General features: G+C 54.1%; 3 protein-coding genes across 4 annotated transcripts in view; 1 reads left to right on the forward strand and 2 right to left on the reverse strand.

Annotated features, from left to right (window-relative positions):
* Window positions 1–14,002: 14,002 nt before the first annotated feature.
* On the reverse strand, window positions 14,003–28,647 carry RNF217 (ring finger protein 217). Of its 2 annotated transcripts, XM_078593826.1 has the most exons (6): window positions 27,373–28,645; window positions 22,300–22,632; window positions 21,562–21,729; window positions 20,720–20,921; window positions 20,126–20,197; window positions 14,003–19,311 (listed from the first exon to the last, which is right to left on the reverse strand). In XM_078593826.1, the coding sequence occupies exons 1-6, from the start codon at window positions 28,213–28,215 to the stop codon at window positions 19,241–19,243; spliced, it is 1,689 nt and encodes a 562-aa protein (XP_078449952.1). In that variant the 5' UTR covers window positions 28,216–28,645; the 3' UTR covers window positions 14,003–19,240. The 2 variants fall into 2 exon arrangements, with proteins under 2 accessions (XP_078449952.1, XP_078449953.1); XM_078593827.1 differs by lacking the exon at window positions 20,126–20,197 and having other exon boundaries at window positions 27,373–28,647.
* A 5,539-nt stretch (window positions 28,648–34,186) lies between these two features.
* On the forward strand, window positions 34,187–41,728 carry LOC144717974 (uncharacterized). The gene is made up of 4 exons (XM_078593828.1): window positions 34,187–34,476; window positions 35,956–36,123; window positions 39,322–39,426; window positions 40,886–41,728. The coding sequence occupies exons 1-4, from the start codon at window positions 34,446–34,448 to the stop codon at window positions 41,479–41,481; spliced, it is 900 nt and encodes a 299-aa protein (XP_078449954.1). The 5' UTR covers window positions 34,187–34,445; the 3' UTR covers window positions 41,482–41,728.
* Window positions 41,729–65,380: 23,652 nt separating this feature from the next.
* Window positions 65,381–70,792, reverse strand: part of LOC144717988 (uncharacterized) — a 7,483-nt gene continuing 2,071 nt past the window's right edge. The window contains exons 3-5 of the mRNA XM_078593848.1: window positions 69,497–69,631; window positions 68,994–69,096; window positions 65,381–67,637 (exon numbers count right to left, since the gene is read on the reverse strand). Of these exons, the coding sequence (XP_078449974.1) occupies window positions 67,623–67,637; window positions 68,994–69,096; window positions 69,497–69,631 (253 nt within the window). The 3' untranslated portion in view covers window positions 65,381–67,622. The remainder of the gene's footprint in view (window positions 67,638–68,993; window positions 69,097–69,496; window positions 69,632–70,792) is intronic.

Raw genomic sequence — 70,792 nt, forward strand, 5'->3', positions numbered from 1 at the left:
GGTGTTCCGCCAGGGACACGTGCCACAGGTCGGGTGGTTCGGGCTGGTGGGCAGTGGGAGGGAGAGTGTGCGTGCCTACGTGGCTAGTTGGCTCCAGCGAGTATTAGAACCCATATCTCCGCAGCGACGCGAATGATTATTATTTAGAGGTGTGGGCTGTGTAGTTTGCATAGAACTCGGGACTGAATGTTGTCAAGAGAAAGGGGGCCATTGCCTGTAAACATCTGGCAATTAACCTGCGTTGGTTCAAGCTAGCCTGGCCCTGTTCATGAGACAATGAATGTCGAAACTGGTTAAGACTTTTGCTCGTATGAAACCCAAACTGTTCAACATAAATAACTTGCAATAGACCGTTAACCTGATGGGGTGTGTTAATGTGGAGGGACAGACATGCATTGGCCTAGATTCCAGCACTGTGGAGGCAGTGGGGGTTGGTGGATCACGCAAACGTTGCGTGGACGTGGAGGAGCTGTACTCTGCCTGTCCCTACGGCATGGGATCGAGTGTCACCCCTCGCATGCGCGGGGTTTCTCCCACATGTGTGATACGAATTAAATGGCCGACAACACCTTAACACAGAGCTTGGGGGGCAATGGTGGGTGTCGCCGGCTGCTCGCCACCGCGTGGCCGCTGCTGCTGCTGCTGCCCCCCTCCCGCTCCCCGTCCGTGCTTCCTGCTCCTGGCGACTCTGAGTCGCCTCCCCCCCCCCCCCAAGGTGCTGTTCGCTCGTGCCGGTACGTTGCATGAGAGGGTAGATGTGGTCGATGCCACGCACGGCCGCATTTGTCTCCCCAGTGCTGATGTTGGATTGTTTGGGTTCGCGTGAGGGTCAACGTCAGAGGTGGGTCTGGAATCTTCTCATTGGCGGTGAAGTATGGTGGGCTGGCAGGGTGGTGGCGCAGTGGTTCACAGCAACAACCAGCACCTGGGTTCGATTCCCGACTCGGGAATCGAACCCAGGTGCTGGTTGTTGCTGGAGTTTGTATTCCCCCGCCCCCCCCCCGTTCTTCATTGATCTTCAGCGGTGCTCACGGTCCACGACTGTGGTCATCCAGGAGAGACCGTGACAACACGTAACGACGCAATGCCCCAATCCACAGCTACGAAGGAGACATCACAGCGATGACACACGAACTCGGCTGCTCCTGACGCGGTTATCTGGCTTCACCACCATCGACATCATCAGCCAGACGATACAAAACGAAGGGTTCATCCGTGTCCCGCCTTCGTCCCGTAGCGAACACTAAAAACATGCACAATACCACTGGTGTTGGCTAAGCAGACGTCCGAATGCTGAAAAATAACTTGCAAATGACTCCATTGGGATCACACAGTAGCAGCAGCAACATCGCACCCCCACTGCGAACACTTGGCAGGACCCTCCTGAACAAGAGCGGAATGGGCATGACAACTCGGCTCCGCTTCGCTGCTGTTACCACGAGGAGTCACGTGGTGGGGGAGTCACGTGGTGTAGGAGTCACGTTGAGTCACGGGGAGGGGGAGTCACGTGGTGGGGGAGTCACGGGGAGGGGGAGTCACGTGGTGGGGGAGTCACGGGGAGTCACGTGGTGGGGGAGTCAGACACAGGGCGAGGGTCTCCGAGCGTGAGAGGGGTCGAGGGGTTCACGCTACCGCCAGCGGGGAGGCCCCAAGGGCACAGAGGCCGTCCCGCGTCATCAATCGACGCGCAGCTCCGCACCCACGTGGAGGACTGCACCTGCCAGACACGGATTGTGTCGTCTCAACCACCACCATCACCACCACACTGTGTTCCACCACCACACAGTGTTCACCCACCACCACCACCACACTGTGTTCAACCACCACACAGTGTTCAACCAACACCACACTGAATTCCACCACCACCACCACACTGTGTTCCACCACCACACTGTGTTCAACCACCACCACACTGTGTTCAACCACCACACAGTGTTCAACCACCACCACCACCACACTGTGTTCCACCACCACACTATGTTCAACCACCACCACACTGTGTTCAACCACCACACAGTGTTCAACCACCACCACCACACTGTGTTCCACCACCACCACACTGTGTTCCACCACCACCACCACACTGCAGGTCGCAACAACACATTCACCCACTCACTCACTCACCCACTCTACTTACACATCCTACTCACCCACTGACACACTCACCCACTCACTCCTTGATAGCCAGACACTGTGTCGTCTTACTCCACACGCGGTGTTCGTGGTGATCCAAGAAGCTATCCGGAATTGAGCCTGGGTAGCAGAGCGAGAGAGAGAGATCAGTGCAGCAACATCAACGGTTGTACTGCACTTCCGTGCTCCCGCGTCTGTGCTACCCGCGTTCACCAACATGCACTGTGACCATCGTGGTGAAGTATGGTCAAATAACCCACACGATCCGCACCACGTGGCGAGGTTTTCATCCAGAAGTGGATTGACAATGGGCCATGATAAAACTATTAATACAAATAACGACTAGCAACGCGCACGTCCTTTGGACGTGACCGTCCTTCCCTCCAGCCAGCCAAACTTTTTTTTAAATAGACAAATAATGGGAGTATGATTCGGCGACTATTGTGAATCTGTGACACAGCCGAACTATCGCAGCGAGCGCAATTCGCTTCTCATGCTCAACATCGACACCATCATCAGCATAATCTCCATCATCATCACCATGATCATCACCATCATCATCTCCATCATCACCATCATCTTCACCACCATCCCATCATCACTACCCATCCCATCATGATCACCACCATCACCTCCATTATCACGCGTAAGCGTCGTGTAAGCCAACACCCAGCAGCACACACGGCGCATTGTGTGCGCTTGCCTTGCGCGCGCGGCACGCACGGGCAGGCTGGGGTCCCCCCCCTCCTCCTCCACACCCCCCCCCCCCCCGTGCTAACGGGGGGGGGGGGGGTGTTTTTTCCCATAACCCTCACCCTGCCCTAATCTCCGTGTAACGCGATCGGCGTGTGAGCGGCGCGCTCAGAGCGCGGCTCTTGAGACGCGGGGGCAGCTGACGGCAGGAGTTCCCCGCCCTCTCTCCATCTCTCTCCCTCTCCCCTCGCTCTCTCTCCCTCTCTCTCCCTCTCCCCTCGCTCTCTCTCAAACGCTTCATCTCTCTCCCTGCGCTCTCTCAATCGCACTCTCTACGTTCTCTCCATCTCTCTCGACGCTCCATCTCTCACTCTCGGATTGCTCTCTTCCATGCCTCTTCCCACGCTCTCCCTCTCCACGCCCTCACCCTCTGCACGCACTTCCCACCTCTCCGCGCTCTCTATCTCTCTATGCCTATCTCCCCCGCACCCCCTCCTGCCCTCTAACGTCTTCCCCATAGTTTTCATTCTCACGCACGCGCGCCTGTGCAATGCGCGCGGTCTGCAACAGATGGACGTAGGACTCATCCATTCGCTCGGACTAAATCGGGCCAGAGGGATGTCCTGCTGCTGCTGCTCACAGCTCTGTGGAGCCAGTGGTTGAAATTCCACATTCCAACCGCTTTTGATCTTGCCCACAAGGTTGTAATTATTTTATCGACCCCGAAGAGATGATGGGTCAAGTAACCCCACATCCAGGATATTGGTAGATGCCAAGGCGCACAATGCACACATACATACCTCGGGCTTCATTTCCCACTGAATCTTTTCCGGGTCGCTAGCGAGAGGCATAGGGGCAGCAGCTACGTTGGATGTGGCGTGCCGTGTGTGGGAATGTGTTTTGTGCTAGATACCCGAACCCTTTGTCTCCCCAGTACTCTTGATGTTTACACACTTAGGTAGTCATTTACAGCTGAGTCAATCTAGGGGAGGCCCGTGATCAGTTCATATATCCGCCACTGCTATTGGTCGTGAGCGAGAATCGAAATCTGGGCGTCGGGTTCACAGTGCGTTAACCACTGCGCCACCGCTCCCCACACCGATACGCAATGACACGCTTGTCGCATAGCTATGCAGTGGAGACTGTGACCGCAGCAATGATACCTTGGGGAGGCGAGGGAAGAGGGATTACCCCCCGCCCCGCCCTTACCCCCTCGCCCCCCACACCCCAAGAGCGAAGGAACATCCCGATATGCACATGCACTGCGAACACGCGCGCTCATGTACATTGTCGGGCAAGGTGCTGTGAGCGAGCACAACTTGGGGAGGGGAGAGGCGCACGAGGGTGCCCGATACCACGCTCAGTCGCCACTCAGTGGCGGCGACGTTACCACGGCGCTTGTGCCATACGAGGTGCACCTTGAGACCATGTGAAGTGTCCAAGTCTCGCTGGCAGGAAGTCCGGGGCAGACCCAAGTGCCATGGGTTGACTGACTGAGATGACTGGCAAATGCACAAACTGTGCTCCCTAATATGCGACATTGCTGTATTTTATCCGCTCGGCGCTCTGCGCATTGTTGTGAGCGTTGCTCATCTGCTCTCCGCTGTTGTTGGAGGGCAACTGCTTCCAACTGACGAGTAGCAGCGTCCTTCACGAGCATCCTCCACAAAGGTCATTGGCAAGTACACTCAGCTGCACATCATCCTGTACCGCATCACTCCATCTCTTCTCTCGGCCATGTCGTGCCCGTTTAGCCCCCTTTACACAGCAAAACAGAGCTGCTTGGACAACGCTTCAGGTTCCGTAGTAGCGTCTCCAAATCTGTCTTTGAGTGAGCAGCAATTACCAAATGATTAGCATAGGTAACATGGTTTGACCATTAGGGAGCCATCCCTTGACAGCACCCGGCCATCGATCAGCCTCCTGTTGTATCTGTACCAGATGGAAATTCCTCTGGTACAGCCGTGAAAATATTTTGGAACCTGGTAAAATTATGTTTTACTAATGTAGGAGCCGGAGCACATTCATGTCGCACCCCAAGGTGAACAGGAAATGGCTCCAACTCCTGGCCACGCAGCTTTATCTGGGCCTGCCCATCATCATTAAGGTCCTGAATGATTCTGAGCAGAGGGTCAGGGACCCCGAAAGTACGAAGAATAACCCAGAGCCCTGGCCTATTGATGGTATTATAGGCCTTGGCCAGGTTAATAAAGCAAAGACGTAGGTCCTGTTGACATTCCCTACACCTCTGCTGTAGTAAACGGACAGAGAATATGGCGTATTTGAAGTACCGCCCAGGCCTGAAACCACATTGGGGCTCGACATGGCTCTCTTAGTGCGCAAGGTGATGTTGAATACTCCTTGCCAGGACCTTTCCCGACACAAAAGACGGACAACGATCCTCCGTATAGCCTTTAATAGCCTGTAGGGGCAAATGCTGTTCTTGGGTATCTATAAAGACCGGAATGGTACACGAGGGGGTGAGTGGCCATCACCATGCTTAACCGCCTTTGTCTCTTCTGTAGCGATGCTTACATAACGCACCGAGTATTCATATGAGGCTGAGTCTACCTAGGGGAGGCCCAAGACAGGTTCAGATAATTGTCACTCGTGTTGGCTGTGAGCGGGAATCGAACTCAGGTCGCCGTGTTCACAGCGCAGCGCGCTAACCATTACATTGCCGCTCCCCACAGCACACACACACAGACTCAGACACACAGACACACAGACTCAGACACACAGACCCACAGACACACAGACTCAGACACACAGACACACAGACTCAGACACACAGACACACAGACCCACAGACACACAGACTCAGACACACAGACACACTCGCACTCGCACACACGCGCACGAGAGAAGCCGTCTGCCCCCACTCCACTCGCGCCGCACTCCCGCGCGTCCGAGCGACGCGTCAGCGACTCACAGAGGCAGCGTTCCCACGCCTCGAGGGGGAGGGGGGCTCTCTGGGAGGGGGGGTGAGAAGAGGGTGGTTGTCCGAGTGGCTGAGTGACTGACTGAGAGGGAGTCTGGTTGAGAGGGAGGCTGAGAGGGAGGATGGCTGGGAGGGGAGGGGGACTGGCAGGGAAGATGGCTGGGAGGGAGACGGTGATGGAGGCTGACTCTGAGTGAGGCTGGCAGGGAGGCTGGCTGTCTGGCTGGCTGACCGAGTGGCTGAGTGACTGAGAGGGATGTTGTTGCCTGGCTGAGATGCTGGAAGGCTGGATGGGTGGGAAGCTGGGAAGAAGGGGCTGGACGGCTTATGCGGCCCGTGATGTATTAATAACGGGAGCGGCCTGCAAAGCGCCATCGAATTCTTCGCATGCCCGTGCCATAGCACTCATTAGAGCGCCAAACGTGCGTGGAGTCGCGGGTTCGACTCAGAGTCTGGGTCTGCATTGCATAAAACTCTTTCCAGCTCTCAACTGCAAAACCAAAATAGACGGATGAGAAGAGAATCAGCGAGTTTCTGAAAGACGTCGTTTAATGATAACGATACTCATGGCGACGTTTATCCAGGAGAACCTCACTGAGTCTGAAGACTCTTTTTCAGTTGCATCCTGGCGCTACGTTGAGGTGTTTATTTGTAAGATGTTTTCAGCCCAATTACTGACGAGGCGTGTTTATTATTCACGTGGGAGGAGGAAACCGGAGCACTCAGAGACAACCCACGCCTTGTGTGGCGGGGCAACACTCTATCCCCCCCGCACGGGTGGAACAGATGGAGATTAGTCCACTTGCTATGCCGCCTGGCAAGCCAGCTCCTGCCTCGACGCCCATCCCCGGTTCGGAAGGGAGTCCCACGACATTGGTGTGCTGATCCACCAACCCTCCCTGCTGCCTCGACAGGACTTGAGTTGGTTGTGACGGCCAGGGGCACTGTTGGGTCGTGGTGGATGATGGGAAGTCGTTGTCGCTGGCAGGACACCACGCGCGTCAACTTTGCGTGCGTAATCGGTGACACGGACACAATGTGGGCAATTAACCTTGATGATCAAGCAAGCGTCTGTCATTTGTAGGGACCGGTAATTGGCTCGCAATTAACGTGCCCGGACACCCAATTAGGCGCCATCGCCTGACGACGAAGACTTAAGTAGGCGAAGGCTCAGCTCCTATTCCATCTCTCGTACCCCGTGACTTCTGAACTCGTGTCAATCATCAAGCCATCATCATCATCACTTAATCATTACATCATCACTTAATAATATCATCATCACTTCATCATCGCTTCATCAATTTGACGTCCTGGTTTAGGATTGACTCAGCCCATCATCTTTCCTGCGAAACACGTTCAGCGCGCATGCGTACAGACGGGCGTCGACGCCTCAATGCTCGTTTGAGCAGGAAATTGCGTTTTGAAGATAATATCCACTCTACCTCTGTGGCCTCTCCATGTGCTATGAAGAAGGAACGTCACTAATTATATGTTTTCCTTTTAAGGCCACACAAAGTGCAATTATTGTCGAACATGTTGCGTTTATTTTGTTATTTGTGCGTGTACACCATTGCTAGCGCAGCAGCAGCACTGTCACCAAATAATCTGGTTAATCTTAAACGTAAAATTGTTATGGATAAGGCGTGGCTTGTACTCTAGTAGTAGTGCCTTACGCCGATAATCCCTACTCCAGGCCAACCAAGGCAGCGTTCCGCAAGGCATCTCGTGAGACGCGAAACCATTGCTGGCGGCTGTGATTATTTATAAATGTGCTAGGTGGTGGTGATGGCTATGCACGTGGCCTGTACTCCCGCACTGTGGATGCGAGGATTTATGGATCACCACACAGATGGCTGTGAAACTCGTGAATAGCCGTTCCATGGCTCGCCAGGAGAAGGCGGTGCAGCAAAGTGTGGACTCATCTCCATCTGTTTCCATCTGTACGGGAAGGGATAGAGCGTTGCCCCCTCTCGCAAGGCGTCGGGCTTCTTCGGGTGCTCCGTTTTCCTCCCCAGGTGAATGATAAACACAACGTTCAGCATCAAATGGGCTGAAAACATCTTAAGATACAAATCCAATGAAAAGAGTCATACGACTCGGCGTGGCTGGGTAAATAACAGTCATTGTTATCCATTGTACAGCCGCTAACTTCGGAAATTGGAGGGAAATATGTTTGTGAACAAAATAAATAACATCGCGTGAGCGTGAGGAGCTCCTCCCGGGGAAATCGATTTCCACGGCGTCGATGGAACTCTCGGCCGCCGAGTTCCGCGTGGGCCGGGAGCCGTGGCCGGGCCTCGCCGAGGCGGCTCAGCGCCTAGCGTGGGAACCGGGTGAGTCACGCGGTGGAGGAGAGAGAGAGGCACGTGAACAGCCGGGCTGCCTAACCCCCCCCATCCTTCCCACTCTCCCCACCCCGTGTAGTTTAGCGGTTAGCGCGCTGCGCTACGAACGCCGTGACCCGATTTCGATTCTCGCTCACGGCCAACACCAGTGATGACGATGATTTGAACCGGTCCTGGGCCTCCCCTAGGTCGACTCAGCCTTGAATGAGTACCATGGTGCTGTGTGTAAACATCGTCACTGGGGAGACAAAGGCGGCTACCTACCCCCTCGTGTGCCCTGCCGGCTGTCATAGCTTCTCCCTAATAGCACTTGCCCGAGCAGTCTGTTAAAGGGTACACTAGGGGTCTTTGTGTGACCGTGAGAAGAGATGTGGCACATAAGGATGTGGAGCTGATTGGACTTACCGATGACTGGTACCATTAGTATAAAGATTGGCCTCTGTGGAGGAGGTTCGTGAAGGGCGCTGCTGGGAAGTTGGAGCCAGTCGCCCTCTAGCAACAACGGAGACAGAGGAGAGACGCTCACAACAACGAGCGGAGCACCGTGCAGATAAAACTCATAAAGTTGTCACAGTGGGGAGCACAGATGGGGCATCTGCCAGTCAGTCATCTCAGTCAGTCAACCCATGGCGCCTGGGTTGTTCCGTGACGCGCTGTCAACGGTCCTGCGACACTTCACTTGGCCACAGCCACTGAGTGGTGAACGGCGGTGGTTGTTGTGGCCAGGCCCTATCTCTAACACAGGCGTCCTTGCCTATCACATCCGGCACATGATGTGGCGATGCTCCTGCTGCGTTGGCAGCAGTGGTGCACAATCACAACCGTAATTCGTCAATGGCACTGCACATATTTCCTATGACGAAGGATCACTGGCCGAAACGTCGCCTATTATATAAACCGACTCTGCTGAACAAAATACCTCCCAGAATGAAGAGTGATGTGGCTGATGGGATGTCTAAAAAACAAAGCTGAGATGTCGCCATGCGGAGAGCACGATATGGGAAGTCGGCTCGTGCGCTCTGCCGCGTGCCTTGGGATTGGTGGGACGCGGAGGCGGCCTCCTCACACAGAAGCAGTCTCCGCCATGGCTCCGTGCTCATTTATCGGAGCGGTGGCGCAGTGATCAGCGCTGAAAACCGGGCAACCCGAGTGGCGGGTGATTTGTAAACCAATGTTGCCCACCCCCCCCCCCACAGCGTCACAAACCCGTGACCAGCGTGGTGAAGTATGGTTATGAAACCTCCACAACGGACGTGGCACGCATATGGAGGCGATTACGGAAGGGTTATTATTGTTAGACAGAAAATAAACAACACGAGCGGCAGAGGAAGGCGCCGGGCGCCGTCCTCGCGGCGGTGCCAACAATGCCCCCTGCTCCTCCACTTGCTCCCCCTCCTCCCCCTGCTCCTCCACTTGCTCCCCCTCCTCCCCCTCTTGCTCCCCCTCCTCCCCCTGCTCCTCCACTTGCTCCCCCTCCTCCCCCTGCTCCTCCACTTGCTCCCCCTCTTGCTCCCCCTCCTCCCCCTGCTCCTCCACTTGCTCCCCCTCCTCCCCCTGCTCCTCCACTTGCTCCCCCTCTTGCTCCCCCTCCTCCCCCTGCTCCTCCACTTGCTCCCCCTCCTCCCCCTGCTCCTCCACTTGCTCCCCCTCTTGCTCCCCCTCCTCCCCCTGCTCCTCCACTTGCTCCCCCTCCTCCCCCTGCTCCTCCACTTGCTCCCCCTCCTCCCCCTCTTGCTCCCCCTCTTGCTCCCCCTGCTCCTCCACTTGCTCCCCCTCCTCCCCCTCTTGCTCCCCTTCTTGCTCCCCCTGCTCCTCCACTTGCTCCCCCTCCTCCCCCTCTTGCTCCCCCTCTTGCTCCCCCTGCTCCTCCACTTGCTCCCCCTCCTCCCCCTCTTGCTCCCCCTCTTGCTCCCCCTCCTCCCCGTCCCCTGCTCCACTTGCTCCTGCTCCTCCCCCTGCTCCTCCTCCTGGTCGTCCTCCTCCTCCAGCTCCTCCTCCTGCTCGGTGGGGGATGGCTCCGATAGTCGCGGTGGGGGATGGCTCCGATAGTCGTGTTTGTCAAACAGCCCCCCCCCACTCATTCACGTCAATACCACCGCCTATTGTCTCTGCTAGATATTGTTGTTGTTGTTGTTATTGATGTTATTGCTGTTGCTATGGTTACCCTTCTTAGGAGGGTTTTTACCCCTCCTGTGCCGTGCCGGCCTTCATACGCGTTACTCGCTCACACCACTTGCTCCAAGAGTCTGTTGGAGGCTACACGGGGGACCTTTGTCTTTTGTGTGTGTTGTGTTTAGACGTGTGTATGTGTTGTGTTTAGACGTGTGTGTGTGTTGTGTTTAGATGTGTGTTGTGTTTAGACGTGTGTATGTGTTGTGTTTAGACGTGTGTGTGTGTTGTGTTTAGATGTGTGTTGTGTTTAGACGTGTGTGTGTTGTGTTTAGATGTGTGTGCCGTACCGCTCGCAATCACAAGGTTCACGAGTTCAAGCCCTGTTTGGGTACGGGACGGGTTAACTCAGACCTCTCCCCGTGGTCGATAAAATAGGTACCACTCTGTGGGGATGTCACTGTTGGTTATCTTATGGGTAGAATCTGCCCATCCATGGGAATGTGGAATGGTCACCACTCTGGCTCTGCAGGGGATGTAAGCAGCAGATGCGCACCAATGGCTCAGTGCCCGTGAGGCACGCTCTGTGGGATTGACGGAGGGGAGGGGGGGGCAACGATGTGATGGTCACGTGGTAACACTGACCCCCCCCCCCTGCCCAAACAGCCCCTAGCGTGGGTCAGAGTTCACGCATCCCACAGGGAGCGAGCGTCGGGGGTCGTTCGCTCACGCGCGTGAGCCGAGGGGAGGGGTGATGGGGGGGGGCTGCGGGGTGGGGGCCGGGAGATGTGTGGGAGTGGCCGGACACGAGGACATTATAATAGGTGCTCGCTAACAGCGATTCTTCAACAGACGACCTCAACTCGACTCAGGAATGTGTTTCGTGCCTCCCTCCCATATCCCTCTCTGCACAATTATGAGCGCAGTGTGTTTTGTCCACATCCCATCAGCCACGCGGCCTCCTCCTGGGAGGGCATATTTGCAGCAGCATTGGTTCCAACACAAGCAAAACAACTCTGGACCGGTGTCGACATCCAGTGACTCATCAGCAGAGTCGGGCTCGCTTCAACTAACGCCGTTGAAGTGCCAGATCTTTGTCGAGAAGGGCCCTGTCGCCGGGCCAACCTGCCCCAGGGCAACACCTTGGGGCCGATGGTTGACACGTGGCGTGGTGAAGTATGGCAAGCAGCAGAGACAAGGTAAACTCTGCCGGCGATGACGGCCGGGAGGGCGGCAGGACGCACGCGGCGGGTCTCGTGCGCAATGCCGCACCGCCACCTGGCGGCGAGCTGCCGCAAACACAGCCAAAGGCGCGACAGCCTTCACAGACTTGGGGCAAGTGCTGTTAGCGAGCAGCACCTATGACGGGGCTCGTCTGTCAGCAATGCGGCTAAGATGAGGCACTCCCTGCAGGCTGCTGCTCGTGGGTTGTGCAAGACATCGTTTGCATAGAAGAGCTCACGGTGCATTGCGCTAACCACTGCGCCACCGCTCCCCAAATACAGACCCACGCACACCGAGATAGGGAAAAACCACGTAATATTGACATCCTCACAAAACACACACACACGCACACACACACACACGTGTGTGTGTGTGCGTGTGTGGAGTGTATGGGTTAGCGCGCTACTCAACGAACCCGGCGACACCAATTATGATTATCTGAATCGGTTTTGTGGCTCTCCGAGGTCGACTCAGCCTTAAATGTGTATCTAGAGCGATGTGTGAACATCGCCACTGGGGAGACAAAGGCGGCCTGGGTGGTGTTGGTCACCCACCCCCTCGTGTGCCAAGGCGGCCTGAATAGGTGCCCGCTAACATCCCCTGCCCCAACAGCCCGTGTCGGCTACACGGGGCACCTTTGTCTTTGTTGTGTTTGTGCGAGTGGAGCGCCCGAGGGGCTGACGTCAGCTGCCCAGACGAGGTGTGGCCTCCCCTCTTCCCTTCACGCAGTGGGTCGCAGGCTGCGGCACGGATACAGTGCAGGAGGCATTTACAAAAATGCGCTCGGGGCGACGGAAGGGGTTACCGTTACACCCCGGGGCTCTTTTCGGGATTATAAGACGCTGCGGAAAGTAAGACGCAGGCAAAACACACCTGTGCCAGGTGTCAACACACCGGATTATAAGCACCCCCGAACTTAGTTTTATAACGGGGGAAAGAGTCGGAGAGTGGCAGGGGAAGTGCGTCTCGTTTTGCGTGTGGGCCGTGGGGGGCGGGTGATTGGGGATGCAGCTTTGGTCGCGTGGTGGCACGAGACCATGTGACCGTCTGCACACAAGCGGCCTGCAGCCACGTGGACGCGCAATGCATCAGGCGCACGAAGAGAACAGCAGATTGTTATTGTAAGACGTCATCAGCCAATGTAATTATGAGGGTGTGTCGTACAATGTGGAGGATACCGGAGCACGCGGAGAAAACTCACGCGTGCGAGGGCGCAACACTCTGACCCATGCAAGAGGGTCACGTGGAGATTAGTCCACACTTGCCGCTTCGCCTTCTCTTGGGGAGTTTCACAACATCTGTCGGTGTGATCCACCAACCCTCGCTGCTGCCTTGAGTGCTGGATCACATGCAGCCACGTGCAGTGCAACCACCACCACCCGACACAACCGACACCGCAAAAAAATCACGAGAACGGACACCAGATCGGGGGTCAGGGCCGCATATTTTTGCCGGTTTATTTATTTAAATATTTCACCTTCACGACGCAACCGTGGCGACACTTTCCTCCACTGGGGCGCACCACGGACAGCTGCTTCGTGGCACGGAGTCCCCGCGCGACGACTTAAGGTCATTCCGCATTCGACGCCATCTCGGCTCGATTGACCCTCGCTCGTCACACGCATCCTCGCTATTCCGGCCCGACGGCAGAACGAGACGACGGTGTGAATAATCGCGGTTGCACGAGCGTCCGGACCTTGCTGGCCAGAGGGTGGAGTTGATTTGTGCTCTGCAGGTATCCTGGGAGCAGAGGTTTCAATCTGACCCTGCGCGTATGGCCAGGGATGCCCTTACTTAGCATCGTAGACTTGGTTACGGCTCGTATCAAGACCGGCTCTGGCTCAAATGAGCCATGCGCTTAACTTGAACTGGCTCTGAGCAACGGCCCCAGCCGCGCTGAGGATGTCCGTGAGCCTGGGACCAGCCACGGCTGAGCCGCTCGCTCAAGCGATCTTTGGAAGCAGTTGAGCGTCTCGAGTCTGAGCCGAGCCGTGACTATGAGCACGGCTCTTTAGTGTTTCAAGTTAGCCTCGGCATCCAGTGTTAATCATTGTCTTGCATTGAAGTTTGTACCCTGAGGCTGAGAGGGTCACTCAGTCCGCGCCGTGACTGTTACCGACAGCAAAACAAAAGATTGAATCACCCACAACCTCGAGCTCACGGATTCAATCGATGGCCAAGATGCGTTACGTTCGTGTACATAGACAGACATACGCACATACACGTACACGCATGCCGTATATACAGCGACAGAGATGCCCCGTGCAGCCTCCCACAGACTGCAGGGGCAGGTATGGTTAGCGAGCACACATTATTTAGGCTTGCACGAGCCGGTGGAATGTCCATCACCACGCCCGGCCACCCTTGTCTTCCCAATACCGATGTTTACACAGGCAACCAGCTACTCATTTGAGACTGAGTTGACCTAGGGGAGGCCCAGGACCGGTTCAAATAATCGTCACTGGTGTTGGCCGTGAGTGGGAATGGAACTCAGGTGATCAGGTTCGTAGCGTAGCGCTAACTTCCACAAATAATCACACACAGACACAGACACACGTACTATACACCCCAGTCCGATCTTTAATTCAGTGCAAAAAATGCTTGGCGGTGCTTATTAATATACACATACAGCCCTTGCGATTTCTAGTGCAAAACTTAGTCTAAAAAACAAGACAGATACGAATAATAACATAGCAGGCAACCCGCATACAGACACCGAAGAATGGCAGCAGAGGCAGCCAGTGTCCCCTCGCCCGGCTCTGGCATCGACCCCAGGCGGCTCCACGCGTCGGGGCTCTCGGCTCACGCCCCCCCCCCCTCCCGCGTGGCTCGCTTCGTGTTCCACGACGGAGACGCCCACACGGGAGGGAAGCGGCGGCGGCGCTGTGCGCACAACGCGTGAGCCTCACGACAAGAAGCCCCTGGGTTCGACTCTCGACTCGGGCGCCGAGCTGTACGGAGTTTGCATGTTCTCCCCCCCTGTTACGCATCGGTTTCCTCCGTGTTATTCTGCTTCCGCGAATCGCTAAAATGGCAAAGTAACCGGTATTGGCCAAACCTGTCCAATGTAGGATTCTCCTGAAAAAAGTAGTCCAGATTCAGCGTGGCTTTCTTGGTTAAATAAATAATTACTTGGAACATTGCAGAACGGTCCGGCCAGTGTCTGCAGTTCCAAAGACGCGGCAGTGACGCGTGGTCTTTGTGGGGGGCTAACATCAATCATTTAGAGGCTGGATCACTTCATAAGAAAAGAAAATGCAGAAAACGAATGTGAGAAAACGACAGGGCAATGCTGCTATGAGGTGCAGGGCACCTCAGAAACCCAGGCGGCCAAGAGCGCGGGATCACCCGTTCGGCTTTTAAGACATTGTCCCAGCCCTAGTAGGGACACAGACCTGGACAGCAGGGTTACGATGAGAGCCACAGTGAGATGCAGGGCTATGGGTAGGACTATGGCTATATGGTCAGGGATAGAGATTTTGGGTGAGCGTTAATTTTAAGACTGGTTACAGCTATGGTTACGGATAGGGCGAGTTCAGGTGCGGGGGCTGGGCTCGAGCCGGGTGTGAGAGGTCAGGTTCGGCGTAGAGCTTTGGGCAAGTCTCCAGCCAGGGCGAGAGGCGGGTGTTAGAGCTGAGATGAGACCTTGCCACAGCGTAGAACCGCGAGTCCGGATATAACGTTTTGGAAAGAAAGCGCCGTATCCCTACGCGGCCTCCTCAAGCCTTGCCTACTAAAGCTAGCCAGGTGTGCGTGTGTGAGCGCGCATTATAATAAGTGTCAATTATTTATACAGGAAAACCTCAGACTCGCTTTCAAGAGGGTGCTGCTAAAATTGGGATGCTTGGCCACGAATTCCATTGGTGAGAGTTTGGCCTCCCGCGTGCGGCAACCGCAGAAGCCGGAGACAACCCACGCTGCTTGTACGAGGGGGTACCACTCATCAGCTCCGCGTCTACAACACCTGGCAAGCCCTGCTTGGCTTTCCAGACGGGGTAAGCTGCGCGGCACGAGGGGAGATTTGCCCAGCCACGAGGGCAGTGCTGCCCACTGCCCACTGCGCCTTGACGCACGTGCTATTAGCTGGATGACAAAGGCACAGATCGGTGCTATTCACACATCTCAAATAATTATAATCATCAATAATAATAATGCACTTATTACCAACGCGATATAAAACCGAGCCCCTGAGGTTTGCTTGCTTAAGCTGTCTCTTAAACGTCAGCCCTCCCCACCACTCTCACAACCCCCTTCCCATCCCCCCAATGTTTACGAACTTCTTGTCCAGTTACATATTCTACGAGGTCGTTACACGCTGCCCACACCAGATGGTTGGTGAAGCTCACATTCCCATCAAGATGTATCCCACCCATGTGAGTCCAGCGTGACACGAGGAGCGGTGGCACGGCGGTTAGCGCACTACGATACGAGCCCGTGAGGCGGCCATAGATAAGATCAGTGGCGAGTGATATATTGACCGCATTAGGGCCTCCCCTAGGTCGACTCGGCCTTAAACAATTGCCCGATGGCGATGTGTGAACACATGTAAACACCAGCACCAGGGAGACAAAGGGATGCGAGCGTGGTGCTCACCACACCATCCCCTCGAGTGTCATTCCGGCCTTAATAGGTGCTCGCTAACTGCACTTGCCACGACACTGTCGTCCCATGGGTCGTAGAGCGCGCTTCTACGGTACTTGAATGCACACTCTCTGTAGGCCGCGTGGGGGTTTGCTTCTCAATCATCAGGCACGTGTAGCGCGCAGCCACTGAACTGTCCATTGGAGAGGAGAGGAGAGGTTTGGTCAACGTGGACAGGCGACCCATGGAGTCGCGAGGCCTGGCTGTGAGAACGCTGCAGCCCAAGACGTCTCGCCAGGTTGGGTCAGTGCAGAGCACGGCACACCACATTCAACATTCCTCTTGCTACGGGCTGAGGCTTCTAACAGTCACGTGCCACCTGTTCCAGTCCACCAGCGACCGGGGACAATATTCGAGGACCCGGCACACCGCATCCAGTATGCCTCTCGCTATTGGCTATGGCTTCTAAGTCAGCAACCCAGAGAAATATTCCGGTTTGCGATTCATCATCCCTGCTCTCCAAATGCAAATTCCTCCCACCAACCCTGCTCCAACCACCTCCCCCCACCCTCCCTGCTCCCAACCCCACCATCCACAGCCACAATAAGTATTGGTTAATCGCAGTGAAAATCTATTCTTACAGCTCGCCACGCTTTCATCGCATGCAGCACTGGAGAGTAACGATGTCACCCTGTGACGCCGCATTGCCACCGCCACACAGGAAAGGGGACGGCTCAGAGGCACCAGGAGGAACCACGAGCGAGGAGTGGGGAGGCAGCAGCAGCAGCAGCCACACGGTGGTGACGAGCCGGCGATACCAACAACTGCCCAAGCTCTGCGGTCCTCTATATATGAAGGTAGTATTGGCCAATACAAATTCATACACGTGGGATGATAACGGAGCAACCTCAGAAAACCCACACGTGCGAGCGAGGGAGAGATACGATCTCATACCGATGGAACAGGTGGAGATTAGTCCACACTTTGCTGGTACATGCGTCAATCATGCACGATCAATTCCTTCGCACACACGCAGTTAGATAGACGTCGTGGGTGTTGGAATTATAATGTTGATGATTTGTGTAAATGGTAGTTGGACAAACCAAAAACTGAACTAAACAATTATTAAACCGTAGCCGCCTTAGCATGACTGATCCAATTGCTGTTTGAGCGACTGTTTACTGGCAAAGCCTGGTCCCTGCTAATGAGACGCTGATCGTTCACTCGTGTGGCTCACGAGGCCGCTGTGGCCGATGGGACGTGTGGGGACAGATGGTGGATGGAGGTGAATGATGGTCTGCCAAGTTAAGAAACTTTATTTTCATTTATCGTGATTTGTTTAGCTTTTCTCTATTTTGCACACCTATCGTTGTTGTTTTGCATTGTTTGTTGTTGTAACTCGTTGACCCGTCCCTACTGGACATCACCACGACGAAGAATCGTTACACCCCCCACGTTAGAACCACGGCCACCCAATCCCACGCAGCGTTGCGGGTCAAACACAGGGGTCAAGGCACAGTCGCGTTCGTCACGGTGATGACAGTGATTATCAAGCACACCCTCGCCATTGCTCCTTTCCTTCCGCCAGATCCCACGGCATCATCATTGTCATCATCGTCGACGGGTCTTATGTCTTCTCTTCCCCTTAATACTGAACTCTGGGTTACACTGCAATGCCCCTCTTGGTGATCTGCCCCACTTACGCCACCTTGCACACAACCAACCACGTGTCCCACCCATCACTACCACCACCACCTCCTCTTCCAGTAACAATAATAATAACAAAACAATACAAGAGCTGTCATCGAGGCCCGAAGTTCAAAAGGAACTCTCCAGTGCTGCGGACTTCTCATCTGTACCAGTGTTGACTCCAAAGTCAAGTGCAAGAGGAGACTGGAGCTCCTGTTGGCAGGGCTCGAGGCAAGTACGGCGGTCGGCTGGCGGCAGCAGCCCGCTCCCATGGCACGGCTCTCCTCCTGGATACCGCGCCTTCGCACGCTCACCGAAAACGGCGGCACCGCGACCTCGGCGCGACGGGTGGTCGCGAATCGTGACGGTGGAGCGGTTGGCGGGGGAAGAGACGAGGCTCTTTCACCGCAGGGTCGTCAACGCGAGAGGCGGTGGCGTCAGTGTTTTGGGAAGGAGTCCTTCATCTGGCAGTAGCAGCAGCAGAAGCAGGGGACTGATCAAGGATGATGGTGGTGGTAGCGGCGGTGGCGGTGATATCAGAGAGCCCTTTAAAGTGTTTCTGTTTCCAAGGCCCTTTTGCTGCTCGCTGCCCGCGTGGCTGCTCCTGGGCTCCACAGGAAGAGGCTTCTTCTTCCGGTGTCAAGGGCATCTTCCTGAGCCCCCCACAATGGCCCCCACCCCACCCTCACAGAGTGATTAAAACACTTAACCGATGTTAATTATAACGCTGCAACCGGTGCGGTTTACTTTCCTGGAGCTTCACCGAGTCTCAGGGCTTGTTGTTCAGGAGGGTGCTGCTACGTGGGGAGGTTTGGCCGTGATCCTTTGAGTGGTGAGAGTTTGGCGTGGAAGAACCCCGGAGAACACTCAGCGCCGCGCGTACGGTTGGCTCACGAGGCTCCGCACAGATAGATTCAAGAATTCATTGATGTGCTGCCGTCTGCTGCCCTTTAGTAGTGTGCACACGGTCAAAGCGACCCTCTACCCTCATCTCCACTCGGGTCCACGAGCCAGTGGTGGAAATTCCACATTTCCATGATGAGGGCAGTTCATTCATACCACCAGCGCCGTTGATACAGCATCATCGAGTGATGCTGCTCGTGATATCGATGAGTCGGTATGATGATGGGTATAGATGATAGTGATGAAATGTGAGACGATAGGAATGGAAATGGTGATGGTGTTGATGATGATTGGATGATGATGATCACAGTGATGATGGTAATGATGATCCTGGGTGAAGATGATGAGAGTGATGATGATGAGGCTCAATTTCAGCCGGGTCCAATCCACAAAACATGTCTGTACTCGGCACATCACATCTATCAGACCTCTTGCTAACCGCTGCGGCTTTTACTAAGTCACCTACCATCTACCCCGAGTCTACCAGCGACTCGGAAATTGTTTCTGCCCCCGAGACACCACATCCAGTATACCGATCCTTGGATGTGATGGTGCAGCGGTGCAGGACTGAGCGTGAAGGGGGGTAGGAGGAGCGGTGGTGCCGCAATCGGGCCTGCAGATGTCACACGTACATCTCCACGGGCGTTTGGCGCCGAGACTTGCAGAGCAGGTAGATAGGACCCGCGAAGATCCCTGCACGAGGGAGAGGGAGGGGAGAGAGGGATGGAAAAGGAGGGAAAGAGAGGAATGTAAAAGGGGGGTGGGAGAGACGGAGACAGAGAGAGCGAGGGGGGAGTGGGAATGAGTGACGTCTGTCAGACAGCGAGAACCCACACAGCGCACATGGCGCCACACAGCGCGCGGACGCGCATCGGCACACGCGGACACACACGCGGACACACAAGGGCACGGACACACACAACGACACAAACAAAAGACACACACAACGACACACAAACAAGAAGACACACACAACGACACACAAACAAGAAGACACACACAACGACACACAAACAAAAGACACACACACGGACATACACAGATAGGGAAGTGGGGGCAGGGTGGTGGCAGTCCCTGAATTTAGGGCACCCCCCCCCCCAATGTAAAAACATCGTCACGATGGGGCCTCGTCACATGGTCACATCGTTACGATGGGCCCTCGTTGTCATGGTCACATCGTTGCAGTGGGTCCTCATCGTCATGGTTACATCGTTGCGGTGGGCCCTCGTCGTCATGGTTACATCGTTGCGGTGGGCCCTCGTCGTCATGGTTATAGTTACAATGGGCCCTCGTCGTCATGGTTACATCGTTACAATGGGCCCTCGTCGTCATGGTTACATCGTTGCGTCGGGCCCTCGTCGTCATGGTTACATCGTTACAATGGACCCTCGTCGTCATGGTCACATCGTTGCGTTGGGCCCTCGTCGTCATGGTTACATCGTTACAATGGGCCCTCGTCGTCATGGTTACATCGTTGCGTTGGGCCCTCGTCGTCTGTGCCACTCACCGACGAGCAGCGCGAGGATTCCGAATATGACAATGGCGACCAGCAGCAGGGGGGTGGCACAGAGTTTGGCACCTGGGATGAGGCAGCGAGACGCACAGACACGGCGAACGGATGAGCGGGAATGAGTGAATCCGTGAGTGAATGAGTGAATCAATGAGAGAAAAAGAGCGAGTGAATCGGTAAGCAAGAATGAATGAGACTGAGTGAGAATGTGTAAATGAATGTGTGAATCAGTAAGAATGAGTGAATGAATGAGTGAATCAGTGAGTGAGAATGAGTGAATCAGTGAGTGAGAATGAGTGAATGGGTAAATGATATGTGTAAATGAGTGGATAAATGAGGTTGAATTAATGAGCAAATGAGGGTGAATGTAATGAGTGATAATTGAATCACTCACACTTGACATGACAATGATGAAGATGATGGTGACGACGTTGATGAGAAAGATAATATCAACAATGCTGACATCGATGACACTGCAGGCAATTACACATGACGATGGTTGAGATGAAGACGATGGTTGAGATAATGATGACGACGCTGGTTGAGATGAAGACGATGGTGGAGATGATGAGGATGTGGCATGGGCCCCACCACAGAGCGCGCCGCGGACGAGGCGCCGCAGGTTGGGCCGCTCGGGGTAGTAGATGAAGCGGCAGCCGAAGACGCTGTGCTTGGTGTTGTGGTCTCCAAAGAAGCGCAGCTCCCGGTAGCGCTCGCCGCAGCGGTAGCAGAAGTTGGTCTCACACTGCGAGCAGATCATGTGGTTGCAGCCTTCCGTCTTCTGGATGTGAACCTGGGGGTGACTTGCCCCGCACAGAGAGAGACAGAGAGAGACAGAGAGAGACAGAGAGAGACAGAGAGAGATAGAGAGAGACACAGAGAGACACAGAGAGAGACAGAGAGAGACAGAGAGAGACAGAGAGAGACAGAGAGAGACAGAGAGAGACACAGAGAGAGACAGAGAGACACAGAGAGAGACAGAGAGAGACAGAGAGAGACACAGAGAGAGACAGAGAGACAAAGAGACAGAGAGAGACAGAGAGAGACAGAGAGAGACAGAGAGAGAGAAACAGAGAGACAGAGAGACACAGAGACAGAGAGAGACAGAGAGAGAGACACAGAGAGAGACAGAGAGGCAAGGATGAAGCGCAAACGAATAGAAACCGGAGCAGAGACGAGCAAAGAGATGTTGGCACAAAAGGCGGTACTGGAGGTGGCTGTGGTGGCAGTGATGTCTCTGGCAGGGGCGTTTGTGGTGGCAGTGGTGATGGTGGTGGCGCTAGTGGCGGTAATTGTGGCAGTGGTTCTGGTGGAGGTGGTGGATGTAGCATTCATGGTGGCGTTGGTGGTGATAGCAGTGGTGGTGGTGGTTGTGGTGGTTGTGGCAGTGGTGGCGTTTGTGGTGGCGGGGCCCGCTGCTGGGCGGCGGGCACCTTGCAGCGAGGGCACTTCTGCGCGTTGCGCTGCCCCTGCACGTTCACTTGCCCGGCCCAGCGCTGCAGCAGCTTGTCCCCTCCGCGGTAATCCTTGCAGCTGACACCCTCGTGCCAGGGTGCGTGGCACGCGAAGCACCACAGCACGTGGCACTTGGGGCACTGCACCTGTGCCGGCGAGGGAGTGGGGGCGGGCAGCGTCGAGAGAGAGCCACGACACAAAACGAGTTTTTACACAAAATACTTTTTGCTCCTTTTCCGTGAACGTTACCCACCAACGGAAACGAAGGTGACGATGGCCAGCGGTGGTCGAGACTAACCATGGAGCGGCAGCTGAAGGAGCGGGGAGATGGACCAGTCCATCGTGGAGATGGAGCCGTGAAATTAGCTTGTGCGCAGCTGCTTGGATGGATTGTTGATCATAATAGATCGTAATAGATGGCGTCGGCTTGGGGGAGGCCTTCATCCAGCAGTGGATGGATTATGACCCATGATGATAATGACGACCACGATGATGCTATCTGTGTCATGCAACGAGATGAAGAATCCGTTGGGAAATTGGCATGGGGTTTCCCTCCGTGTACTCCGGTTCCCTCCCGTAGCTAAACTCACACACGGACAATGTCAACGTTGCTAGCCAAACATCCCAACGTGGCAGGACCCTGAGAATGAGCCTTCAGACTCGGTGCGGCTTTCTCCTGGGTGTGCGGTAGTAAAGTTAAACAAGAAGAGACTCGCCTTGCCGGGGGGCCGGTCCTTGCGCTTCCTGCTGCCGCGCTTGGCCAACTTGCCGTGGGGGGCCGGCAGGGAGCCCCCCTCCACCGCGTCGCCCCCGTCGGAGGAGGTCCCGTCGCCGGCGCGGGCGGCGGTGGCCGGCCCCCCTCCCCCGGGCGTGAGGAGGTGGCCGCAGCCCGGGCAGGGCCTCGTGCGCGAGCCGGCGCGGCTCAGCGCAAGCAGGTAGCAGAAGCGCGCGGCCTGCTCGGCGCCCAGGTGCGTGAGCACCACGCGCTCGCTCAGCGCGCCGGGGCACTCGGGGGTCGGGCAGCGCACGCGCGCGCGGCCCAGCTGCACCTGCGCCCGCACACAGATCCCCCGTGGGGCCTTTAACAACGGGAACGTGCTGTTGGAGAGTAGCACCTGCGAAGGTTGACATGGCACACAAAGGTGGTGGTGTGGTTAACGCCACACACGCCCGGTGGCGATGTTTACACACGCCGCACACCAGGTACTCGTTGAAGGTCGAGTCAACATAGCTGATGCAAAGGAGACGACGGCCGGTTTAAATAATTGTCGCCGATGTTGGTCATGAGCAGGAAACCAACTCGAGTTGCCGGGTTCGTATCAGTGCGCGAACCACTGCACTTTTGCTCTTCGTGTGTGTGCAGTCCTCTATGCATTGCGGTGTACACCACTGGGTGGACAGAAGTGCCGGAAGGGGGGGGGGTTAAGAAACTTCCTCTGTAGTTCTAACTGCCGCACCGGGAGATGGAATTAAACCGGCGACCTCTGGATTACATGTCACAGTGTGACACCAAATCTACCCCGCCGTGGTAGCTGTCTCCGTCTCAGTGAATAATCCAAACACGCCGTGTTTGTTGCTAGACATGAGATGTGTGGTAAAAACCGGAACGAATCGTTTGCTTTTTGTTGCGGTTGCCAATAATGTAATAAACAAACCTTCTCAGCTGGGCCTCATCTCATGACGCTGTGCCCGCATGTTCCTAAGTCGCGAGGGGGTCTACGGGGAGTGACACGGGGTTCAGGGCCTAGTGGGTTGGGTTTAAATAACACAGGCGGCAGTCAAACAGGGACAGGCACAACCGGTTGGGCGACCGTTTCATACGCGACTTTTTTTTCACAAGGTTAGGGAAACTGGCGAACACACGCGTGGATTGACGCTCTACAACTCTCGAACGAGCGTCTTCATACATGTGGAAGTAGTGACACGGGGTCCGACGTGAGCTAGATGAGAGGGCTAAACGCTTGGTCTCTACCGGACGTCTGCTGCACATACCACGTTTCGGCAGGGCATTCCTAGCATCCGTCTCAGACACCTGTGTATCTTCACCATCGCCCTAATATCTTTGGACCGGAAGATCGTAATCAGAGTCCAGTCAATACTTTGAGGGCGAGGGCCAAGCACTGGCGGAACTAGTGGGGGGGGGTGGCACGTGCCCCCCAATAATCCGATCAAATCCCTAATTTAGATCGGATCATTGGGGTTATTAGTAACTAGTGACAACGAATTAGCTGTGTCGCCATGCGCCATTTTTGTCTTCAGTCTTTAAATAGAAGTTGAGTGCGCATCTCTTAAATGTTTATTCATATACTACTAATACTGTTCTTATTTCTGTGATTATATTGTAAACAATTCATAGTTATTTTTGCGATAACAGTATAATACTACAGTGTTCTTGGTGATTTCCGCGATTATAAAACACGTGTACAGTATTCATATTGTGCTTATTTTTGTGACGACTGTGAAATACATAATTTTGTGCTTTCATATATTCATAACGAGGGGGTGGGTGGCCAGCACCACGCCCGGCCGCCTTTGTCTCCCCAGTGGCGATGTTCACACACCAGACCAGTTAATTGTTTGAGGCTGAGTCGACCTAGGGGAGGCCCAGGACCGGTTCAAATAATCGTCACCGGTGGTGGCCGTGATCGGGAATCGTAATCGGGTCGCCGGGTTCGCAGCTACACTACAATGCGTTACGCTTCCACATGCGCGGGTCACGTGACAGATTTGACGTCACAGCTCACTTGCCGTGCAAAAAATAAATGCATTATTGAGCTCCCCCCCCCCCCCCCCAAAAAAAGTGTATTTTTATAATTTGTGCATGGTGTACAGTCTGGAAAGTACCCGCATGGCAAATTTCCAGTTTGTTGCATGTTGGGAAGTACGCTAAACATTTTGAACAGACACACATTCACAACTTTGCCTTTTATATATGGAGATATATATGGAGATAAATCAGCATTTGGCGACCCCCACTGCCACTGTATAGCATATTATTAGATGCCAGGAACCCTATGAGATAATAGGACAATATTCATAATTGGAGTCCATAATTGGCAATAAGTAACGGCAAAGCAGTTATAAGTGACTCACATAATTGTGCGCAGTTGTGTATACAGCACACGACTTCCCTGAAGGCATCAACGCCTCCAGCGAGTGCGATGCCGATCACACAACGCGGTTCGGATTCGACCCTCGATCGATGGCTGCGCCATCGCCGCACACACGTCGAATAAAAAGCAAGGGACAAGTCCTCCCTTACGAACAACTCCTCTATCGTTTTTCATTGCTGGAGGGGTTGCCCCCCCCTACCTGAAAATCCTGGCTCCGCCACTGGGGCTAAGGGCAGCAGTGAGACTCCTCCCTGTGAGCTGCCCCTTGTGAGCTGCCCGCTGTGGTGGCAAGGCTCCGACGGATTGTATCGAAGTCCGGGCCACCACCCGGAGCGACGTTTCCATTCTCACCGGGGGGGGAGTTCCACTTGTTGGCACACGGTGCTGCCGACGGGGCACTCTCTCCATGTGAACGACTCTCGCCAGCACTGAGATACTCGCCGCACCGTACAGACCCGGCCAACGCAGCCCTCGCTGGAATAAAGACCACCTTCCGGATGAGACCCCAAATGTCAACAATCGCTCCGGCATTTTGCTTGTGTTGAATCAACGCCGCTAAAAGTACTAACTCCCAGAAGGGAGGCCACGTGACTGACGGGATGTGTAAAAACAATCTTTTAATTTGTTTTCCATGGAGGAATGGATATAGGGAGGAGGCGTATCATCTGCCTGTCTACTTTGTTATTTGTATTCTCCGCAGCGACGGTGCTGGTGACCGTGTTGTGACCGTTGGTTTTGTGAAGCGGTCGCTGTGGCTACTGCTTCTGCGCTGTCCGCCCACTCGGGACCCCCACGAGCCCGCACCAGAAGATCACTCCGTTGGCACACACAGAGCGATCATCTGGTTAGTGGCCAAACATGCCAAGGCAGAAACATCCACGCTACAAACTTACTCAGCAGAGATATACGCACGGCAGAGATATATACACAGCAGCAACATCAGCCTCACTGCTGCTGCTGAGAAAACAACACAGGTTTGTACGTGTGAAAACTGGGAACAGTTTTGAACCAGTTGTATACGCTCGGTTATTATGCAAAAAAACCAAGTATAACAACCACAGTGTGGGCTCGAACGGAAATCCCCGGTTCAAATGATTATGAGAATAACGCATGTTTACCCGGACAGGGTCGCCAAGTCTCCCCTCTTGTCAAAGTAGTTTCTGCCACGTCTTGGCAGACGCGGGGGCGATGTGACTGCTGCTGTGGGTCATCCCAATGGAATAGTTCACGGGTTATTTTCCAGAATCGGGATGTTGGGCCAAAACCAATTCCACTGTGTGTGTGTGTGTTTAGCTGTGGGGGAAAACCGGCGAACCCAGGAGAAACCCTCTCTCCCCATGCAAAACATGGGGAGAGAGGCTTCAACTCCACAGAGAACGGCACTCAAGTCAGTGAGGCTCATGTATGTTCTGTATGTACGTAGCCAACCGTGTTAATCGGAGGTGCTGGGTAAGGACAACAAACTAAACACAAAAATAAAGCAGTTCTAAAGAAATGCACGCTGTCGGATAAGTGCCCTGGGGTGCGTGACTGAGTCAAGCACCCCCCCCCCCCCCCCATTCTGTTCATGCAAGTCACGTGTCCCACCTGCTTCACCTGTATAACCTGCTCCCCCATCACAACCACCACCGCTCTTGACCCTCTCCGTGTCGGCATTCACACGCAGCGAGTGGGCCCGCCTAGGCAGGGCCCATCGTCGTCATCGTCGTCATCATCAATCACCATCATGCCCGATGGTCGAGTCTATCGACAAGCACGCAGCCCAAGGAGGCCATGAGCGGGCACACGGCTAAGAGGGCGTCTCCCGCCGAGATGGAACACTGGAATCAGAATCAGCTCGAGTGCAGGAATTGGACGGATCGCCACATCGCGTAGACCATGAGAGATGGCGAGACAACTTGTGGTGGCGAGGGGGAAATCGTTCATCCAGCAGTGGATAGAACACGGCTGATGGTGATTATGAAAGCCACCACCCATAGTATTTCTCAAGTCAGCATGGGGGTGGTGGTGGTGGGTCTGTGTGCTGTTTGTGTGGAGGTCACGGTCGTTATTACCTTGGTTATGGCTCAGCCTCGCAGAGTCTCAGGACTCACCAGGAGAGTGCTTGCTCAACGGGGGGGAAAACCCGCGGATCTCGTCACCACACTTTCTACTTACGAACCTACAACACCTGGCAAGCCCTCGTTGGCATACCCACACACGCGTTTACAGGAACAGATCGAGAGCCCACGTTTCCTTACAGACAGATGAGGCAATGCTGTTTGCGAGTAGCACCTAAACTATAAACTAAAAACACTCAAACTTTTTAATTTACCAGGTAAGGCCCACTGAGCTATAAAGCGCTTTTTCAGAAGCGACCTGGCCACAAATACCTCAAAGAAGTGGATTATGGCGTGGAAATTTATAGCAGCCAAAACCCCTGATGCACGTTTCTAAATGTGGAGGCTAAACCCGGAGAAAATGGTAGAAAAAAATCCACGCGACCACGTGGAGAGAGACACGCAAACTCCTGCGGGCTCCTGTATACCAGGCGAGGTAGTCAACATCTCGCCACAGTGGCACTGATGAAGGCCGGCACGACACATGAGGTGACGAGGCGGCGAGTGGCCAGCACCACGCCGGGCCGCCTTTGTCTCCCTCGTGGCTACTCATCGGCTTGGAGAGTCCATCACGCACCTGCGTGGAGCAGTAGGCGCGCATGCACTCCCCGCACACGGGCTCCGCGCAGCAGCCCAAGGGGTCGCACACGGCGGGCAGGAGGCACACGCGGCACGGCGCGAACACCAGCGGCTCGGGGAGGTGGCGCGGGGCGCTCTCCCAGCCGCGCGCAGACCACCCGCACTCTCCACCACCATCACCACCACCACCATCATCACCGCCACCACCGTCGTCGCTGTCGCTGTCCACCGGCTCCACCTCGTGCCCGTGGCCGGCTGAGGCGATGACTTCTCCCGGCTCGTTCCGTCTCCCCGCCGCGTCCTCCCGCGCGTCCTTCATCTCGCCAGGAGACTCTCCGAGGTGCTGCAGGTCGCCCATGGAGCTCGCGGAGCCGTAGCCGGTCTCCAGGCTGAGCGCGGAGAGGTGGGCGGCTGCGTGCGGCTCAACGCGGCTCTCCACATCATCGCGGCTCGTCACATCATCGCGGCTCTCCACATCGTCGCGTACGGGTGCACAGGAGTTGGCCACTTCCTCCCGGAGCCGCGTCGCGGCCGCCACGTTACCGCGTCGCAGTTTCACTTCGGCGGTGGCGGAGTGATCGCGGCCAGAGCTCACATCATCAACATCGTTACCACCACCATCATCACCACCACCATCATCATCATCACGCTCATCACCGGGTGCCGTGAGCTCTCCCCCCACCGTGGTCCTCCACACGCCGGCCTCGCGGGCGATGGTGGAGATGACGCAGCGACGCAGCCTTCCTCTCCTCTCCTCCTCGTCGTCGCCGCCGCCTTCATCCTCGTCCTCGTCAACCTCCTCGTCACCCCGCGTCTTGCCGGAGGCGAGGCGCCCTGCCATGGCTTCCCCGAGCGATGGCGGGGGAGGAGGAAGCGAGCGAGCGGGTTGTGGAGGAGGAGGGTGATGGAGGAGGTGGGGGGGTGAAAGGAGCTCCGAGTCCGAGTGTTCAAACTTTGCTCCGGCCGCGGCTTGCGACTGCGGACGACTCGGCGTCAACTCGTGCCGGGACTGACCAACAGCTGCTGACCGCCGCTCGCTGACCTCTGGGCAATGAACCCGCGTGCTCACGAGGCGGACAGGCGGGCGGCACTGCCGCCAGCACCGCCCGCTGTCTCCCCTCGTCCACACGGCGTCTCGGCGACTAACGCGACCACAACAGCAGCAGCAACAACATTGCGGACGAGGAGGCGGCGGCGGTGTGAGCGCCTCACGACTCCTTCCGTGCGAGTCGCGCCGCCTTTCGTATCCGCCTCTCGAGAGCTCCGCGAGCGCGCAACTTCCTGCAACCTTTAGCGACGGATGTGACGAGGGAGACCGGGACGTGGGGGCCCGGTCACACCCAGGTGTGGGGGGCCCGGGGTGGGGGGCCCGGGGGTGGGGGGCCCGGTCACACCCGGGTGTGGGGGGCCCGGGGGTGGGGGGCCCGGTCACACCCAGGTTTGGGGGGCCCGGGCGCCCCCCACACCCGTGCGCGATCGGGCGGGTGAATTTCGTGGCGAGTGTCACCGTGAACCGACCCTAACATCCTTGCACTGAGCAGCGTGGGGAAGTATGGTCACACAACCCACGTGACCCACACGGCGAGACGAGGGATAAATAATAACGATGACAAGAGTGAATGTTGTTGTTGTTGCGTGGTCGAGGTGAACAGCTGTGTGTGTGATGCTGTTGTTGTTGTGTGGTCGAGGTGAACAGCTGTGTGTGATGCTGTTGTTGTGTGGTCGAGATGAACGGCTGTGTGTGTGATGCTGTTGTTGTGTGGTCGAGATGAACAGCTGTGTGTGTGATGCTGTTGTTGTTGTGTGGTCGAGGTGAACGGCTGTGTGTGTTGTTGTTGTGTGGTCGAGATGAACGGCTGTGTGTGTGATGCTGTTGTTGTTCTGTGGTCGAGGTGAACAGCTGTGTGTGTGATGTTGTGTGGTCGAGATGAACAGCTGTGTGTGTGATGCTGTTGTTGTTGTGTGGTCGAAGGGAACGGCTGTGTGTGTGATGCTGTTGTTGTTGTGTGGTCGAAGGGAACGGCTGTGTGTGTGATGCTGTTGTTGTGTGGTCGAGGTGAACAGCTGTGTGTGTGATGCTGTTGTTGTTGTGTGGTCGAGGTGAACAGCTGTGTGTGTGATGCTGTTGTTGTTGTGTGGTCGAGATGAACAGCTGTGTGTGTGATGCTGTTGTTGTTGTTGTGTGGTCGAGGTGAACGGCTGTGTGTGTGATGCTGTTGTTGTGTGGTCGAGGTGAACGGCTGTGTGTGTGATGCTGTTGTTGTTGTGTGGTCGAGGTGAACAGCTGTGTGTGATGCTGTTGTTGTTGTGTGGTCGAGCTGAACAGCTGTGTGTGTGATGCTGTTGTTGTTGTGTGGTCGAGATGAACAGCTGTGTGTGTGATGCTGTTGTTGTTGTTGTGTGGTCGAGGTGAACGGCTGTGTGTGTGATGCTGTTGTTGTTGTGTGGTCGAGGTGAACGGCTGTGTGTGTGATGCTGTTGTTGTTGTGTGGTCGAGGTGAACAGCTGTGTGTGATGCTGTTGTTGTTGTGTGGTCGAGCTGAACAGCTGTGTGTGTTGTGCACCTACCATGGGGTGTGATGACGATGATCTTGACAGCTGCCCGAGGGGGGGGGGGTGGCATTGTTTTTTTCTGGGTTAATATAGGGGCCCCCTATTTATGTAGGGTGTTCGATTTAATTAGAATTCCATTCTTGACTCCCCCCCCCCTGCAGTGGGAAGTTTCGAGAACAGCAGAGGGGGTAGGGTTCGAGATAGGGGCAGAGCTTGGGTTGGGATCGGGTTCGAGATAGGGGCAGAGTCAAGGAGTTAGGGTTCAATTAAACGTAGCGCCTGTTTAGAGACGGCGCTAAGGTAAGAGTTACAGTTGATGTTAGAGATAGAAGTAGGTTATATATAGAGTTAGCATAAGAGATACTGTAGAGAGATAGGGTTAGCGTTCGCGTTAAGAAGCACAGATCCAGCATGTGTGAGGGGGCCTGTGTGTAGTGTGTATGAGGGGATGGAGTTGGTGCCTCTGCCAGTCATCTCAGTCAACCCATGGCACCTGGGTCTGTTCCGTGACCTGCCAGCGGGCCGTCGACAATTCACGTGGCCTCAAAGTGCACCCACCGTGGCACAAGCGCCGTGGTGACGTCCACGCTGCTAGTCATGGACGGAGTTTGTTGTTGTGCTGAGCCGTATGACACACAAGCTGCATTTTAGAGAGCACGTGGCGTGTGGCTCATTGTCTGGAACTCCCTTCCCCCTGCAGTCCGTGCTGTCGGCTCCCTGCCCCTCTTCAAGTCCAGCCTCGACCTTCCCCCCTTCTGTTCTAGCTATGACTGACCGCCCCTCAGTCTCCCTCTCCCATAGACTCACACAGAGACACAGAGACTCCGACAGAGACACAGAGACTCACAGACACCGATACACTCAGAGAGACACAGACTCAGAGAGACACACATTGACTCTCACAGAGACCCATGCTCTCACATAGACACAGACTCACACAGAGACCCATAAGCATCCGATAGAGAACCATAGACTGACAAAGAGCCCTATAACTGCCTTTTTTCTATCAAATAAATGTGCCCACTGTTGTCAGATCTGGTCCCACTTAGATGCTAAAAACATCCACACCACACTTTGTTGAATCTCAGAGTTAAACAAATCCAAGCCAAACTTGATTTTCATGTTTCATAAAAAAAATATCCTTGGCTCAGCTCAATAACCTGGCAGAGCTTGTAAATGGTGGCGTGGAGTGGCTTTGTTCATTGCCAAATAGTATTTAAATTACGCATTATTAGTTAAACTACACATCATCATCTTCCGCTTGTTAGGCTCAAGGTGAAACGATGCGCCCTACGTTCGACTAACAGTAATGTCAGCTGGCATCAGTGCGCCGCTACGACCGCACCGTGGTCCCTCGTTCTCGGCGCTACCAACAATTGTCCAAGCTCTACCGTCCTCTATCTATTTTCAGCTAATTCACGTATCCAGAGACACCCCACGCATACGAGACGACGACACTCATCCATAGCGAGGGGACAGGTGGATACGAGTCCACACTTTGCCTGTACCGCCTTCTCCTTGTGAGCCAGGGAATGGCTACTCCTCGTCGCCCACGAGAAAGGCGTTTAACAACATCTGCGCGCGCTCCACCAACACTCGCTGCCTCGACAGTGCCGGGGCACACGCAGCCGCGTACATAGCCACCACCGCCCGGTGACTGGCTGTGGGTGCGCTACGTTGAGTTTCCTTCCCGACGGCGGCTCACACCAGTGGCGAGTGGTGAAAGTGCAATTGGATTTTTTTGACCAGATGAGATATCAAGAGAACATGACAAACTCACTTGCAAGTGACCTGGTAAATGCGCAGCATTGTCTAGAACAGTTTCGTGTCGAACTTGCGAACATTCTAACAGACAAGCTGCTTGCAGCCACTCCCAGAAGGCGGCGTGGAGACTGGCGGGATGTGTAGACACAATCCTTTCATTCAAATCTAGAATCCTTTCATTGTTTTACATTGAGGGACAGACGATGCTGCTGCTGCTGCGTTGGCAGTGGTGGACACGCACAGCCAACAGCAACGACACGCCGCTCCGTGTCAATAACGCTGTGCGTGGCCTTAAAACAATATATACCAGATGACGTTTCGGGCAATAACCCTTCTTCATAGCACATACAATGTGCGATGCCAGGCGACGTTTCGGGCAATGTCCAAAATGTGCGATGAAGGGCCATTTCCTGTAACGTCGCCTATTATATATATTTCTCTTGTGTTGAGTTGAGTTTGTATTGTGTTTTTTAGATATATTGTAGCACACGAAACAAAGACAACGATCACCTGTATAGCCTCAACAAACTATTGGGGTAATTACTGCGAGCGAGCACCTATTAAGGCCTGTTGGGCACACGAGGGGGTGGGTGGCCAGCACCACGCCCAGCCGCATTTTACTCCGCAGTGGCGATGTTGACACACCGCACCAGCCACTAATTTGAGATGGAGTCGACCTAGGGGAGGCCCAGGATCGGTTCAGATAATTGTCACCAGTGCTGGCCGTGAGCAGGAGTCGAACTCGGGTGACAGGCTTTGTAGCGCAGCGCGCTAACCGCTACATTACCGCTCCCCACTGAGACACACACGCACCCACGTCCGTCTGGTCACAATACAACCGGCGCGAGTCCACGTGTCAGCCAATTAATAATGAGTGGAGAGGCAGTGGAGACAGCGAGAGAGAGAGTCATAAGCTGGGCGTTAATATTTAATGACCTTTATCCGGAAGGCCGGCGCCGTTTTGCCTGCAGGTTATGGTGAGTGTGCCTTTGTTTGCCTTAGCGATTCACAGTCAAAGCTACGTCCTGTTCCATTGAGCCACATTGAGGCATTGGTGCTCACCTTCCGTTTACAGCCCCGCAGAGTCGGGGGCGAGTTTATAAGATCAACCGTGAACGATCACGGTTGATCTTTTCCACAAAGTGGTACCAATTTTATCGACTCCCGAGGGAGAGATGATGGGCTGAGGCAATCCACCCCGTCCAATAATTAAACTGAAACGTATTTGTATTTATTTATATAGCAAGAATACAGAAAGGCGTTTGATCGACGTGTGGGACATCTCTGCTGAGCAGCGGAGCATCGTGAAGACGGGGAGCATAGGCGGTGGAGCAAAGTACAGTACAATAACAGGTTTTATCTGCACCGCCCTTTGCTGACAAAGCAGTGCATTGTGGTCGCCCTACCAAGCGCTATCCAGGCCTCAGCCTGCTTAGCTTCCGTGCGCATTGCGTGTGATTTGGCCATGAAATAATAACAATAAATACTAACAATGATGTCACATTGAAACGCGCCGCTCCACACAGGAGTCGCTCATCGCCCTTGTAGAGAGAGAGGGAGAGGACGACTCGGAGGCGCCAGGAGGAGGGACACCGGCGAGGAGCGCCAAGGCAGCAGCAGCAGTGGCCACGCGGCGAGGAGCCGGCGCCAAGCTCCCCCAAAGCTCTGCGGTCCTCTATATATCACGGCGTTATGTTTGCACCTGGAGAAACCCCACGCATGCGAGGGTGCAACACTCTCTCCCATACAGATGTAACAGATGGAGATTAGTCCACATTTGCTGATGGCATCTCCTCGACGCTCACGGCAAGGGGTGTTTCGCAGCGTTTCTGTGATCCGCCAACCCTTGACGCTGCCTCCACAGTGACAGGCCGCGTGCATAGCCGTCGCCGTGCGTGCAACTGAGGTCACCAGCTGCTCGATGCATGACGAGACACACATAGCCGGCGGGAGTGATTTGATACATATATGTATCGTACTGCACTGTTTACAGATCCTGTGACGATCGACCCTGGGACTGGTCTATATCGAGGTGTGCAGTATACATCGGTGGGTATATACAGGATCATAAGCTGCCATGGTCCATCCACTGTTGGATGAAGGCCTCCCAAACCGTCTCCACCCCTCCCACGGTCCGCATCCTATTACTGTGGAACTCATCAGACCAGCTGTTGTGCAATTGACGAAATGTTTACACGGATATAAATAGCACAGAAGACACCAAAGGCCCCTGAATAAGAGGGCATACTTTTGGGGCGAGTGCTATTAGCAAGCGCCTATGAATGCCAGCACAGTGCATGAGGTGCGCGTCGATAAAACACGCACACTTACGTTCGTGTAAGTGTCTCTATGCGTGTGGGTGAGCGCGCGCGACTGCCGTGCCAGGCTAGGTGCACGTTTAAATCAGCGCCCAGCCAGTTGGCCGCTGCTCGCTCCGTGCCCTTGGCGCCGCCGCGCCCGCGAGGTTATAAACGGCGCCAGAAAGCGGACACCGCGACTATTTTGGGCCGTGGGGTCCACGGGGGCTACATTGGGGCCACACCGAAGCCATCTTCCGTCCGACACTGAGACAAACAGACTTTCTTGCGGCCTCAACAAAGACCCCCAGAGCCGAAGGGGACCGCACACGGAGCTCACCGCAGGGGCCACGCAGAGAGAAGGGACAGGCCCCTTGGCTCGTGCACGGGATTTGTGTGAAGAGGTGCGAGGAGGAGGGAGCGCCGCGTCTGATTAAGTGCAGGAGCAACCTTTCTGATGGGAGACCCCGGAGAAGACACCCATGAAGGTACGGAGCTGAATCACCACGCATTCCACTCCTCGCATCCCTGTGATTTTCTCCCTCTCACTCGCGTCCTGACTCTCACTTAGATTTCAGCCTCGTGAGACCGGGGAGTCGTATATCTATGCATATTTTACAGAATATTCAATGTCACTGTAGCCTTAAGATGAAAATAAAAAATATGGTAGGCGACATTTTGGGCAATTTCCTTTCTTCGCAGCACCAATTCCCTTAAATGAGTTGTTATTTGTGCTTATGCACCACTACCAAAGCAATATAAACACATTATACACAGTATACAGTATATACATATGCACACATCGTTTCTAGAACATGAGCAAGCGCTGCTGATGTGTTTCATTGCTGCCCGTTTGGATGGCCACATTCTCTCAAAATGTCTTGAGTCGATTATTCTTGCAATACAAAAAGGCCACGTGTGCAGTTCTTAGTGAGCTGGTGGTCTAGATAAGGCTGATAGCGTTTGCCCTTGCGATGCGGCGCACCTGTGTGTCGTTACCTCTCTGTGGGCAAATCACCCAGAGTGCACCTGGGCTCGTCAGATCCCAGAAGCTAAGCGGGATTTAGCCTGGATAGTGCATAACAAGGTGATATAGGCTGCTGCGGGACTTCGTTCTGGGCAGCAGAGAGCAGTGCAGCAACATCCACGGTTGTACTGCACTGCTGTGCTCCCGCGTCTGTGCTACCCGCATTCACCAACCTGCACTATGACTACCGCTTAGCGAGGCGCTCATCCAGAAGTGGATTGACACGAGGGCTGTGCACGTGCGGCTCTTTACATCTGCGATGAGTGAAACACTTTTACACACTCACACATCCAGGAAAGTCACCCCGAGTCTCAAGGCTAAGTTTCAGGAGGGCCCTTCCAAGTCTGTTTTCACATCAGAGGGGTTAATGTCGCTCCGGCTGCCGCTGCTGTGTTTGTGTTGATCCCAGTTGAGTAATGTGCAAGATATTTCTCAGCATTGGGATGTTTGGCCAATACCAGTCACACTGTGTGTACGGGTTCGGCAAATCTCTGGCTGTTACAATCTGGTTTCTGGAATGATCGATATCCGCAAGAGATACGCACACGGCTAATACCGGTCTGCCACGTAACGCTGTCTAGAGCAGTATTTGGCTCTGTGACTCAGGCACGGAGGCACATGCCACAGCAGTGGCGTAAGGATTGGTGTCACTCATGGAGCAACTGCGATCCAGAGGTCGCCAGCTCCACCTCATCTCCCGGAGTGGGAGCTGAAAAATGGGGTGCATGTATGCGTATTTGTGTGTCTTCGTGTGTCTGTGTGTCTGCATGTTTGTACGTGAGTGTCAGCGTGTATGTATGCGTCTGCGTGTGTCTCGGTGTCTGTATGGGTATTTGTGTCTCTCTGCCTCTGTGCGTGTCTCGGTGTGTCTTAATATATCTGTATGTGTCTCCGTGTGTGTCTCTCTGTATACCTGCCTGTGTCTCTGCGCGCGTCTCAGCCGGGCCTGCCGAGGACTCCCCCGAGCTGTGCGCTCCCTCCCCGGCTTCTGCCTCCTCCTCGAAGCCTCCTGTGGCTCTGGGCACGTGGATCGTGCTCGGCTCTCTGCTGGTTCTGTGGCTCGCAGCCTCCGTGGTGGCTCTGGGATGGGTCAACTCGCAGTCCGTCGGTGAGGCTGCGGGCCGGCCCGCGAGGCTTAACCACGGCTGATTCACAGTGCACGGGACCGATAAATGCCGCGTTTCCACCACCACCACGTGCTTGCTTAGGGTCTCGCCCGTTCCAGGGGCTAAGCCTCACCGACCACGGAGCCCCACGACCGGGTCCTCAACACGGTTGGAGGAATCAATGAGTTAAGTTATTTTAAAACTTCACGTTGACCACGATAGCAGTCAACGTGAAGTGATGAGAAGGCGAGCGAGTGACTGGAGTGACTTCGTGAGTCTCGTGGGCTACATCTCGCCGCCCCCACCCTCTCCACCCCCTTTCTGGGCCCCCAGAGATTGCATTTGCAGGTCATAAGAAAGCATTGCATTTTTCACACTTCTTTGAACCAGGAATGTAGGGCAGTTCAATTCCTTTTACTGAGACGGCGGTGACTTGGCCAGAATGAATTGCTCAGTCGGTCATGCTTTGTCCTCACAAGAACACATCTTCCCACAATGCAGTGTGCCAGCAGTGTTTTATTATTTTACTTATCACATATATGCGTTTGTTTAGTGACAGTGATACTTTGTGATTATTGAAGGGGTGGTCTGTTAATCACTACCTGCTGTTGGGTAACTTTTCATATGCCTATTTAAAAAGAGGTCATCGGAAATAAAAAAAAAAATGAAATTCTGATCAGGCCGCATGGTGCAAAGAATTGCGGTCTCCAACTCTTATCATCCACTTTATCTCTCTACTGCATCTCTATTTATGTGCTATGATGAAGGACCATTGCCCGAAACGTCACCCATTATATATGTGTGATTCAATTCAAGGCCACGCAGTGTTGTTGTTGACGAACGTGTTGAGTGTTCTTGTTGGCTGTGCTTGTGCACCGCTGCCAACGCAGTAGCAGCAGCAGCAGGAAATCCGATTGACCAGAGGGCCACTGATTACCACCCCGCCCTTGTTCCGAGTTGTCCCCTGGGACACTCGAGCCCGGTTCTGAATGGGCTGCGGGTGAAAGCGGGCCCGGTTAGAGGCCCTGCAGTCACCAGCGACAGGGCAGAGACCATCGACTCGCTCGACGACTTGAGAAGCCCGTGGGAGTGATGCACTTGGCCTGTCACCCAGAATTATCAAGGTGGGGTTGTCGGACCACACACATGTCGCAAAACTCTTTCCCGTGAGCGTCGACGAGGTGCCGTACCCTGACTTGCCAGGAGAGGCGGTACAGCAAAGTGTGAACTACTTTCCATCTGTTCCCTCTGCGTGGAATATAGTGTTGCGCCCTCGCATGCGAGGCTTACTCGTACGTATGTAAACACGTATTAATCGGTTAAAAACTTCTTAAAATATAGAGGACTGCAGAGCTTGGGCAAATGTTGGCAGCGCCAGTTCACCGCCTGGCTGCTGCTACTGCTGCCTTCCAGCTCGTGGCTGTGGTTCCTACTCGGCGACTGTGAGAGGTGCACTTTGAATGAGCGGCGCTAAATTAAAACGCCACGTTATTAATCTCGGGCAGCTGAAACCGGATCCCAACGCGCATGGTGCCCACTGAGTAATAATATAATCCTTGGGCACCTCTGCCAAGTGCCCTTATACGTGCAGATGCATCCTCGCGTCTCCTGCAGTGCTGCGAGCTTCAGTTACAGAGGAGGCAGCCCTCCCGCCCCGTCTCCCCCTCTCGAATGAATCGCAGATGAACTGCCCCGACCTGCGCGCTCCAGCGGCCCTCCCGAGCCTCCGCGCCGGTGGCCGTGCGTGGTTGGCGCGCGCCGAGGCGCAAAACAATGAAACGGGGCCCCCTGTCCCCAAATCTCCTCTTGGTGAGCCCGGAACCTGGGCCCCCTGACCCCTGGGCCCCAGTGCAATTGCGCAGCATGCACACTCGAGTCAAGTCCGTTTGTTTTGACACAGGGCTCCCATCTAAGGCCCCGTCGCATCGAACACGCAAACAGAATACAGCAAAGATAATTTTAGAAAGTAGATGACATCCGTTTTTTTTAATCCAAAGAAAAATCACGAAACAATTATTAAGTTCTGAAAACAATTCCCCACCATCACCACCACCAGGCAAGCGACACGCATGGCCCCAGCTGCAACGCTGCCGGTCGCGGCTCCCTGGCCCCGCCACCACGAGCAGGGCGCCCTCAATGCGCCCTGCGCCGCTGGTATCCAGAAGCCAAGCTGGGGTCGAACCCGGGGAGGAATTGCACGTGGGGCTGTTGGGGATAGCAAGCGTGGTAAGCTCGGGTTGCGATGAGGCCAGGATATGGCCGTTCTAGCAGTGGACTTGTGAATCCATCTGTGCGGAGCGTTAACTGTCGCCCCCGCCCCCGTGTGCGTGCTGGGGTTTCTCCGCGTTCTCCGGGTTGCTCTCCACGCGAAGCCAAACTCGCATTGCCAAGGAATTGGCCAAGCATTCCAAAGTAGCAGCGCCCTCATGAAAATAGTATTGAGGCTCAGTGAGGCTTCCCTAAGTAAATGCCAATGTTATGAAAGAGAACACAGGCGCCATGCGTTCTCTGTAGGATGAAGCTTCAATCGCCGTGTGCCACCCTTATCCCCATCCCTTAGCTGTCCACTCTTCCAGGAAATTGCTATTGCCCGTCATATCTCACTGAGGGGCTCCTGGCTTTTTGCACATCTGGCAGTTCCGCAGTGATAGTTGAAGCGAGCCTCACTCTGCTGTTGAGACATTGTTCAGAGTTTGCTTGGATTGAACCAATGGTGCTGAAATGTTGCACTCTCCGAGAAAATGCGCTGTGGCTGACGGGATGTTTATACAATACCTGTATATTGTATTTAGAGGAACAGATGTGTGAATGAGGTGGATTGCTGATGTGTTCCTTCACTCACAGGAGCGGTGACACGGCCACGCAGACAGCGCCAGCAACTGAGCCCCAAACCGCAGTTCGATTCCCTGCACCGCCTTGAGCTCTATGATTGTGTGAAGGCACTCGAGTGGCAGTGAGCCCATCTTCCCTTCACGTGCACAATCAGCTCTCGAGCTCATCTGCCGCTGGATTGGGGGCGGCCCGTGGAGATCAGAGTTACTTGAACATACTTCACCACGCTGGTCAGTTCAGTGCATGTTGGTGAAGAGGAATGGGGGCCCAGGAATGGGTTGGCCACAGGGTTAGAATTCACGAACGTGTGGAGATGGCGCGGTTGTAATCGGGCGTACAGGGGCATGACGGGTGTGGCGATGTTGCAGGGCACGTCGCGACGGGACGCGCGGACGTGGACGAGGACGCGGGGCTGGGCTACTCTTTCCTCACCTTCTTCTTTGATGCCTTTGAACCCGAGTCGGCAAAGCCAGGTGAGGTCCACTCCTCCCGTCGTCTGCACGTTTCGTGCCGTGTGCAATGTGTACCGTGTGCAGGGGGGGGGGGGGTTCTTGTTCTCCACATGGGAGTGCACGGCTGTAGATGCGTGTGTGGGGAGCGGTGGTGCCGTGGTTAGCGGGCCGCGCTACGAAACACCGGTGAGTGGGCGTTTTGTGCGCCTGTTGGGGGCGGGAGTGCAACGGTTAGCGCGCTGTGCTACGAATCCGGTCACCTGAGTTCGATTCCCGCTAACATCCAACATCAGTGACGATGATATTAATAGGTACTGGGCCTCCCCTAGGTCGACTCAGCCTCAAATGAGTAACTGGTGCGATGTGTAAAACATCGCTACTGAGTAGACAAAGGCGACCGGGCACGGTGCTGTCCACTCAGTTCCTCGTGTGCCGCGACATCTGTTCAGGCTATACGGAGGATCTTTATCATGGTGTGTGTGTACATGGTGTGTGTGTGCACATGATGTGTGTGCGCATGGTGTGTGTGCATGGTGGGTGTGCATGGTCTGTGTGTGTGCATGGTGTGTGTGCACATGGTATGTGTTCATGGTATGTGTTCATGGTGTATGTATCCACAGTGTGTGTTCATGGTGTGTGTGTGTGCATGGTGTGTGTCCGTAATAAAAGTTTTTGGGGTAGATCGTTTCAGTATAAATGTTGTGTCGTACCCCTCCACCACCCGACACAGCCAGTAATGCTTGTCACGTGAACAACGCGTGCTAATTAGTTACTACTCCAGCCCACCGGTGTGTTGGAGAGTAAATCCACAACATTGTGTGTGGTGTGTGTACATGATGTGTACATGGTGTGTACATGGTGTGTGTGTGCGTGGTGTATGTGTGCGTGGTGTGTGTACATGGTTTGTACATGGTGTGTGTGTGTGCGTAGTGTGTATGTGCCTGGTGTGTGTGTGCGTGGGGTGTGCGTGGTGTGTGTGCGTGGTGTGTGCGTGGTGTGTGTGTGGTGTGTGTGCGTGTGCGTGGTGGGCGTGGTGTGCGTGGTGTGTGTGTGCGTGGTGTGTGTGCGTGGTTTGTGTTTGCGTGGTGTGTGTGTGCGTGGTGTGTACATGGTGTGTGTGGTGTGTGTGTGTGGTGTGTGTGTACGTGGTGTGTACATGGTGTGTGTGGTGTGTACATGGTGTGTGTGTGTGTAGATGGTGTGTGTGTGGTGTGTATATGGTGTGTGTGTACATGGTGTGGGTGTGTACATGGTGTGTGTGTGGTGTGTACATGGTGTGTGTGCGTGGTGTGTGTGTACATGGTGTGTGTACATGGTGTGTGTGTACATGGTGTGTGTACATGGTGTGTGTGTGTGGTGTGTACATGGTGTGTGTATACATGGTGTGTGTACGTGTACATGGTGTGTGTGTGTACATAGTGTGTGTACATGGTGTGTGTGTGTACATGGTGTGTGTGTGTATCTGTTATGATGCCCACAGAGGAACCCGCAGTGAAGTCCGCCGGTGACGAAGCCAAGAAAGCCAAAAAGAAGCGAGCAGAGAAGGTGGTGGAGGCGGAAAAACCCAGCAAGAAGAGACCTCTCAAAGAGGTGAAGGAAGTCGAGGAGAAGCTGTTGAAGAAGAGTAAGAGGGAAGACAAAGACGAGAAGGTAGCCCACAAGCCCGACAAGGGCTCAGCGGGCGACGTGAAGTCGGGGAAGAGGAAGGAGGAGGAGGGGAAGGGGGAGAAGGGGAAGAAGAAGGCGGAGAAGGGGAAGAAGGAGGAGGAGGGGAGTAGCGGCGGCGGCGCGGGCAAGAGAGAGGGCGGCGCTCGGGACGAGGGAGCGGAGAAGAGGCGAGACAAGGGCAGCGGCGCGGGCAGCCAGAAAGGGGCGAAGCGGGAGGAGAAGGGCAGCGCGACAGACGACAAGGCGGCGACGCGAGGAGCAAAGGGCAGCGGCCATGCCGATGAGAAGGCCGGGGCGAAGCCGGCCAAGAAGGGCGGCAGCAACGGAGACGAAGGAAAGGGAAAACATCCCAAGGACAAAAATGACAGCGACAAGGAGAACAAGAGCCACGGGAAAAAGTCCAAGTGAGCGGTGGAGCGGAGTGTGGATCAGCGGTGGCTGACATCTGAGGTTTGCACTGCGGGTGATGATGTGTGGCCCAAGTGGAGGGTGCTCTCCCCACACACACACTCAGCTCTCATCTGAATCCAGAGATACACCCGTTCGGCAAGTGTGTCCGAAAACACATCACCTTCTCATTGTAATTGTAATTATATTATACAGTGTCGAAATGTTACGTGTTCTCAAGATGCTCTGCAGGGCACACGAACAAACACAGCAACGTGTATCATCAACACGATGGCTGAGGCCGGGTCCTCGCCCGTCGCGAGTTGATGGTCTCAGCCCGGCCACCAATTAATACACAAGAAACCCTCGTCGTTGAATTTGGCAAAATTCCACCTCTTAGAAATGATAAATAATGGTTTGGCCATAATGCGACGAATATTACTGTCAGCAGCACAGTAAGTGGGCAAGTGCTGCCCTCTGCTGTGTGGATCAGAGCTCGCTGGTAGCTCTGCGATATCCGCTTCCGTGGGTCGCGCTCCTCTGCGAGATTTCCAAATGGATTCTTCGTCTCGTGGCGATGTGGCGACTGATGGCATCGTATCCTGGAGACTGTTGGCAGGACTTTTACAATACGAATCTTAAGTTGACGATTCAAACGCTACATTTCAGTCACTCACAACTCAAAGTTGTCTCCTGCTCGTTTTAGCATTGAGGAATTGGTGCTCATCTCCTGTTTACAGCCCGCAGACAGTCGTGGAAATTACACATTCTTATGGCGGGCGTAAGTGAATCGATAGTACAATAACTGTTGACCTTTCCCAGAAAGTGGTACTGATTTTAGCGACTCAGGAGGGATGGATGATGATTCAACTCATCGATCTAGGGTTATTGATTCGCGACCATCTAATTGCGAGCGGCTGTAGGCCGATATACTCCCTGCAACGATACAACACTCGAGTGGTTATACCGACGAGAAACACCTCGGAACGTCTCTCCTTAACGCTCGTGACGTCACTCCACATCGACCAGCCCCCCTCATTAATATACATGAGCAGGTGACGTCCTCCAAATGGACACCACCCCACCCCATTCATAATAATGATCGACTGACGTCACTCCACATGGGGGGCCGAGGCGCCTCCTCCCCCCTCCACGGCGTCAACTCACAACCCTCACTACAAAGGCAGAACCCTCACGTCACGCGATCTCCGTAACGCTGTTGAGGCATCGAAGTAAAAAGGACGTCGTGATGAACAAGGGATTATAGCCTTAAAATGAAATAAGTCTGTGTCACCGCGCCCTTACTAACTGCACGCGCCCTGATGCAATGAATGTCACGTCGCGCTCTGCTTTTCGCTTGCAAGTTTCAGATTTGCTGCAATACACCCGTCCTTGGACGGGCAAAAGGCGAGTCTTATAGATAGCATTGCCCCCGCCATATGAATGTGTAATTTCCACAACTGGCTCTGCAGGGCTGAAAACAGGATATGAACACGAATGCCTCGGTGCTCGTGTGAACAGGACCTCACGGTGACCTTTCGTGTGACGTCACTGTTGTTTGCCGTACTTTGAATACCACTGCAGTGACGTCACATCCCTAAAGAATCTTCTTGGTTCTTTCGGTAAAGTCACGTAGAAGGGAAGTAATAAAATAATAAAAATAAAACATAATAAAATGAAATAATTCTCACAAAATAATTCTCATTTTATTATGTTTTATTTTTATTATTTTATTACTTCCCTTCTACGTGACTTTACCGAAAGAACCAAGAAGATGAATCCCTGCAGTCACGAAAGCTTTAAATCGAAATCCCTAAAGAAGTACGGCGGCCTACCTAAAAGTCACTTTAACGTCATTTCTCCCCTCACTAAGCTTCAGGCTGACACGGGGCAGCCCTGGACACGTCACCTTGGTGTATAGCTACAAGAGCTGTGCTTGTGTGTGTTGGCCTGGGTCTGTCACGTGTCCAGTTTGGGCATCGTGACAGCGCACCGCGCGGAGCTCGCCCCGAGTCGTCTCGCCTCGCGACGTCGACTCGGCGGTCGCTTTTCGCGTTGGCCCGAGCTGTGGGTGTTCACGAGGTACGAGGCAGCCCCTTGTGGGAGAGAGACAGGGAGAGAGAGAGAAACGAGAGAGATGCAGAGCGGGAGATGGGAGTTCCAAACACCGGCAAGGTGACGATATCTGATGGGGAGAGGATAGCAAGTTGGTGGAGGAGCAAAATATCTTAAAGAATACGCGAGCCCGAACACTGACCACGTGGACAGGTGTGACGTAGGTATGTCAAGGAACGTTGCAAAATGCCCGACTCGTCATTGTGGAGAGTGCTTGCAGCTTCATGTTTGTGCCGACATCTCCACACTCGTTGCACTGGTAGTAAAACTACAAGTGGTGACCCTGATGGGCTCTCGTCTGGTTCAATAAAGCGGTGCTTCTCATCTCATTATCCACGGCACTCACTCTCGAGCTCGCTCGATCTTCGCGGCCACACCGAGGGTGGGCAAGGATGGGTGAGTGCGTGAGTGTGTGCGTGAGTGGGTGGGTGAGTGAGTGGGTAGGTGAGTGAGTGGGTGCGTGAGTGGGTGGGTGAGTGAGTGGGTGCGTGAGTGAGTGGGTGGGTGAGTGAGTGGGTGCGTGAGTGGGTGGGTGAGTCGGTGGGTGAGTGAGTGGGTGCGTGAGTGGGTGGGTGAGTGAGTGGGTAGGATGGGTGAGTGGGTGGGTGAGTGAGTGAGTGGGTGCGTGAGTGGGTGGGTGAGTGGGTGGGTGAGTGAGTGGGTGGGTGGTTGGAATGGCGTTGTCGCTGAGAGAATTCACGATCCCGTGGTGGTGATGCTCTCATTGAGGCTACCAAAATCTGTGGCAAATATGTCCCCAACTGCGTGTCTTTGTGTACGTCTCCATTTACCTGTGTGGGTCTCCGGCCTCTGTGTTTGTCTTTGTGTCTCTGTCTTTGTGTGTATCTCCATATGTGTGTGTGTCTGTGTGTCTCTATGTCGCCGTGTGTGTATTTGTGTCTGTTTGTGTCTGTGTGAGTCCGTGTCTATGTGTGCCTCTGCGTGTGTCGCCCTGTCTGTGTGTGTCTCTGTGTGTCTTTGTGGGTGTCTCCTTGTCTCCGTGTCTGTCCAACTGCCCTTGTACTACCCAGGGAGTTGAGAGGGTTGCAGATGAGGGCTGACGGCTTCCTGCCCCACCTCACCGCGACCAAAGGAGAATGGAGGGCAAGAGGTTGGGGTTGGGAACGACACTTTCTATTTTTTATTTTAACAGGTCAGAAGGCCCGCTGAGCTAAATAGCTCTTTCTCAGAAGCGACCTGGTCACAAATTAGAGCTCAATGAAGTGGAGTACCGTGAGCAATGTATAGTGGCCAAATACTCTCAAGCTGAATTCCAACCCTAAGACCTTAACATGAGCCCTCACCCAAAGACTAGCCCGTCCCTGTCCCTTAGCACAACTGTACGGTTTATGGAAGGTGTAAATAAACGTATCGAAGGTAATCATTAACATAATATAACAATTTCCCACACATTGCTACATTGACTAATACAAAGCCACTCACACGCACAGACACGTTCTCACGGTGAACTGTTGTTGCGTCACAAGGTCACGTGGCATTGAACACAGCCACTCAGGGGGCTGCTTCAACTGGGCCGCAGAGGAGACTTCTAAGCTTCGCCACACGGGGGCGATGTTGAGTCGAGGCGACTCCACAGCGACTCTCCAGCCCCCCCTAACCACCACCACGCGTTGAGTGATTGAAGCTGTAACTCCGTTAAATCTTTTACAGGTGGCTCCTTGGCTGGCTTGATCTCAGCGGGGATACTCGGGGCTTGCCATCTGTCTGTGTTCGGCTGGCAGGATTTGAGTTGCACCGAGGTCTGCTACCGCTGTTGGTGTGTTAAATTCAATTTTACGATCCTGCACTGCGCAGTGTTAATAATAGACCTGCACTGCCTGAGAAACATGTACGGGTTTGTTCTGTTTAAGAGTTGTCAAGCCTAGATAATGGGGGCTGCGAGTGTATGGTCCTATTTTAGATCCACTGCTGGATGAGCATGGTGGAGGTTATTTGGCCAGGTTATCACATCGATGTAACAGTGTACAAGTACAGTACAACAACCCTCTGCCACCCACTCCTTAGCCCCACAGCAGCCTCGAGCACCGGTCCTGAGCTGGGTGGCCACACATCCGAGCCCTGTCCAGGTGCAGCCGCTGGAGACTGTGGACACGAAGCGAATCTTCTCGAGTTGCGTCATGGGAATGCAATTCGAGGCTTTAGATGAGGCGACTCTTGGAACGTAAACCGAAACACGCCTCTTCATCACGTTTAGTTGTCAATCGGGAGAAGGAGGGGGAGGGCCGATTGCCGAGACGGGCAGTGGAGCGGGAACAGAAGGCCACCGAGTAGACGGTGGGAGACTGCCAGGGCACATCGTAGAGGCCTGCTGCGTGTCCCCTGTGCACCATCAGCAGCTCGTGGTGGAGGTGGTAGTGATAGGCTAGTGGCGCGGGAGTGTCGTGGCGAGCGCACTGCGCTACGAAACCGGCGACGCGTGTTCGATTCCCGCTCACGGCCAATACCAGTGGCAGTTATTTGGGCCTCCCCTAGGTGGACTTAGCCTCAAATTAGTACCTGGTGATGCTGGCCACCCACCCCTCGTGTGCCGTACCGGCCTTCGTAGGTGCTCGCTAACAGCACTTGCCACAAGAATCTGTTAAGGCTATACGAGGGATCTTTGGTGGTGATGGTACATTTCCCCTCTCGTCTAAGTATACTCCCCCCCACACACTATCCTAGCCCTCCTTTCTCATCGCACTCGACTCTGCTTTGCTCCACGCTTCCTCTACTCCAGCAGCCAACGTTTTCTATAGAAGCTATCAGTCAAAACCTTCGCTCAGTGGATGGTCGTACTGATGACGATCATTGTGCCCCACTTTACCATGTAAACATACTTCGCCATAGTAGCAACGTGTGTTAAACACCGGGAAATTATAAACGACGTATCACAAACTACCATTGCGCCCTCTTATCAGTTCCCCAATTAGATGATTATCCCTCCACTTCTTGGCAGCTCATCGCAGTGGCGGAAATCGAAGTGGTTAATGAGGCAGGGCGGTTTGTTGAGAATGAGGCGGATTATTTTAGATCCGTGCCGGAGCGAGACCGTGAGCCGGCGGCGGGCTTGGAGGAGTGGAGGAGGAGTGGAGGCGGAAGAGGAGTGCAGGATAGGAAGAGGAGTGGAGGAGGAGGAGTGGAAGAGGAGGAGTGGAGGAGGAGTGGAGGCGGAAGAGGAGTGCAGGATAGGAAGAGGAGTGGAGGAGGAGGAGTGGAAGAGGAGGAGTGGAAGAGGAGGAGTGGAGGAGGACTGGCTGATGCGGCTGTTGCGTTTGGCAGTAGTGCACAAGTACAATTAACAGAGCAAGAATCACTCCACACATCCCGTCTCAATAATAATACCGTGTCGCCTTATTACAGCAGCAAGATATATAAGAGGTGACGTTTCGGGAAATGACCTTTCTCCAAAACACATATAGAGTTTTTGACCCATGGCACGCATGGGTTTTCTCTCGGCGCTTTGATTTCCTCTCACATGTATGAACACTCATTCATTGGATGAAAACATCTTAATATATCGAGGACCGAAATGCTTGGGCAATTGTCGGTCGCGCTGGCTCCTCACCTCGTGGCTGCTGCTGCTGCTGCCTTCCCGCTCGCCTGTTGCTCCTCCTCCTGGCGCCTCTGTGCGCTGCAGAGCGTTTGGCGACTCGCATGAACGACCACGCGATATGAAACTCTCTTATTGTATTTGATGATTTAGTCCGATAGCAATGTGACTTCTCCGCATACTTCACTAACCACCGAATTCCCAACGGTGATGCGGAGTTCACGAACGTGAGTGTGCGAGCGGAGGCGCCGACGACACGGCAGCCCTGCGAGTCGCTTTGCTCACGAGGCTAAAGGTTCCTCCATGATCCTAATGGAGTCTGGCAAAAGGATAATGATGACGGATAATTAAGTGGCGGGAATGTGCCCACCTCCCCGCCGCCACCCTCTGCCGGGGTCTATCATCCCTCGCTCACCTCCATCTCCCCGTGGCCCGCGTGCCACCACGGACGCCGCTCAGCGTGAGCTGCCTGTGGCTCGCGGGGCGCCTCGTAGCCGGCTTCGTCATCGCGGGCCTTGGTGGCGCAGAGAAGACTGCTCGTGCCTCGCGACAAGAAACCCCTCGGCTCCATTTCCAACTCGAGCGCCTTTCTGTGTGGATTCTGTGTTCTCCCGCTGTGTCCGGAGAGTGCTCAAATGAGAATCTGGTGCGCTGTGTGAAAATCGCCACTTGGGAGACAAAGGCGGCGAAGCGTGGTGCTGACCACCCACCCCCGAGTGTGCCGTGCCGGCTTTGATAAGTGCTACTCGCTAACAGCACTTGCCCCAACAGTCTGTCACAGGCGATACGGGGGATCTTTTTCGTGAGTTCATGTAAGTGAGAGTGTGTGTCTGCATATGTTCCCCCCTGACGTTCGTGGTTTTCCCCCGCGTTTTCTGTGCAACTGCGCGCGGAAGGAAGGGCCACGGGGGGCGATGCGCGCGGGGTCGCGGAGCGACCCCACGGCGAGGGAGGGGAGGGAGGAGAGGAAGAGGAGGGAGGAGAGGGAGGGGAGGGAGGGGAGGGAGGAGAGGGAGGGGAGGGAGGAGATGAAGAGGAGGGAGGGGAGGGAGGGGAGGGAGGGGAGGGAGGGGAGGGAGGCGAGGGAGAGGAGGGAGGCGAGGGAGGGGAGGGAGGCGAGGGAGGGGAGGGAGGGGAGGGAGGAGAGGGAGGGGAGGGAGGCGAGGGAGGCGAGGAAGGAGAGGGAGGCGAGGGAGGGGAGGGAGGAGAGGGAGGGGAGGGAGGCGAGGGAGGGGAGGGAGGAGAGGGAGGGGAGGGAGGGGAGGGAGGCGAGGGAGGGGAGGGAGGGGAGGGAGGAGAGGGAGGGAAGGGAGGAGAGGGAGGCGAGGGAGGAGAGGGAGGGGAGGAAGGAGAGGGAGGCGAGGGAGGAGAGGGAGGGGAGAGGAGGGTGGGAGGGAGGAGAGGGAGGGGATGGAGGGGAGAGAGGAGAGGAGGGAGGGAGGAGAGGGAGGGAGGAGAGGGAGGACGGCGCGGGTCGCCCGCGTCCCCGTCTCGCCAGAAATGAGTCTTGACATTTTTTGAAAATCATTTGTGTATAATATATTTATTTATGTTAGTGGGGTGGTGATTATTCCTTACATCTCATGATCATCGCGATAGGATGGTCGTGTGATTTTTATGTCATCATCAGGACGATGTTAGACGTGTATGATGACAATGATGGCGTTAAGATGATGATGCTAATTGATAATTATGAATGTTGATGGAAAATTATGATGGAGGTGATGATGAAGAAGACGATGCTAATCTCGTGCTAATGATGATCATGTCTGAGTGGTGCATTCATCGTTTTGAATGTCATGATAGTGATGCATGAGGGTTTCAATGCCTTATCGTTTTAATGCCTTGAGGATGATGATGATGACGGAACCATGTTAATCTATATCTGATGCACCTTCTAACCCTCGCTTTATTCTCAAATGTTCACTGAGTCAGACCCATGTCCATTCACCGACTCACGTCTCTTCAAGACCTTCTCTGCCCCCTCCATCACCCCCAACTCTCAGAAAATCTACTCCCGCGCCCGTCAAGTCACAAGTTTATTCCCGACTACACGTCGCACGTGTGCTACACAGAACAGAAGCAAATGGAACGTTACTGACATTTCATTAATCGCCCATGGGCTGGCCATTAGCCTTGGCATGGGAACGCGCGGTGACATTTTAACGAGATATAATTGCAACGTGCGGTCACAACGTGATCGGTTCAAAATCTATTTTAATAATTGCGTCCCTTGAATTATCCGCAGTGAAGGAGTAAAAATAAAAATCCTGAAGCCTTCCATCGGTGCCTCATGCCATCTGCCCCGTGCACGCCATTAATGAATTCCCACGCGGTCCTCCGCCTCCTCCTCCTCCTCCGCTGCTTGGACGCCGTCCGCACTCGCGTGTCGCTCTGTGGTCCGGGTCCCGGATAATAAATAAACAAATACGACTCATGTTCAGTAAGATATAATTGCGTTTCTCGCAACCGCTGAGTAGCAACCACAGACACGAGCTGGAAGGCTCTAGTCTGGCAGTGAGCCGGCGCTGTCAACAATAGCTCTGCGGTTCTCGACATATTCAGATGTGTTCAGCCGATTAGTGAACGTTGTCCATACGCGTGGGAGGAAACCGGAGCAGACGGAGAAAGCTCACGCATGCGAGGAGTGCAACACTCTGTCCCGTCGTAAAGAAAAGACATCTCATATCAGTCCACACTTTGCCTCTACTGCATTCTGCTGACAGAGCCAGGGTACGGCTCCTCCTCGATATCGCAACATTTGTCATTGTGGTGATCCACCAACCCTCGCTGCTGCCTGCAGAGCCCACGTGCACGCGCCGCCTCGCCATGATCAAACCACTGCTGGATGATGATGGCCTCCCCAAGCTGTCGCCATTCGTCAGAGTGGCACGAAATATTAAGCCGCGCAACAGCCGCTGCGCACAAGCCGAGCTTCAATCCCCGTGGTGGGTGCTCCCTCGGGCGCGTTCCCACCTTTGAATGTCGTTCAGTAGCTGGCCTCGACCACCGACCTCGTGAGCTGACGAAGCACTCTCGCTCTCCTTAGCAGTGAGGGTCTCCAACCTGTGCGCGTTCTCGAATCCACGTGTTCCTCATGAAGCTGGACTCGGTGTGGGTCTGTAGTCCGGCCGTGCCAGGTCCCTTGCGTATAAATGAGGGTTGGTTTAGACCAGAGTTGGTTTAGACCAGGGTTGGTTTAGACAAGGGTTGGTTTAGACCAGAGTTGGTTTAGACCAGGGTTGATTTAGACAAGGGTTGGTTTAGACCAGAGTTGGTTTAGACAAGGGTTGGTTTAGACCAGGGTTGGTTTAGACCAGAGTTGGTTTAGACCAGGGTTGGTTTAGACTAGGGTTGGTTTAGACCAGAGTTGGTTTAGACCAGGGTTGGTTTAGACTAGGGTTGGTTTAGAACAGGGTTGGTTTAGACCAGAGTTGGTTTAGACCAGGGTTGGTTTAGACCAGGGTTGGTTTCGACCAGAGTTGGTTTAGACCAGGGTTGGTTTAGACCAGAGTTGGTTTAGACCAGGGTTGGTTTAGACCAGAGTTGGTTTAGACCAGGGTTGGTTTAGACCAGAGTTGGTTTAGACCAGGGTTGGTTTAGACCAGAGTTGGTTTAGACCAGGGTTGGTTTAGACCAGAGTTGGTTTAGACAAGGGTTGGTTTAGACCAGGGTTGGTTTAGACCAGAGTTGGTTTAGACAAGGGTTGGTTTAGACCAGAGTTGGTTTAGACAAGGGTTGGTTTAGACCAGAGTTGGTTTAGACCAGGGTTGGTTTAGACCAGAGTTGGTTTAGACCAGAGTTGGTTTAGACCAGAGTTGGTTTAGACCAGGGTTGGTTTAGACCAGAGTTGGTTTAGACCAGGGTTGGTTTAGACCAGAGTTGGTTTAGACAAGGGTTGGTTTAGACCAGAGTTGGTTTAGACCAGAGTTGGTTTAGACCAGAGTTGGTTAAGAACAGGGTTGGTTTAGACCAGAGTTGGTTTAGACCAGGGTTGGTTTAGACCAGAGTTGGTTTAGACCAGAGTTGGTTTAGACCAGAGTTGGTTTAGACCAGGGTTGGTTTAGACCAGAGTTGGTTTAGACCAGGGTTGGTTTAGACCAGAGTTGGTTTAGACAAGGGTTGGTTTAGACCAGAGTTGGTTTAGACCAGAGTTGGTTTAGACCAGAGTTGGTTAAGAACAGGGTTGGTTTAGACCAGGGTTGGTTTTGACCAGGGTTGGTTTAGACCAGAGTTGGTTTAGACCAGAGTTGGTTTAGACCAGAGTTGGTTTAGACGATATCCGATTGTTTGACGAACTTGTTGCACGTGATTTTTGCATTTCTTGTCTTTATCCCGAGCCCAACGTTGCAGACTCCTCTCCTGATTCCTTCCAGCTCTTCCCGCAGCTAATTCCCATTGGAATATTGGAATTACTTTACGTGGTCACCGTCAGGTTAATTGAATTCTCAGTCGCATAACAAATTTAACGCCGTGTGTTTTTTTGGTTTGAAAACCCGAAAGCCACCGTGAGTTTGTTGGGCGATTGTGGCCACCAACTGATTCTCAAAGCAACTCGCCCGCTGTTTCACTCGATCCCACTGCGGTATAAACTCTGAGTGCACTTGCTCTGTTCGTCTATGACGGGTTGCTCCGTGAACTCTGATACATTATGATCCGATAAGAACAAAACTTAGTTTAAAGTTGCGTTCCAATTTGGGACTTTATTCTCTATAACAGGGCGGGTGAAAAAGTGCTGCCCCCGATTGTGTGAACCAGCAGTGACATTGAATAGATCTCAGAAGGAGTTCTGCGATATCCGCTGCCGTGGGCTGCTCTCGAAGGCGAAGAGTTGAACTGCTCTGCGCGTGTTCCCAATGGGTTCTTTGTCTCACCACGCGACGCCGGAAGCCCAACCGGGATGAACTTGGGCAAATGTACAAAACAAGCGATTCTCTTTGTGTGCTTGTGGTTCGAATTGCTTCGATCCGAGAATGCAGATGACGTCACTATTGTATTCCATTTTCCTTCATTTCGTTCAGAATGCAAAGATAACGGAGGGGATTTGAGACCCATCCGAATGAGAGTAGCGCTTCTCAAAGTACCGCACGTGTCGCGTTGGAGAGAGAACGCATCGCCGGTGCTCCCCCCCCTCTGTCTCGTGCACCCAATTACAGGGAAAACACGCGCGTGGTTGAAGATGAGCAGGAAATGACCCCTTCAGCCGCACGTCACGCGGCCAGCAAATGAGCATTGCGCATTCATTCTCCATTGAGCGGCTCTTCCACGCAGACACACGATCCAGCGGAGACGATAGAAAGGAAGCTACCATCATCATCATCATCACCACCACGAGCTTGTGCACAACCGCACTGCAGTGCCCCCCACCACACTCACCCACCCGCTAACGCACTTACTCACCTATCCACTCACCCACCCACTCACCCGCTCACTCACCCACCCGCTCACGCACTTACTCACCTATCCACTCACCCACCCACTCACTCACCCACCCGCTCACCCACTTACTCACCTATCCACTCACCCACCCGCTCACCCACTCACTCACCAACCAGCTCACTCATTCGCTCGCTGGATCACGCGTCTCCCTCTGACTACACTATACATGGCACGCTAGGTGCATCAGTACCAGAGGACGAAATGTAATTGGCGATCGTGCGGTAGGCGTCGCGTGACGAGATGAAGCCTTCGTTCCGAATGCTCACAGATCAGTGCAACGCTTCGTGCCAGAGAACGATCCGTGGAAGCAGATATCGCGGAACTACTTCTGAGACCCCTTCAAGCGACCTGTTAGAGCCACACACGATGAACTTGCAGGTTCCAACACTTTAGCATTTCCTGCTGGGGAGGGAAATGTGTCGCGTGACGTAATCACCATCAGGGTCGCAAAGTCGAGGGGAACCTTCGCGTCCAACCCAACGAGCGCCCTCGGGCGAATGTCGCGTGCGGCCCCTGTGTGTCCCTGAGCCGGCGGGCAACAGGGCGACGGCACCAGTGCGCGGGGCAGCTGACGGCGGCCTTCGCCCTCAGAGCCGCACGGCCACGCCTCGAGCGGACGACGCTGCCGCGGCGCCAGGCCACGTGGGTGCTGCTCGACGACGTCGCCGAGTCCCGCATGAAGCGCGGCGGCAGTCGCCGGCAGGCCGCGGGGGATGCCGGGAGGTTGGCGGTCCACGTCAAGGTCGGAAACCGCGTGCCGATCCGACGGACGGTGTCGGGCGGTTCGTGAGGAGGCGGTGCACGGCCCAGGGGGTGTGCAGTGGTCGACACCCTCCACAGCGCTCTCCCTGCCGATATCTTGTCCTGCCACGTGTGTCCTGCCACGTGTGTCCTGCCACGCTCGTCTTTCCACGTTTTGGAGCTGGCATCTAATGCCAGATGAAGTGAGAAATCGAATTAAATTGTTTTTTTCCTATCGTGTTCATTGGGGTGACACGGTGTGTACAACATACAAGTTTTGCTTTGCACATCACATTTTGCTGAACATTGGACGGAAATGCAAATAAATGAAGATGTGATTCCGGTCCCCAGTTTTTTACGAGTCACGTATTCTCTGGGTAAACGAACTCAGAGAATGCTGCGCAACACAGCGCACAGACGCGACACTTGAAACGCCCGCGAAGCGCGTGCACGACGGCGCTCAGGTGAGCGGTGCCCCTCACAGAATGTTCCCCTCTGATGGCTCCCACGCCGCCGCTTTGATGCAATTACCCCGCGCGTCTCATCTCGGAGCCGCGTCTCCTCACGCGGAGGGAGCTTCCTTTGAATCCAACTTTTTCGGCAATTAGCGGAAAGGTGAAATGCGTCAGCAAAAAACAAACTGCATGCGTCAAATATATATTCACGTTGTTGTTGTTGTTGTTTGTTTTGTGCGCGCACCTCCTGAGCGATTGATTAACACAATCAAGGCGAGTGTCTCTTCCTTCCGCCGATCTCTGTTTGCTTCCAATTACGAGGCCGCCCCCGCCATTGTTGTTGTTGTTGTTGTTGATGTTGTTGCTGTTGTTGATGTTGTTCTTGATGTTCATCATCATCGTAATTCGCGTCCTCCGCCGGGAGCCGAGCGGAGCCGCATCTGGCGCGGCGCTCCCAGGGGCGCGGGAGGGGCGCGAGTCGCGCTGCGCTCACTGATCGCGGGGCGTTCGCCTTGGTAGTGGTGGTGGTGGTTGTGGTGGTGGTTGTTGTTGTTGTTACAGAGTCGTCCAGGTGGCGCGGCTGTTAGAGTGAGTGGCTCGCAGGCGGAAGGTTGCCGAGTTCAAATCCCAGTTTAGGGGGATGGGGGGGGTAACTCAGTCCATCATCATTCCCTCATGGGTCGATAAAATCCCTACCACTTTGCGGAGAAGTCAACAGTGGATGTCCTATGGATAGACTTGCCCCCTTCATTCCCAGTTTGGGAGGGGAGGGCGGGGCTGACTCAGTCCATCAGCCCTCGCTCCGGGAGCGATAAAGTAGGTAATGATTTCAGGGAAATCAAGAGTGGCTACATTTCGATTTAAAGCTTTCGTGACTGCAGGGATTCATATTCTTGGTTGTTTCGGTAAAGTCGCATAGAAGGGAAATAATAAAGTAATACAAATAAAACATAATAAAATACAATTCTCACATTTTATTTGTATTTAATTTGATAGTGTTTTATTATTATTTTATTATTTCCCTTCTGCGTGACTTTACCGAAATAATCTCAAGAGTGTTTCATACTCTTAGGTTTAAATCTAGAATCAAGAGGTGGTTGTTTTATGAATAGACTTGCCCAACACCACCAGAATGTGGAATGTTCACCACTCATCCGCCTTCTTGGTTTGTGTCATGATTCGGAGTCACGATTGGATTCGATACGTGACTCAAAACAAGTATTAGTGTCATTGTGGAAAAAGTATATAACAAAGTAGATTAGCAGACAGTCTCTCCCTCACATCTCCGTCTCTCCACGGAAACATTACCATTCTATCTTACACAACCCATCAGCCGCATGGCCTTCTGGGAGTGCGTCATTTCACCAGCATTGATTTAAGACAAACACACTGTGGACTGATCTATCGGATATCGAACTCATACCCATATCTGACTGAGAGCGTCTTTACTTTTCGGTAGTACACCGACACTGATTCAAGCACGCTAGGTTCTGCTGATGAGACACTGGAATGGCTAAACTTGTCCAGAGTTTGCTTGAGTTGAACTCGATGCTGCTGAAATTGGGTTGTGTAATAAATGCGTTCATTATTGTACTTGGAGAGACGGAGATGTGAAGGAGATTCAAGAAGAGAAAAAAAAATTCACCTAATTTTTCCCTCTCCTTTGTATCGTTACTTTTTTATTTTTTCTCCCCCGTTAGCCGCATTACCCTCCCTGTCGCTTGTGCAAATCGCAAGCTACTGTATAGATTTTCACACGTGAGATTTGATGCATATGTCATTGTGAGAGGAAAATTTGATTTTAAATCGGGTTCTTATGGGTCTCTACGCGAGGCGATGGATCTATATGTGTCTCTTTGTGCGTGTGTGGGTCTCTATGAGTCTGTGAGTATTGTCGTGAGTCTATGGGTCTCTATACCACTCACTGGTTCATGGTCAGGCTCAGACCACCACGTCACTGCACTTGGAAGTTGATTTCTTTAGAACTGCTTTTTGTGTTTAGTTTGTCGTCCTTCCCCCGCACCTCGGATTAGCGCGATTGGCTACGTGCGGTGCGAACGAATGTCAACATACAGACTTGAGAACCCGGCAGCGACTGAGACCCGGGTTCGAACCCAGGCATCAGCGGTACCAGCTCCGCGCCCTCACCCCTGAGCCACGAGATGTTTATATTTTAAATGTAAATGGAGGGTAGAGACAAATTGCAGAAACCCTAAGAGTTGCTCATTTCAGATTCCGCGCGGTGTTTACCGAATGCAAATTGGGCAACTTCCGGCACGTGGCTTGCAGCGACCTGGCATTTGTCTGCGCGGCTCGCGGTGACACTGGCGCCCCACAGAGACCCCCCTCCCCCAGCCGCAGCGGGGCCACGGACGGAGAACTAGTCACGTGGGCAGAACACCAGCAGAGAGCAACAGCTGAGAGCACCAGCTGAGAGCTCCGCGCGACAGCAGCCGAGTCGCGGTGGCGGCTCTGCGATCCGAGCGTTGGTGGATCGCGTGGAGATTTGTGAATCTCTCAAACCCCGCAGGGGCTGCGAGATGGCAGCATAGCAAGTGGGTGAGTCACCCCACCTGTGTTCAACTCCTCTAATACGCGTGGTGGGGTTTGTCCGGGTTCCTTCACGTTCAAATATTAGTCTGTCTAGGAATTAAACAAGCCAAACATCCCAGCGCAAGACTTTCCTGACAAGTACATCTTGAGATTCACCGATGCTCTTCTCACCAATGTGCACTGATGCCTACTGTAGTGAGGGTGACATTGGCAAATAAAAAAAAATAACCTTGATGGAGTTTATAGAAATAATATAATTATTGTCAGACACGCGTAGATCCAGGCTTTGACTAAATCAGCCGCGAAATGCTCGAATCCGAAGCTAAGCTCCGCGGGTTTCGCCTGGATAGTTCTTGGATTGGGGATCACCATCGACTGTGTGCCGTGTGTCATCCCAATTGAGGAATATGCAGATTTTTTTTCACCATTGCGATGTTTGACCAATACCAATTACGGGAGAACGGACAACATTCACACACTCACACGCTCAAACAACAAGACAAAGATCCCCGTATAGCCTTTATAGAATGTTGGGGAAAGTGTTGTCAGCGAGCACCTATGGAGGCCGGCACAGCAGACGAGGGGGTGGGTGGCCAGCACCACGCCTAGCCGCCTTTGTCTCACGAGTGGCGATGTTTACACATCGCATCATGTACTCATTTGAGTCTAAGTCGACTTAAGGAAGGCCCAGGATCGGTTCAGATAATTGTCACTGGTGTTGGCCGTGATCGGGAACCGAAATCAGGTAGCCGGGTTCTAAGCACAACGCGCTAATCGCTACACTACGGCCCCCCATTCACTGACACGCTGAAGATTAGGGGCAGAACATGCAAACTCCACACACTCACACACTTCACACTCAATCGAACACATACTCTACAGAACGTAGGGACATGCAAACATACACAAGTTCCCACACAGAAAGGCGCCCGAGTCGTGAATCGAACCCAGGCACTGCTTGCTGCCACCCCTCTGCCACTCAGCATCAGCCGGGATGGTTGATGAGCATTAATGCGGCACTCGTGATGAGCGCGCAGGCCACGCGGCAGTGCGTCAGCGCACGTCTAACTCATGCTAGCGGCGTGAAAGGGCGCGGGTTAGATCTCAGCGAAGCCTCCGGGGGAAATGAGAACCATGGACAAGAGATCCATGCGTGCTGCTATTTTTAGGCAAATCCTTTTTATGTATAAATTTATCTTTTTTTTTCAATTGCATCACAATCGTGCAGCTATCAGGGTCGCGGTGTCCTGAAACAAATCAAGGTCCGTCCCGAATTCTCACAGTGAGCAAGCGCATCACGGTCCGGGGAAGTTGACCTAACAGAACTACCTGCGAGCTCCCTTCGGTGGCCTCGATGCCCTCTCCCCCGTGCATTCACGGTACTCGCCGCGTGACAGTCAACCCGGAGACCGTGAGTCCTTATATCTGGAATGTAGTGATGTAAAACAAAACCAACACCGAGTCACATGTTCTCCGTGTGGTCACTACAGACGATGCTGACGCGATAACGCGCAGCCGGAACGCGGATTCACATCGCGGTGTGGGCGGCGCGCGCACAGGGCACTGACCCCTCAGCCACTCGGCCAGCTCCCCGTGATTAGTGTCGTTGTGCGGGCAGTGGTCACCAGGCTGAGACCCATTGGCTCACCGCACTTCACGGGACTTCACGGTCGGGTGGCGAAGACCCGGAATCGAATTCCGGACCTAACGACCCGGCCACCTAATATATCAACCCATCTCAAGGCTGATACCCTTTACAAATCCGCCTCTCCAGAAGCCCACTAAAGGAACGCCGCCTTGGTTAGCAGGACGCGCACTCTTTCTGCCTTCGCTGTGCACGCGGTTGCATTCAGCCTCACTGCTTCTGCTCCGTAAGCCCCGTTTCACACGGAGCACTCTCCATATCAAATCGATAGATTGATTTGTCTCAGTCGCAATGCACTGCCTTTCCACAGACTCCACGTGAGATCTTGAGCTCAGAGTGAATGTTGTGCTCTCTGTCCACCCTACTGTCCCTATGTCTGTTTGTGTCTGTCGACCTGTGCATGTGTTCGTCTGGCTGGCTGTGTCATCCATTCATCTGTCCGTAGGTATGTCCGTCAGTTTGTTTGTATGTCCGTCCCGTTCTCTACCTACTCGTCTCTATGTCTGTATGTATGTCCCCGCGCCTTTTGTCGTGTCTGTCTCTGCCTAACTCCCTTTGTGTTTGTGTGTTTTCAGTGTGTGTCTGTCATTGTATCGAACTCATTGTCTTCCTTTCTTCCCAATAGTCTACTTCGCTATCCATAAATCTGTGATTCTTTCTGACTGCCTGTTTGTCGACTTCTTCGTATGTCTGTCTATCTATCCCTTTGTTCGCATCATTCTTTCGATCGCTGAGTATATCTGCCTACCTGCCTGCCTGTACTTCCGAATCTTTATCCAACTGCTCGCATGTTTGTTAGACAGATCTCTCTATGTTCTCTCCGTGCAGAGTCACCACGTGGCGCGCTGGTACCGCTTGCTGAGCGCGTGTTGTACGCATTTTACATCAGACGGATTACTATTGTACTCCTGTATACTGCTGGGGCAAGTGCTGTGAACGAACATCTATTAAGGCCGACAGGGCTCGCAAGAGGGAGCTGTATCGAGCACCACGCCCACCCGACCGCCTTTGTCTCCCCAGTGCTAATGTTTACACACCGCACCGGCCTGACTCGATCGAATGGGGAGGTCCAGAACGGTTATGATCCCACTTGCCACTGACGTCTGGCCGTGGCCCGGAATCGAACCGAGGACGCTCAGGCCAGTGCACGAAGCAAAATCGATCCCGAGACCAGTTCAATGATCGCTCGCCACTGATGTTAGCCGTGAGAGGGAGTCACACACACGCACGCGCTTGTAAAACCGCTGGGCCACGTTATCTTTAGAACAAACCTTCCCACTAAAGCATTGTGCCAGCAGCATTTGAGACAAATTCGTTTATTTAGTAGTAGTAGTTATAATACATTTGTGATCATTGAAGGGGTATATATTTGTTACGCAACATCTACTTCTGCTTCCGGTTGGCTGATGCAAATTCAGAGCAACAACTACAATTTCACATTCAGGTGGGCAAGCCGGACAACCGCGTGCATTTATTCATGTAACTATTCATACGCCTGTTTAAAAACTTGTCATGAGAAAACACAAAAAATGTCATTGTAATTCTCATCAGTCCCCCACTGTAGCTTTGGCATCACTATATGTATGTGCTGTGAAGAAGGGTCATTGGCCGAAACGTCGCCGTTCATTTTTATGTTTTAAGGCCACAGTGTTCTTGACGAATGTGCTGAGTATTTATAGGGCCGGTGGCTCCACAGCATCTCTCCTGGAATTGACGCGCGGGTCAAATGTCTCAAAGGTGAACGGTAGCCCAGAGCTCGCACGCCTCTGCGCCGCTGGCAGTCTCGACCCAGCGACATCAGCGGCAGCAGCAGCGACATCAGCAGCAGCAGCAGCAGCCGCCGGGACCTCGTGCCGCTTCATCGATCCCGACGCGCGTCTCTAACGCCGCCGAAAACGCAATAAGTCCGGCGATTGCTTCATTCGCGACACGAGACAAAATGTCAAAAATGTAAAAGGTCGCGGCGCCTTCGAGATTTTGTTCTTCTTATTATTATTTATCCGTTTTGTGTTCATCCAGGAAAGCCTCGCCGAGTCTCATGACGCGTTGTTCAGGAAGCTCCCTACCGTTTTATTCCAACGGAGTCATTTGCGGTGTTTTTTTCCATTCAAATTTGGTTGATGACGCCGACACACCATTGTGTGTCGGCGCCTCCTCTTTCGAACGACCTCACGGGATCTATAACATCAACCGCAGTATTAATCTGGGCGGCCGCTGGATTCGAACCGGCAACGTCTGCAACCAGCTGCGACCGCGCTCCCGCAGGGCCGCGTCGCCGCCCCTCGGCCACGCCAACTGAGGCGAGGGGCCTTCTGGGTGAAGGGAGCGGGAAGCAGCCATGGCGCCGATTGCTTCTCATCGCTGGTGTTTGGACTCTGCTCATTGCTCACGGGAGTGTGAAAGAGACGTTTCCGATCGTTAGAGAGGGGAGAGGGCAGGCAAATGATTCATGAGATGACACAGCTGATGCATTCTTAGACTGTGGGAGCAGAGGAGTAAAACTGTGGATGTTGATGCCGATCGGTGATGGCTATGCTGCTGCACGTGGCTGCCCGTATTTCGTCACTGTCAAAGCAGCAGCGAGGGTTGGTGGATCACCGCACAGATGCTGCTGTGGAACTCCCTTTCTACCACGTGGGTGGGCGTCGAGAAGGAGCCATTACCCCTGGTTTGCCAGCAGGCGGTACAGCAAAGTGTGGAACTCACTGCCCGTGGGTGTCGAGCTGTACCCGGCTCGCCAGGAGAAGGCGGTCCAGCAAACGTTAACTAATCTCCATCTGTTCCATATTGGTGTCTGTCGCCTTGCATGCGTGGATTTTTTTTTCTACCGCGTGCCCCGGCTTCCTCCACCGTGCATGAACGCTAATTGATTGGCCAAGAACGCTTTCATATGTAGAGGACCGCAAAGCTCGGGCAATTGTTTTGCGCCAGCTCACCGCGTAGCTGATGCTGCTGCCTTCCCGCTCGTGTGTGGTTTCTTCTGGCGCCTCTGAGTCGTCCTCTCTCTCTCTTTGAGAGCGAGCGAGTACTGCTGAGCACAACTTAAGCACACCGTCGACGTATCCTATGATTGCCTGGCATGTATGGTGGTCGCCCATCCAAGCACTGGCCCGATCTTGCGCTGGGATCTGACTAGGTTAAAATGTGAGCAATCAGACACATCGCCTGCTTCACACAGCTGTCCCTCCACGTGAAACCATAATTGTATTTTTGTACACACATTCCATCAGCCACTCGGCCTCTCGGAGTGCATAGTTTTCAGCTGGAATTGTGTGGAGGGACTGAGATGTGCAGCAGGCGGATTGTCTCTGTATTCATATTGTGCATTATATTGTCCACAAGTGCACCGTTGATTATGTTTGGTAATAAAGGGCAGCTCTGTTAAAAGAATTATCATCATCACCGTCATCATCACAAGAGACTCGTGTTCTCAAAGGGCTCTTACCTGCTCATAAAGGTCGTATATCTAGATCCTCGTGACAGCAATCTGCATACAAAACGAGAGTGCTGAAATCCGCTCATGAATATTCTGTGTGTGTGTGCACATGTGCGCTCCGCTATGAACTCGGCTACCCGAGTTAGATTCCCACTCACGATCAAGATCGGTGACGAATATCTGCACGGGTCCCTTGGATCTCCTCTAGGTCGACTGAGCCTTAAATTAGTACCTGCATGGTGCGGTCGAGCGTACTGGTGTCGTGTGCCGTGTTGGCCTTCATCGGTGCTCACCACAGCAGTTACCCCAACAGTCGGTTACGGCTATGGGAGGGATCTTTGTATTTTTTATGAGCAGATGCGCAGTGGTTAGCACACGTGGATACGAACTAGTTAGATTCCCTGCCAGGGCTCACAATGGAAAGCGTTATCTGAAGGTGCTGCCGTACGACTGAGCCTCAAACGGGAAGCTATAGCGCGGCGTGTGAACATCAGCACTGGGGAGTGAAAGGCGGGCGAGCGTGGTGTTGGCCACGCAATTGCATCGTGCATGCTCCGTATCAGCCTTGGAAGGTGTTCACCAATCGTAGTTGCCCAAACAGTCTATGCTACTGGACATTTGTGAAAACGATCTTCATAGCTCCTCGTATTCCACCAGTCTAAAAACAGCTTCTGAGTCGATGCGAGCCGGTGGATATTTGCCTTTTGAGAGCGTGGCCATCACAGCTTGCGGGTCGCACGTCAGGGCAGGCGATTCATGAGAGCATCGCTCCCTCTGATAATTGCGACAACACATTTACATACCACGATAGCTTCTCTAATCCCATTTGTAATGATAATTGGGCACAGAAATGCATCACTAAGTGGATTATGATAATTATGGAGACAAATATGCCATTTTTGTCAATAACAATGTGGCCTTAAAATTATGATATGCGACGTTTCGGGCAACGGCCCTTCTTCATAGCAGATACATGTGTGAATTGTGCTTGTGCACCACTGCCACCACAGCATCGCCAAATAATGCATCCGTGATGGGACCTATAGCCATGGTTTGAGAGTTATTTTCAGACAAACAAGCGGTCAGTGCCATGTTCATTGACACAGCGGCTGGATGCGACGGCATCTCACGGCGCTGTCCAGAGAAAGACACAGGGACGCCTCATATTAACACGCCTGGCTATCCACGGTACGGAAGAAGTTAAACATTCATACACATACCACAAGTTCAACATTCATACACATTCTAGATTTGAAGTTGTCGTGACTGCAATGATCCATATACTCTTTGGTTCTTTCGGTAAAGTCACGTAGATGAAAAAAATAACAATAATAAAATGAAAATAACTAAACTAATTTAGTTATTTTCATGTTATTAAATTAGTTTAGTTATTTTCATTTATTGTTTTTTTCATCTTCGTGACTTTACCGAAATAACCAAAGAGTCTTCATGCACATACCACAAACACACGCGGCCAATCCTGGCCAGATGGGCCAGGACGGTCCTGAAGCTTGGTGTCAAGTGCAACATGCTTTCGTTCGCTCGTATTTACCATCAGTGACTTCCTTACAGGGAGATTATTATCCTTTACGGGGTTTCATGCGACTGTCCACTGGAGCTCCCTTCCCCAGCGAGGATTGCTGGGGAAGGGAGTGCCAGACAACAGTCCAAGCTGTTGCAGCTACCCGGTCCAGGGCTTTATTTCGGCCGCCTCTGTCCGGATCGGCGAGATGATGACGCAGCCACCAGTGCACATCCAGAATACTTCGTGATATGGCTGTGGCAAGTACGAGGAGTTACGATCCTACCCGCATAATTACGGTGAAACGCAAATGGGATCAAAGCCTCGACGCGATGTGAGGGTTTGAGGATTATTATTTTATCCACGCTGATATCGTGGGTAAAATAATGATACCGTGCTGTCATCATATTTGTGTTTCCACGAGAGCCCAACGGAATCGTAGGACTCATTTTCATGAGGATCCTGCCGCTGCTGCTGCATATAGGGGTATTTATTTGTAAGATGTTTTCCGCCGATTAATAATGAGTCGTGTTATTATTCACGTGGGGAGGAAACCGGATCACCTCGAGTCAACCCACGCCTTGCGCGAGGGGGCAACACTCGATTCCCCCCGTACAGATGGAAACAGATGAAGATGATTCCACTTGCTGTACCGCCTTCTCCTGGTGGCGAGCCAGGGTGCGGCTTCTCCTCGGCGCCCACCCACGAGAAGGGAGTTTCAGAGCAACATCTGTGCGATGATCCACCAACCCTCGCCGCCGCCGCCGCCGCCGCCGCCGCCGCCGCCGCCGCCGCCGCCGCCGCCGCCGCCGCCGCCGCCGCCGCCGCCGCCGCCGCCGCCGCCGCCGCCGCCGCCGCCGCCGCCGCCGCCGCCGCCGCCGCCGCCGCCGCCGCCGCCGCCGCCGCCGCCGCCGCCGCCGCCGCCGCCGCCGCCGCCGCCGCCGCCGCCGCCGCCGCCGCCGCTGCTGCTGGACCACAGAGAGCCAAGTGCAGCGTAGCCACCACCACCACCACCACCCCCACCACCACCACCGCCACTACCACCGCCACCGCAACCACCGCTGCCGCCGCCACCACCGCCGCTGCCGCCACAGCCGCCGCTGCTGCTGCTGGACCACAGAGAGCCAAGTGCAGCGTAGCCACCACCACCACCACCCCCACCACCACCACCGCCATTACCACCGCCACCGCAACCACCACCACAGCCACCACCACCGCCACCACCACCCCCACCACCACCACCCCCACCACCACCACCACCCCCACCACCACCACCACCACCGTCACCGCCACCACCACCACCACCCCCACCACCACCACCGCCACCACCACCGCCACCACCACCCCCACCACCACCGCCACCACCACCCCCACCACCACCACCACCGCCGCCACCACCACCACCGCCACCACCACCGCCACTACCGCCACCGCCACCACCGCCAGCCGGTTGGTCTCGGCCCTGCTGGGAGCGCCTGGGTCCCACGCCTCTCCACTCAGACGCAGCAGCAGCGCGGCTGCCCAGGGGAGCGGAGCCGCACGGACGTGACGCCCCTTGAGGCATCATTAGCGCAGATCGCTCTCCCCACCCACACCTCTCCTCCCGTCGCCTCTCATCATCATCACCAACCACCACGTCATCATCATCACGGTGGTTTACACGCCACGGCGTCGTCGGGTTCATCATCGTTAAATGTTTATTCATATTTCTTCAAGGAGCGGGGTTACTTGCAGCATTCACCCCCACCGAGCTCTGCGCCTTCTCGCCTGCTCAGCTCGTTCTTCAATCGCATGCACCTCGTGTGGACGCTAGGTTCGGCCGGGTAGTTCATCGGCAGAGTGGGCGGTTCGCAAAAAGTCCAATCAATTCAACGCTTTGACCAGAGTTTAGTAGTCACATTTGGAAAGGTCGCGAATTAAAATCCTGTTTGCCGAATGCCGCAGCCCCATCATCATCCCTCCACACAGCGTTCGATACAATAAGTACCGCTTTGTGGGAAGTGAAAACAGTTTGGTTGTTCTTCGTCCACGCCATAGGAAAGTGGAATTTCTACCAGCTGAATGCGCCCGGTGTCAATGGATCGTGAAGGCGGCTCGAGCCTGGTCACTACAGCCCAGGAATCCAACCACCTCGTGCACAGCGCGGTGCTGCGTGTTCCACGGTGTTCTCCCATACGAAGCCCAGCTCATCACAATTGGGGTTGGCCAAGCATCGCAACGTAGCAGTTCCCTTCTGAAAGAAGAGCGATTTCTTGGGTAAATAAAGGCATTGGGACTTTTGTGAAACCTTTGTAGCCGTGGCACGCACCGCGCGAGGCGCAGTCGAGCCGAGGGGAGGATGAGTGGGAGACGAGCGAGGGGCGGGAGAGGGGAAGGGAGCCCGGGACTGAAGCCCCCACCAAGAGGGTCAGAGAGGGGGGAGGGCACGGCTCAAGATGAGCAGCAGTGGACTCAGAGGCAGAAGTGGTTGGTTGACAACTCGTTTATTATTCATGAGTGTACAGAAGTGAAACTCAAAGGGACTTCCGTTGTACGATCAGGGGATGACCATCGATGAATATGAATGCACCGAATAAGAACATCGGCTCCCGAACGCGTCACCTTAAATCATTGACATCTTTTTCGGCTACAATCATCACAATGTTCACACAGAATCGAGACCCTTAGTCGCGAGGGAGGGATAAGGGGTTAAACAAACAAGGAACAACAATCATGCCAACAATGGAATATCAAACAATTTTCACAATGCCTATCTAAAACTAATTGTTTCCACATCCCACCAGTCGTACGACCTTCTGGGAGTGCATCCTATCAGCAGCATTGATTCAGCGCAAGCAACAGGGCGAATACGTGGACTTTTTCAAGCTCATTTGGGAAGCTGAGAAAGATAACTCTTATCGCCACGTCGTTACTTCACTTGCGTCTCACTGAGTCTCGAGGCTCTTTTCTCAGGAGGGTCCTGCCAAGTCTTCGCAGTAGGTGGGGGCTGCTGCTGCTGCTGTGATATCAATTGAGTGATTTGAAGTATCATGTTACATTCGTGTGGTGTTGTTTAGCTATGGGAGGAAACTGGCGAACCCGGAGCCAAGCCAATGGAGTAGGGGGACATGGACATTTACAGATAGACAGGAGCCCGAACCCGGTATCGAACCCAGGTTCCTCTTGCCGCGAAGTGGTACCACACCACATGGTATTACACCGAGGACTATGTTACACAAAAACGACGTTGGTTGTGTTTACCTGACTCAAGGATTTGCACCCAAACCCCAGGTAGACAGCTCGCGCCGTGTCGCCGTTGAGACGTCGTCAGTGAGAGCCGCCACGCATTTGAACCCGTTGAGTTTGGCAGCAGCACGATGGGGATGCGTTCACATTTTGTGAATTGTCAGGGGCCGAACTAAAGTCCACCAGGGGCCGCCAGGGGCCCGCGGGCCTGGCAGTGGAGAACGCTGCTGGAGCGAAACGCTGAATCTCGAGCTGCCGCTCCACTTCATGCCATGTACGGAGCACAACTATCGAATGGTTTGTGTCTATTCCACCAGAAGGGGCGGGGCTGTAGCGACCGAGGGGAGGGGCTGCAGGGGAATAGATCAGCGAGGGACGGCACCACGTAGTAGTAGTAGTAATAACAGCAGTACTGGAATAATAATTCGTAACGAGGAGTCGCGCGCTCTCGATGAGAGACGACGACTCAGAGGCGCGAGGAGGAACCACAGACGAGCAAGAAGGCAGCAGCAGCCAAACCCCCCTTCTCCCCAAGTTCTGCGGTCCTTTATATATGAAAGCGTTGTCGGCCAATGAATGGACCTCTAAATGTGGAAGGAAAGCCCACGCGTGCTGCACTGCCTCCTGGCGAGCCACGGCGCGGCTCCTCCTCGACGCCCACGGGAAGGGAGCTTGACAACATTCGTGCGGTGATTCACCAACCCTCGCCGCTGCCTCAGCACAGTGCTGGATCACAGGCACACGATGCATTGGGGACTAAGAGCAGCAAGTTGGCAGAGATGGAAATTGAGGGCCGTGCGTTACCAATACCGAAGCAATGCGAGATGCAGTGACGTCCCTGGTGTGACGCGTTCGTACGCTCTCGTGGCGTCACTGCGGTACGGCAGCCTGGATGCGCAGGTGCAGGAGCGCTGCAAAGGGCTGTAACGACGCATCCGTTTTTATCGATGACTATGGGTGATGTGCACATCGTATGGTGCGTGAGAACACGTGGTCTGGTGACGCCGCCGCCGCTGCTGCTTTCGTGGGCAGTGGTGCACAAGCACAGCCAATAAACTCACCACGTCCCATGTCAAGAACAACACCGTGACTTCCGTCATCGGACATATAATAGGCGACGTTTCGGGCAATGGCCCTCTATGTGATGTGAAGAAGAGCCATTGCCCGAAACATCGCGGATTGTATATATGTAATGCCACAGCGCTCTAGACGAATGTATTTTGAGTTTCAAGGCGGTGCAGATTCTCTGCGCACACGAGCGGATGTGTCGGGGGCGCCAGGGATAAGTGAGTCGTCGTGGCGTGGTGATGAGAGGAGATGGTCGACGTGCGGAGATTGCTTCAGATCATCACGCACGCCGGGACAGCCGCGCAGCGCTGCTGCTGGTGTTTGATGCCTCTGGTTGTTGTTGTTGTTGATGATGTTATTTTGATGTTGTGTTATCCTCGGGTCTGAGTGTTCGGCAAGGCACGTCCTGGGTTTTACATTCCCGACATCTGCAAAGGGAAATGTACACACAGAACCGTGACGACGATAACGATGCCCACTCGTGTCGCATCGCGCATGGTGTCCGCTCCTCGCGCTCGCGGAGAGAAAGAGCGCGGAGACGACTCAGGGGAGGAACCACGGACGAGGAGGAGGAAGGCAGCAGCAGCAACAGCCACCCGGTGCTTTAGTGTTCATCCTCCCACTGCGCTACGAACCCGGCAACTCATATTCTTTGGTTCTTTCGGTAAAGTCACGTAAAATAAAAAAAAAACCACGACGTTTCGATCGCAACACAAGCGGTCGTCATCAGGAAAAGGGGGTTAGCCTCTAAAGGCAAACTGTTGATAAAGGTTTAAAATGGGCGTAGCCTAAGTGTCAGCAGCATGGGCGGGGCAGCGAATGTGAATGTGAGTGATGGGCGATGGCCGGCGTTGGTGGTGGGTTTCCACCAATTAAAGGGCTGCCAGGTAAAGTTTTTTTTTTACGTGACTTTACCGAAAGAACCAAAGAATATGAATTGCTGCAGTCACGAAAGTTTTAAGTCAGAACCCGGAAACCTTTCCACATTACTGTGACAGTGCCAGTCTCCCCATAGAACAATCACTGCTAACGACTCAAGTGCGCAGAAGACCGTGACAACGTTACGCGGACGGTGGTTTAGCGCGACGAACCCCGCGACCTGACCTCGACTCCCGGTCACAGCTCTCATCAGTTCTATGTGGCTCGATGTGGCTCTATATGGCTCGATGTGGCTCGATGTGGCATGAGCTGCCCTGCTGCGGCTGGGTGCCGCGGTCAGTCGTGGTGAACGCGAAGAGCGCAGGGAGACTTCCCGCTCTCCAACGATTCTGGGCGCATTGGTGCTCACTCCCGTGTACAGCTCTGCAGAGCCAGTGGTGGCCATTCCACAGTCCCATTGCGGCGTGAGTCTCTCTAGAGGACAATAGCTGTTGACTTTCCCACAAAGTGGTCGCACGTTTATCAACCGCTTGGAGGAATATTGGGCTGAGTCAACCCCCAACTCGAATTCGAGCTCGTGACCTCAGGATTGCGAGCCGCTCGCTCTCCCACCGAGGCACCGCGGCTGGGATAACGAGGCCCAGGTGACAACTCCCAGTGACGTCACTGAGGCATTAACATGACGCGGGATTGGCGAGTGACGTGCTGCGGCGTGTTACATATGAAGTCTCCCGGTGGGTTTACGATGCCGTCCCCAGAGTTCTACAATGGAGCAGCATTTCGGTGTGAGGACTGGGCCAGCGATGGATCGGAAAGTCAATTGCCAATGAGAGCCACTCTCCTCGGCCACCGAGTGCCAGGGCCTTCAGAGGGGCGCTTGTGCCAGACTGGGTGCACCTGGGTACCTGCAGCGTGATCTGTATGAATTCCTTGAGCTTCTGGAACTCGCCCGTGTCGCTGGACCCGTAGATGGGCGGCGGGTTGTCAAGGAGCAGGCTGTGTTTGCGGCTGCGAGGAGGGGGAGGGGGGGAGGGCAAGGCGGCACATCAATCCCGGCAAGCCGGCACGTTAAGGGGGGGCCTCCTGTGGTTTCCTGCCGCGCGTGCCCAGACAGGCAGACTTGGCACGCGGACTTCGACCTGCATAGAGACCCAGTCAGAGGCACAGAGAAGTAGTGGCCTCTATGTGTGTTGTTAAGAAAGGTGATTGCCCGAAACGTTGCCTATTCTATATTTTCCTTTCATGCCACACACTGTTGCTGATGAGTGTGTTGAGTTTTTTTTATTTTGTTAAGTAACAGCTCACACGTCGTTTAACGTGGCCGTCCGTCCATCTCTCCAGCCAGCAACACTGTTTGTAGAAAAGAGTGTCGTGCTCCCTCCCTCCTCCCTCCCTCCTCGCTCCTCACCCGCGGCGGCTCTCGAGCAGAGACAGCAGCAGCTTGCTGGCCGCCTGCTTGTGCCGGTAGCGGCTGAAGCCGTTGGTGAAGATGGCATCAGCCTGGCGCTTGCCGAGCACGGGCTCGCTCGTCTTCATGGCGTAGCTGCACACAGCGCCGGGCGGGGGGGGGGGTCCAGGTACCGGCCACGACGCACATCAGAGGGCGTGAATGTCCCAAGCGGTTCCCCTACGCATTGCCCAGCAGCGCCGTGAAGCCTCAGTGAGTGAGTTCCTTCATGAAGTGGTGGAGCCAGCTGACCAGGATTGGGAAAAACATCGCCCACTTCCACCCAGGCAACTGAAGAGCACTGCCTTAGTGTTTATAATCTAACACTAAAACTCACAATAACATTTAAGAAGCACAGTTAAGAGACAAAGACACATACTATATGTTTTGACGCTTTTTACCTAACATCTCATCAATGGTCATCGTAGTGGGCCAGGGACCCAGTGGTGACTCTCGCGCCTCACAGTAAGAAGCGTTCTGGCTCGACTCCCGACTCGGGCGCCCTGACTGTGTGGAGTTTGCGTGTTGTCCACTCCCGACTCGGGCGCCCTGACTGTGTGGAGTTTGCGTGTTGTCCACTCCCGACTCGGGCGCCCTGACTGTGTGGAGTTTGCGTGTTGTCCACTCCCGACTCGGGCGCCCTGACTGTGTGGAGTTTGCGTGTTGTCCACTCCTGACTGCGTGGAGTTTGCGTGTTGTCCACTCCCGACTCGGGCGCCCTGACTGTGTGGAGTTTGCGTGTTGTCCACTCCCGACTCGGGCGCCCTGACTGTGTGGAGTTTGCGTGTTGTCCACTCCTGACTGCGTGGAGTTTGCGTGTTGTCGACTCCTGACTGCGTGGAGTTTGCGTGTTGTCCTCCTGTCCTGCAGAGTGCGCGCGTGGGCGATTGGTGGGGCGTAAAGGTGAATGTGCTACGAAGCCGACAACCCGAGTTGGATTGCCGCTCATGATCAACATCAGTGATTCATATCTTAAACCGTCTTGTTACTGGACCTCCCTTAGGTCGACTCAGCTTTAAACGAGTACCTGTTGCGGTGTGTAAACATCAGCACTAGGGAGACAAAGGCGGCTGGGCGTGGTGCTGGCCACCCACCCCCTCGTGTGCCGTGCCGGTAATGATAGGTGCTCGCTCGCAGCAATTGCCTCAACAATCTGTTAAAGTCAGAGTGTGCAAATGTGTGCGTGGTGTTTGTATATTCTCTCCCTGTTCTGCATAGGTTTCCTCCGTCTTTTCCGTGTTCCTCCAATAGCTAAAA

The sequence above is a fragment of the Lampetra planeri genome, chromosome 4 (genome assembly GCF_965212315.1).
Source record: "Lampetra planeri chromosome 4, kcLamPlan1.2.h2, whole genome shotgun sequence".
Classification (NCBI taxonomy): domain Eukaryota; kingdom Metazoa; phylum Chordata; class Hyperoartia; order Petromyzontiformes; family Petromyzontidae; genus Lampetra; species Lampetra planeri.

Excerpts from the sequence above, each read along its gene's own strand:
- RNF217 (XM_078593826.1), bottom strand. The coding sequence starts at position 28,215 with ATGGCAGGGCGCCTCGCCTCCGGCAAGACGCGGGGTGACGAGGAGGTT. Across the intron at positions 20,198-20,719 it reads CGTCCGCGGCGCGCTCTGTG|GTGCCAAACTCTGTGCCACC; the intron begins GTGGGGCCCATG and ends GCCTCATCCCAG. Across the intron at positions 19,312-20,125 it reads AATCCTCGCGCTGCTCGTCG|GGATCTTCGCGGGTCCTATC; the intron begins GTGAGTGGCACA and ends TCCCTCGTGCAG.
- LOC144717974 (XM_078593828.1), top strand. The coding sequence starts at position 34,446 with ATGGGAGACCCCGGAGAAGACACCCATGAAG. Across the intron at positions 34,477-35,955 it reads CGGAGAAGACACCCATGAAG|CCGGGCCTGCCGAGGACTCC; the intron begins GTACGGAGCTGA and ends CGCGCGTCTCAG. Across the intron at positions 36,124-39,321 it reads GGTCAACTCGCAGTCCGTCG|GGCACGTCGCGACGGGACGC; the intron begins GTGAGGCTGCGG and ends GCGATGTTGCAG.